Consider the following 72,089-nt stretch of genomic DNA (forward strand, 5'->3'; position numbering starts at 1 on the left):
AACAGTAAAACAATTCATTAACATATGATCTCATGGAATGCGTCATAACACAGACAATTCACATCAAGAGTAAACCTGTCACCACATAGTCCCAGTAACTCTGTGCCAGGGCGTAGAATCGAGCACCTGGTCTTCCTGTCATATATGTATATGTGTATATAACACCACTGTACTTACCATTGCCAGGGCGTAGTCAAAGGCTCCTGGTCTTTACTATATACCTGCCAGGGCGTAGTCAAAGGCTCCTGGTCTTTACTATACCTGTCAGGGCATAGTCAAAGGCTCCTGGACTTCCTGTCTGAGACTATTGGATCATTCAGCATTTACCCACATCAACAATGTACTATGCAATGCAACATATTCGTGGATACTTATGCAATCAACCTATTGCATAATCATGATGCATGAGATATGCCAAAACATTCCATTGGTCAATTCAAAGAGTTAAGTTTAGTTCCACTCACCTCTGGCTATCTGGACTGACTAACTCTGCAGGCTCTGTAACCTCTGGAGCAGTACTCACTGCTGCTCTCTCTGGTTCCTCTGGTCTGTACCTATACAGATAGACGCACATGAGGGACCAAACTAGCTTATGAACAACTCTATTTAAACTCCCTAAGACTCCCCTTAAACTCACTCTAATATCCATGCAAAGCATGCAAAGGAAAGCTGGACAGAACACTTTCGGCGGCAGGTTCGGCGGCCGAAAGTCCTCTCCAGAGACGAAACTCAAGTACCTTCGACGGCCGAACTTCCACTTTCGGCAGCCGAACCCTTTCGGGGGCAAGGTTCGGAGGCCAAAAGGCACTCCAGAGACGAAAGTCTCTAACCTTCGGCGGCACCTTCGGCGGCCGAACTTCCCTCCAGAGCCGAAAGTCCAAAAGCTCGGGGGCAAGTTTGGGCAGCCGAAGCCACCTCCGCACACCTCTTCAGGGGTTCGGCGGCCGAATGTACCTTCGGCTGCCGAACCTGAGTTCATCAGCAGGGTAGAAACTTGCCCTGCCTCTCGCAAAAAGCACCAAACTCACTTCATCTCACACACCTCAATTCTTCCACTTGCATACACTCATGTATATGCTCAAAGGGGTCAAAAACTACCTAAAAACCCCAAACACACAACACAAACAACACAGAAACAAGCTCTATGCACAAAATCATCAAAACCTCACAAAGAACCCTAGTCATGCAACTCTCTCCACAAACCCCATAAAACCTTCAGAAAACATAAAAACAAGCTCAGGATCTTCACTTACCTCTTGAAAACAAGTAGATGAAGGATCCTAACGTGGAGTTTTGGAGCAACTTGCCTTCAAACTCTCCAAACTTCAAAACTTTGCGTGTGTAGCTTAAAACCTTCAAATATTCATGAAAACTAATCAAATCTTTGCATGATTTAATAAAAACATGAAGAAAGACTCACAAAGGACAGAGTTTCACCTCAGAAGACAAAAGAAACGGTGTTCTTACCGCTTCAACCGACTAAGGGCCATTTATAGGTGGCTGGCCAGACCACCTTCGGCGGCCACACGTGAAACCGAAAGCCATGCATGTTCGGCGGCCGAACCTCAACTTCGGCGGCCGAACCTGACTTTTCTGCCTTAGTTCATTTCACTCAAAAACTCATTTCCTTATGCATTAAACGTGATAAACATAGCAAAACATTATAGAAAAACATAAATCTAACCCTTCTAGAGACTTCCGACATCCCAGACGCCACCGGAAAGTAGAATTCTGATGCCGGACTCTAGACGGGTATTACAAGGATAAGGCTAGGATTTTCTTTCCTCTTTTTCTTTCTTTTGTTGTATTTGTATTTTTTTTCTTGTTACGAAATTACTTAAATGTAAATATTGAAATTGAAAATAAAGAAAAAAAATTTTATATAGACTCGATTTATAGTGAAATAAAACACAATAATATAATGGTACTTATACAAAAATTAAACGAGACCTATTTATTTATATTTTAAATTCACTATAGATTAGATTTTAAAAAAAATTACGCAATATACATGATGAAACAGTACGATCCAAATTAGCATAAATAATTTTTGAACTCACTTTCCACTTGATCCAAAATAATTAACCCAAGTTATTTATTTAGTAATTTCGTGCTAGCTATTATATACAATTTCAATTTTTCATCATCTTTTTTGGGTATCGTAGTTCGCTAGTATTTTGGGCGGCTCCACATCGTCTCACACGGATAGCCCTTTCCTCTCAGACCCACTAGCTCCACACAATTTGTCTGACCCAGAGTAGCTCTAATACCAATCGAAACAGTCTGGCCCAAACTAGCCCAAATAACTTTTAAATCCACTTTTCACTTGGTTCAAAATGATTAACCCAAATTATTTAGTAGTTTTTTATTAACTATTATATATAATTTTAATTTTCCATCATTTTTTGATGTGGACGATTTTCGCATCGAAAATAGATAGCTGACCGTTATACGTAAATGATAATCTGCAACATTACTCGTTAAGATATATTTTCACATAAGAAAAAGAGAAGACAACCAGCTAAAGCCAAGAAAGAGCCTTTAATTAGGATTTAGGATTGTGGTCAGTTGAAGCCTCCCTTTGTCCTTTTATTTTCCACAACTGTGTAAGAAAAGGGGAAATTATTTGTTGCATATACCTAACTTAACATCCAATAAATCAAATATTAAATTAACATAAGGCATATTTAATATTTGGGATAATAATTTTAAGAAATTCATTAATTTATTTCTATTTAAAAATCACTTAATTAAAATATTTTTATTTTGTAAAATTAAACTCTTTAATTTTTTTATTAAAATAATTATTAATTTATTTATTTTAGGCTAGATTGTTATTTTTTTATAAAAAAGTTGTTAGTTAATTTAATCTATTAGCATTTATTAGATAGAAGAGAGAATAGATATATATAGCATGAGTATTTAAAATTAAATTGAATATTTTTTAATAAATTGATTAAAAAATTAATTTGTATAAAATATATAAATATTTTAATTAAATAATTTTTAAATAGAGAAAAATCAATGAATTTCTTTAAAAGATCATGATTGATGGCTCAAATGGAGTCACATTTATTGCGCTCAAATAGTGCTGTCAATTTTAAATGTCACATTTACTCTTATTGATTTTAGTAACAAATTAACCCTCCAAATGACAAACTCTTTCCTCCGTTAATTTTCTTCCAACCATATATCTTCTTTTTAGCAATATCATTTTCAAGATAAATAATAATTAAAAAATATATTTATTTTAATACTTATCCTTTCAATCCACTCATAATATTCAGAGACGAGAATTGAAAATTTTATTTGATTTCATAATATGCAATATCTTGAATAGTAGAAATGAATATTTCGTACATGATATCCTTAAATAAAAAAAATCATAAGTGAATGATATGGATATTTTTGAACTATAAAAAAAGTACTATTGATAAAATAGGTACTATAAAAATAAATAAAAAAGGTTGCTTGATGACTATACCAATTCATATTCTTACAGCTTTATCAAAGAAATTGAATGGACATTTGCACATCGACGATCATTCGTATTTTATTATTATTGATACATGCAGAACGGTGATCATAAATAGGCGCTATTATAATATTATTTATTATTTTATTATAAAATGATATTGTAAAAGTTAAAATGATATTAATTTATAATATGTAAAATTTATTAATAATTCAATAATATGTATTATAATAAGGTTTAATGTATATTTCAATTATTTTAAGTATACTATATATATATATATATATATATATATATAAGATTTTATATTTAAATCACATGTTAATTTTGATTTTATAATTTGAAATTTTAAATTTAAATCACATATCTCAATTATATATGACTAAATTTATATTATAATTATACGGTCAATTTTGACTATATTAGATGAGATTTTAAATTTAAATCACATATCTCAATTACGCATGACTAAGTGTATATTATAATTATAGTATCGATTTTGACTATACTATATGAGATTTTAAATTTAAGTCATATATATTACGCATGATTAAATTTATATTATAATTATAGTATCAATTTTGACTATATTATATTAGATTTTAAATTTAAATCACATATCTCAATTACGTATGACTAAATTTATATTATAATCATATGATCTACTTTGACTTTACTGCATGAGATTTTAAATTTAAGTCATATATCTCAATTATGCATGACTAAGTTTATATTATAATCATAAAGTCGATTTTGACTTTACTGTATGAGATTTTAAATTTAAGTCACATATCTCAATTACGCATGACTAAGTTTATATTATAATCATAGGGTCGATTTTGACTTTACTGTATGAGATTTTAAATTTAAATCATATATCTCAATTACATGTGATTAAGATTATATTATAATTATAAGGTCGATTTTGACTATACTATATGAGATTTTAAATTTAAGTCATATATTTCAATTACGCGTAACTAAGTTTATATTATAAATTTAGGGTCGATTTTAAATTTATTGTGATTCCTTTCTTTTTATTAAAATTTTACTAATTGAGTTTATTCAAAACCAAGAACTTGTTCGATGGTAATATTTCATGTGCTTTCTTTGGATATGATTTCTATTAATCACAATTGCTATAAGGATTTGAGCAATAAGTATAATGGAACATAAATTTATAAGATTTGTAATTAAGTAAAATAGAATAATCAACAAAATAAAATTGAATAAAATTTCAATTTAATTCAGTTTAATTTATAAAGCTTGGATTTAAAATATGTTGAAATCATTCATAGGGAAATCTCTCTTACTATGAGTGAGAGATGCATAAGCACTAACCGAACAAAAAGAACTACTCCTCTGAACATCTCTTCAAAGCAGCAAAGAATTCGTACTCCGCTTGGGGAGTACAAATCTTAATGGAAAAATGTCTCTTGTGTAGCCAATAATATATCTATATTCAACTTAAAAGAAATTTAAGAAAAATCAAAGAGTTTTATCTTACTGATTAAGCTTGTGAATTTAAATCCCAATCATGCACCACAGCAGTAGCCTGTTGTGGTGCTGGGTTGCATTTTGCACCACAGCTGATGCATTGCATTTTGCACCACAGCAAGCTGTTGGGTGCAATCTGCACTACAACAGCTTGTATCACGATTTCAGATTTTGACACTGGTCTGAAACCGTGTGGCACTTGGTTTGAACTCTTTTCAAGCCAAGTCAGCCAAGCTCCTTACGCGTTCACCTGGACAAAGGAACGTAAATGTTAGGACCTCCTACCCCATTCTCATAAAAACGGGGAAAAACCACAGTTGTCATATGAAAAATATCATGATCGGGCAATTATAGCAATATAAGCACATCAACAAGCAACCAAGCACAAAGATTTACTGAATGGACTACTTATTTTATTCCAGGGGCAAAATAGTCATTACACAATCATGTCAACGACCCATTCCCAACTTGCAGACAGGGGGGAATGCCTGCAAGAAGAGAAGGCACAATCCAGGGACTCAACAAGCCTACGGTGGCCAGTCGGGCCCAGCCCTTGCTGGTGGCCAACTAGTCACTCTCCCCTAAAGAGCCTTAAGAACAAGTAGAACTATGGTGGGAGGAGACATCAATATGTCTGAGGTGACACCCCCCTTAATAAATAAATAAAAAGGAATTACAAGAAACTGACACGGCTCTTTTCTTACTACTATTTTCTACTAATTTATCCCATCATTATTTTCCAAAAATTCTAATATTGGAAAATTACAGTTTTGGTCCCTGAAACTCTATGACCCTGACACTCCCCCACTTAAATGGTCGACGTCCTCGTCGACTGAGCGTTAATGAAGTCCACTATCTTGTATGCGTATGTCTGTAGACTTGACTCCTCCCAACTGATTTCTTCAATACCAAGGCCATTCCACTTGACAAGGTACTCTATGTGTGGTGGACGCTTGGTGGACTGGACGATTCGTTCCGCTAAGATTTCTTCAACTCCTTGATTGACAGGTGGTGCGCGGGTTACTGCTGGTCGTGATGCCGTGTTACGGCTTGCATTTGACTCATTGGCATAATATGGCTTCAATTTGCTGACATGAAATACTGGGTGGACTGTCATCCACTTCGGAGGTTCAATCCTGTAAGCGGCTGGTCCAATCTTGGCAACTACTGGTACTGGTCCTTTATACTTCCGGACTAATCTTTTATCACGATTGCGAAAGAATCTCAGCTGCTCTGGTAATAGCTTCACCATAACCAAGTCACCAACTGTGAACTCCTGCGGGCGCCGGTTCTCATCTGCCCATTTCTTCATATGACTCTTAGCTTTCTCTAACTGAGCGCAGGCAAGCTCCACATTTTGCCTCCACTCCTTACTGAACTGGAATGCCTTCGGATTGCGGCCGGAATAAGGCCCATCTACATTATAAGGTGCCAACGGTTGTTGACCTTTCACAATCTCAAAAGGACTTTTGTTAGTAGTAGAGCTCTGTAAAGAATTAAAACAAAATTGAGCAACGTCAAGGAGGGAAATCCAATTCTTCTGGCTGGCACTAACAAAGTGTCGCAGGTACTCCTCCAACATTCCATTAACTCTCTCTGTTTGTCCGTCTGTCTGAGGATGATAACTTGAGGACATCGCCAGGTTGGTGCCCAACAACTTGAACAGCTCCGACCAAAATGACCCTGTAAATCTTGCATCACGGTCACTAACTATGCTCTTTGGGATTCCCCAGTATTTTACAATATGCTTGAAAAATACTTTAGCAGTCTCCTCTGCCGAACAATATTTTGACACCGGCACGAACGTGGCATATTTGGAAAACCTGTCGACAATCACCAGGATGTGATCAAATTCCCCTACCCGTGGGAGTCCAACGATAAAGTCAATGGAAACACTTTCCCATGGCCTACTCGGCACTGGTAATGGCTGTAACAACCCTGCTGGTTTCTGTCTGTCCGTCTTATCCTGTTGACAAACCAAACAAGTCTTTGTATACTCTTGGACGTCATTCTCCATTTTGGCCAAAAGTACCCTTGCTTCAAAAGGGCTAAAGTACGCTGCCACCCTAAATGGCCAGCCCACCTAGTGTCATGGCATTCCTTTAATAACAAACTTCTAAGTCCCCCTGCTTTAGGGACATAGATTCTGTTCCCCTTTGTCATGATCAAGTCCGCTTCTGACCAAAATTGCCTAGTTTTGCCGTTGTCCACTAGTTTCCTCAAGGCCATGGCTTGGGGATCCTTTAATAACTCTTTTCGAATCATTTCTTTCAACGTTGACTTTGCTACGCTCTGGGACAATTGAGCTATCCGCTTCAGGGTTGCTATCTCAAGTTTTCTGCTTAAAGCATCGGCCACCCTATTAGAACTTCCCGGGTTGTACACGAACTGGAAATCGAACTCAAACAAACATTCATGCCACCTTGCTTGCTTAGGTGTTAGTCTCGGCTGAGAAAAGAAATGGCTGACACCCGTGTTGTCTGTCTTGACTACAAACTTTGACCCCAATAAGTAATGTCTCCACGTTCTTAGACAATGAATCACTGGTAACAACTCATTCTCCTGGGCTGTATATCGAACTTCCGCTTCCTTCAACTTTCGGCTCTCAAATGCTACCAGATGTCCTTCTTGCATGAGTACTCCTCCTAGTGCCAGGTTGGAAGCATCTATCTGCACCTCAAATGGTTTACTCATGTCGGGGAGAGCTAATACTGGTTCAGCCATCATCGTGTTCTTCACATCATCAAAAGCTGCTTGGCACTCGTCTGTCCACTGCCACTTATTTCCCTTCTTTAGGAGCTCTGTGAGGGGACACACCTTTTGGGAATATGCCCTCACAAATCGCCTGTAGTAGTTTGCCAATCCCAAAGGATCTCAACTCTACTACACCTCTGGGTACCTTCCAATCTTGAATGGCTTTCACTTTACCCTAATCCATGCTTATTTTTCCCTGCTCGACCACATGACCCAAGAACTTGATTCTGGTTTGAGCAAACGCACATTTCTCTTTCTTGACGAAGAGATTATTCTCCCTCAATTTCTCGAATACTAAACTAAGATGTTCCCTGTGTTCTTTCAGTGAAGAGCTATATACCACAATATTGTCAAGATAGACCACCACAAATTTATCAAGATATTCATGAAAAACCTGGTTCATCAAAGTGCAAAAAGTAGCAAGGGCGTTTGTTAGTCCAAAAGGCATAACTAGAAACTCAAAAGCACCATACCGTGTTACACATGTTGTTTTGGGCTCGTCCCCCTCTTTAATCCGAACCTGATGATACCCTGATCGAAGATCCAACTTGGTAAAAAACTTTGTCGGACCCAATTGGTCAAACAAATCTGCTATCAAGGGAATAGGATACTTATTCCGCACTGTCACCTTATTCAGAGCTCGATAATCCACACACAACCTTAAGCTTCCATCTTGTTTCTTTTGAAAAAGCATAGAAGCCCTAAAGGGCTCTTTTGCTGGTCGTATAAACCCAGCTTCTAGTAACTCATCCAACTGTTTCCTCAATTCCGCCAGTTCTGGGGGTGCCATCCGGTAAGGCACTTTTGCTGGAGCCTTTGTACCTGGTAGCAACTCTATTTCATGATCAATACTTCGACGAGGTGGCAAAACAGACGGCAACTTCTCTAGCATAACATCCTTGTATCTCAGCATCACGTCCCTGATCTCAAGGGGGTATGTAGACATCTCCCCCTCTTCCTTCATAACTAGAACCACCACGTACGTCGGCTTGTTGCGCCTCACCCCCTTCTTAAATTGTAGCGCTGAAATCAACTTCTTCTCACAAATCGGACTGAAAGTGGTGGGTACCACACACGGTCTGTCTCCCATGAGGATAAGACAGTCGGCTGAGGGAATCGGCACTGCCCGTGCTGTCTTAAGAAACTCCATTCCAATCACTACATCGAAGTCATCTAATGGCGTTACTGTGAAATTCACCTCCCCTTTCCACGGTCCTATTTCATAAGCTACTGATTGAGCCACGCCTACCGTATTTTGTGCTTTGGAATTAACTGCTTTTATCTTCCCCTTATCCTCTTTGATCTTCAATTCAAAACGAGAAACGAACGAATCAGCTATAAAGTTGTTAGTAGCTCCCGTATCAACTAAGGCTCTGGCTAACTTCCCGTTAATAGTCAAATCCACATACATTAATCCCCTCTCAGAGGATTTGCTGGCTCTTTGCTTTTCCATAGCTCCTAGAAAACGGAGAGCCCCTACCATAGATTGGTCATTGTCCCCTTCTTTCTGTTCCTCCTCTTCATTTCTCTTCTCTTCCTCTTGTAGAGTTCGTAGGGAATTCAACGCCCCTTTATGAGGGCAATCTACCATTCGATGGGGTCCAAGACATAAGAAGCACTTTACATTAAGTCTTGGCAATGAGAACGAACTTGATCCTTGGGGTCGACTGCCCTGTGATCCTGTAGAGCTCAATTCCCTTCCTTGAAAATAAGGTTTCGATTTCACGTTCCCACTCCAGTTCCTTCTTTCTACCCCTCCAATAGTGTGATTCAATCGATTTGCTCCCCCACTTTGGGCCTTCACCCACTTGTTAGGGTGAGGGTCTTGCCCCATAGTAGAACTAAGCTTCCGCTTACTAGACGAGTTGGAATAATCCTCTAGGCCCTCAGCTGCCACTATAGCTGCATCAACATCTGTCACCTTCTGTCTCCTTAATTCATTCTTAGCCCAAGGTTTCAACCCTTTCATAAAGTTGTAAAACCGATCCTCCTCCTGCATGTTCTCTATGTTTAGCATGAGGCGTGAGAAGTCCCTCACGTAATCTCGAACCGAACCTGTTTGCTGTAACTCTCCCAACTTGCACCGTGCATCATATGCCACATTCTCCGGACAAAATTGAGCTCTTAACTCCTTGGCGAACATGTCCCACGTTGTAACTTGGTTTGCCCCCGGCCCTACTCTCACTATTTTATTACGCCACCATAATTTAGCATCGTCAACCAAGTACAAGGGTAAGATTAACAGCTTGTCCTCCTCGGACTCTCGCTTGGTAACTCTAAAGAACAACTCCATGTCAAAAAGAAAATTGTCTACCTCTTTTGCATCCCTTGCTCCGCCGAAAGCTTTCGGCTTCGGGACCTTTGTCCTCCCTGCCCCACAAGATTTCATGCCATTGCAACCTGTAATCTTCATAATGGTGTTCACCCTCGCATCAAGCTCTTCTAGCTTACCTTGGAACGTGTCCATCCTTTCTTTGACATTACCATTGATCGTATCAATGGTCTCTTTAGCACCATCTCTAATCTCTTCGACAACCCCTACCAAAGAGGTATGAGCATCAGAAACAGATTTGAGACTTTCCATTATGTCTCTCACTTGAGAGGCCACTGTCTCCCATTCTATCATTTTGGACTCCAGATCACCCCACCGGGTGTCCTTCGCTTGAAAAGGATTTTGGGTGGCCTCAAGCTCTATTGGCTCACCCTCACCTCTAGGCGATTTAGCCCTCTTAGCCAATCGCCATTCATTTTCTTTCTCTAGCGCCTCAATGCGCTTATAAGCAGAATCAAATTCCAATACCATCCCCTCTTGGGTGGCATAGTCACTCAATAGAGCAACAATGTTCTCAACCCTTCTCTCAAGGGCATCAATGCGTGTGGTAGATTTTGTCATACCTCCACACTATTCTCGATTGTTTTTGGCTCTGATACCAATTGTCACGATTTCAGATTTTGATACTGGCCTGGAATCGTGTGGCACTTGGTTTGAACTCTTTTCAAGCCAAGTCAGCCAAGCTCCTTACACGTTCACCTGGACAAAGGAACGTAAATGTTAGGACCTCCTGCCCCATTCTCATAAAAACGGGGAAAAACCACAGTTGTCATATGAAAAATATCATGATCGGGCAATTATAGCAATACAAGCACATCAACAAGCAACCAAGCACAGAGATTTACTGAATGGGCTACTTATTTTATTCCAGGGGCAAAATAGTCATTACACAATCATGTCAATGACCCATTCCCAACTTGCAGACAGGGGGGAACGCCTGCAAGAAGAGAAGGCACAATCCAGGGACTCAACAAGCCTACGGTGGCCAGTCGGGCCCAGCCCTTGCTGGTGGCCAACTAGTCACTCCCCCCTAAAGAGCCTTAAGAACAAGTAGAACTATGGTGGGAGGAGACATCAATATGTCTGAGGTGACACCCCCCTTAATAAATAAATAAAAAGGAATTACAAGAAACTGACACGGCTCTTTTCTTACTACTATTTTCTACTAATTTATCCCATCATTATTTCTCGAAAATTATAATATTGGAAAATTACAGTTTTGGTCCCTGAAACTCTATGACCCTGACAGCTTGCACCATAACAGCAGCTGTGGTGGCTTCCACCATAGCATGTTATTGCGTTGCATTTTACACCACAACAGCAGCCTGCTGTGGTGAAGATTGCACCCAGTAGCTGTGGTGTAAGATTGCACCACAGCAACTACAGTGGTGCAAGCCACAACAGGCTGTTGGGATGCATTTTGCACCACAGCTGCTCGGTTGCATTTTGCACCACAGCATGCCTACTGTGGCAATAATCATGCACCACAACACCTGTGGTGCAGATTAGACCCATAGCCTGCTGTGGTGCAATCTTACACCACAAATGGTGTGGTGCAGATTGTTGCCACAGTAGGCATAGCCTGCTGTTGTGCAATCTTACACCTCAAATGTTGTGGTGCAGATTGCACCCAGCGGCTACTATGATGCAAGCCACAACAGGCTGTTGAGATGCGTTTTGCACCACAACAGCAGTTTGCTGTGGCGATAATCATGTACTACAGTAGCTGTGGTGCAAGCCACAGCAAGCTGTTGTGTTGCATTTTGCACCACAGCAGCAACCTACTATGGTGCAAGCCATAGCAAGCTGCTGGATTGCATTTTGCACCACAGCAGCAGCCTGCTATGGTGCAGATTGCACCCAGCAGCTGTGTTGCAAGCCACAACAGCCTGTTGGGATGCATTTTGCACCATAGAAGCAGCCTGTTGTGGCAACAATCATGCACCACAAGAGTTATGGTGCAGATTACACCCAACAGCCTGTTGTGGTGCAATCTTGCACCACAAATGCTGTGGTGCGGATTGCACCCAGCAGCTGTGGTGCAATATGCCACAGCAGCTCTCTGCTAGAATACATTTTGCACCACAGCTGCTGGGTTGCATTTTGCTCCACAGCAGCAGCCTGTTATGGCATTAATCATGCACCACAGCAGCAGCCTGTTGTGGCATCAATCATGCACCACAGCAGCAATGGTGCAGATTATACTCAACAGCTTGCTATGGTGCAACCTTGCGGTGGTGCAGATTGCACCACAAATGCTGTGGTGCAGATTGCACCCAGTATCTGTGGTGCAATCTGCCATAGTAGATGCTGTGGTGCAAGCCACATCAGGCAGCATGGTTGCGTTTTTCATCTCAGCGGGTTGCTGGATGCAATCTGCACCACAGCAGCTTGCATCCAGCAGCCTGCTGTGGTGCACGATTCTTATTAAAGTGAAACTGTGGCTTCAAGTAGTAATCCATAGGGGAAAAAAATTCAACAAATTTCTCCGCATCATAATTATTTTGTTTTATCAAGTACTATTGCAATAAGTTAAAACAGTTAACAGACCCTTAGTGTAAATCCTAAAACCCAGCGGCCACAGCTCAAAAACTTAGATCTCTATGGTGTGGGCATTAATCTGTTTAGCCCTAACCTTGATAAGACAATCAATAAATTGGTTGTCTGCTTTTCCTTAACCTCATAAGCTTGTTGTAGATCACTGCTTTACCGCCGGATTATCCAAAAAAATAGCATATTCACCTCTATCTCTTTGGGTATAAAAGTAGAAAAATCACACTGAAATACGCTATTCTCAAACATTAAAATTAGGTTATGCCCAATAGCGATAATTATTCATATGTCTTCTTCCTTCTGCTTAAACTAAATATTCCAATCTTTGATTTCATGTGTTGAGATGTTGAAATTACTAACAGCATAAGGCTAGGATTTTCTTTCCTCTTTTTCTTTCTTTTGTTGTTTTTGTATTTTTCTTTCTTATTACAAAATTACTTAAATGTAAATATTGAAATTGAAAATAAAGAAAAAAAAATTATATAGACTCAATTTATAGTGAAATAAAACACAATAATATAATGGTATTTATATAAAAATTAAACAAAACCTACCTATTTGTATTTTAAATTCACCATAGATTAGATTTAAATAAAAATTATGTAATATACATGATGAAACAGCCCGGTCCAAACTGGTCTAAATAACTTTTGAATCCACTTTCCACTTGGTCCAAAATAGTTAACCCAAATTATTTATTTAATAGTTTCGTGCTAACTATTATATATCATTCTAATTTTCCATCATCTTCCTTGGGTATTGTGGTTCGCTAGTATTTCGGATGGCTCCACCTTATCTCACACGGGTAGCCCTTTCCTCGCAAACCCACTAGCTCCACACAATTTGTCTGACCCAGAGTAGTTCAGTTCTGATACCAATTGAAACAGTCCGACCCAAACTGACCCAAATAATTTTTGAACCAACTTTTCACTTAGCCCAAAATAGTTAATCCAAGTAATTTAGTAGTTTCGTGCTAGCTATTATATATAATTCCAATTTTCTATCATCTTCCGATATGAACAGCTTCTGCACCAAAAGTAAGCAGCTGACCGTTACACGTGAATACTTTGATAATTTGCAACATTACTCGTTAAGATATATTTCCACATGAGAAGAAGAGAAGACAACCAACTAAAGCCAAGAAAGAGCCTTTAATTAGGATTGTGGTCGGTTGAAGCCATCCACAGTATAAGAAAAGGGGAAATTATTTGTTGCATATATCTAACTTAACATCCAATAAATCAAATATTAAATTAACATAAGGCATATTTAATAGTTTGGTATAATAATTTTAAGAAATTTATTAATTTATTCTTATTTAAAAATCACTTAATTAAAATATTTTTATTTTGAAAAATTAAACTCTTTAATTTTTTTATTAAAATAATTATTAATTAATTTATTTTAGGCTAGGTTGTTAGTTTTTTTATAAAAAAGTTGTCAGTTAATTTAATCTATTAGCATTTATTAGAGAGAAGAGAGAATAAATATATATAGCATGATATTTAAAATTAAATTGAATATTTTTTAATAAAATGATTAAAAAATTAATTTTTATAAAATATATAAATATTTTAATTAAATAATTTTTAAATAGAGAAAAATCAATAAATTTCTTTAAAAAGATCATTGATGGTTCAAATTGAGTTACATTTATTGCGCTCAAATGCTGCTATTAATTTAAAATGTCATATTTACCTCTATTGAGTTTTTTTATGAAAGTGATTTTTTTTATGAAAGTGATTTTGATTTGGACAAGCTAATAAAAATAAAATTAAAAAAAATTAATAAATAATGCAATTGAAATTGAAAAAACAAATAATAAAAACACTTTCAACTGAAGGTAATTAAATTGAAGTATTTTGCAGTTGATCATTGGTTAGAAACAAAATATTTCATATTATTATCTATTGTTTGGTTATAGTAGTCAAATACGCGAATCTCACCAATTATTACTTATGAATAAATTAATCCGTTTCGCGCTTAAATTTATTCCTAGTTAACTAACAATCCCAACACGCGTGTAGATTTAATTACTCAACTGCATTAAGAGAGAAGAACCAAAACTTGATCAATAAAAACACGCGTTTTATTTAAATTAAATATACTAATTTCTTAATATAAACTAATATATTAATTGCTACTTATTATTAATCTAATTAAATAATTACGAATTTAATTAGACTAATTAGCAATATGTTGTCTTCCCAATAGATATTCAACTGAAAATAAATGTTTAGCCACTCATGGGCATAATAAAATTATAACAACTAAGCAAAAGAAGAAGAAAAAGAAAAGAAGATGGAGAAGAAGGTGGGGGCAGAAAGAGAGGAAATGAGAGTGAGAGGTAAAATATGATTTTCCAGGTTGAATGCTAGGAGTCTTTATATAGGCACAAAAATATAAAATTTAAAATAAAATTTATTATCCCTATTTTATCTCTATCCTAATATTATCTCTATCCTCATCCGCCTCGCATTACAGGTTTGATCAAGGTTGTAGCCTCCCAGTATAAAAAAATCCTTTAATTCAGCCTTTTTTCTTATTTTTCTCAACTTCTGCTCACAAATCTGTCTAAAATTAAATTCAAATTCAAATTAAATATTTATATCAAAATTACAGTAAAATCAAGGAATTAAATGAGAAAAAAATTATGAGTTTTACAACTCATCAGATTCCCCCACACTTGCACATTTGCTTGTCCTCAAGCACAAAAATTAAAATGAAACAATAAAATACAACACTGTCCTCAACCAATCTAAAATTTAATTTGTCCAAAGCAAAGAACCAAATTGTCATGCAATAGGATGATAGCAGAAATAGCTTAATTCACCAAAGTTCACTTCAACAAGTTTCATATTTAAAACGTGTTTCTCAAGACATAAAATTACTCCTCAATTCAATTTCAAGCACAAAAATGTTAGAATGTCATATAATATTAGACTGCCCTTTTAAAATAATAGAATTTTAGAACTTTTTTCTCTTTCTTTTGTTGTATTTGTATTTTTCTTTCTTATTACGAAATTACTTAAATGTAAATACTGAAATTGAAAATAAAAAAAAATTATATAGACTCGATTTATAGTGAAATAAAACACAATAATATAATGGTATTTATACAAAAATTAAACGAGACCTATCTATTTATATTTTAAATTCACCATTGGTTAGATTTAAATAAAATTACGCAATATACATGATGAAACAGCCCGGTCCAAACTGGCCCAAATAACTTTTGAACTCACTTTCCACTTGACCCAAAATAGTTAATTCAGATTATTTATTTAGTAGTTTCATGCTAGCTATTATATACAATTTCAATTTTCCATCATCTTCCTTGAGTATTGTGGTTCGCTAGTATTTCGGGTGGCTCTATCTCGTCTCATACAGGTAGCCCTTTCCTCGCAGGCCCACTAGCTCCGCACAATTTGTCTGATTCAGAGTGGTTCTGATACCAATTGAAACAGTCCGGCCCAAACTGACCCAAATAACTTTTGAACCCACTTTTCACTTGGCCCAAAATGGTTAACCCAAGTTATTTAGTAGTTTCGTGCTAACTATTATATATAATTCCAATTTTCCATCATCTTGTGATGTGAACGGCTTTCGCATCATCTTGTGATGTGAACGGCTTTCGCACCGAAAGTAGATAGATGACGATTACACGTGAATACCTTAATAATCTGCAACATTACTCGTTAAGATATATTTCCACATAAGAAGAAGATAAGACAACCAACTAAAGCCAAGAAAGAGCCTTTAAATAGGATTGTGGTCAGTTGAAGCCACCCCTGTGAATTGTCCTTTTATTTTCCACAACTGTGTAAGAAAAGGGGAAATTATTTGTTGCATATACCTAACTTACCATCCAATAAATCAAATATTAAATTAACATAAGGCATATTTAATAATTTGGGATAATAATTTTAAGAAATTCATTAATATATTCCTATTTAAAAATCACTTAATTAAAATATTTTTATTTTGTAAAATTAAACTCTTTATTAAAATAATTATTAATTAATTTATTTTAGGCTATGTTTTTCTATAAAAAAGTTGTTCAGTTAATTTAATCTATTAGCATTTATTAGAGAGAAGAGAGAATAGATATATATAGCATGAGTATTTAAAATTAAATTGAATATTTTTTAATAAAATGATTAAAAAATTAATTTTATAAAATATATAAATATTTTAATTAAATAATTTTTAAATAGAAAAAAATCAATAAATTTTTTTAAAAAAGGATCAAAATTGATGGCTCAAGTTGAGCTATATTTATAGGTCCCATTAATTTAAAATATCACATTTACTCTTATTTTGGAGGTAAATTAACTCTCCAAATTACAATATCTTTCCACTATTAATTTTTTTCCAACTAGATATCTTCTTTTTTAGCAAACAACATAAATTATGTCATCATTTTTAAGATAAATAATAATTAAAAAATATATTCATTTTAATACTTATTCTTTCTACCCACTCATAATATTCAAAGATGAGAATTGAAAAGTTTGCTTGATTTCATAATATGCAATATCTTAAATAGTATAAATGAATATTTCGTACATGATATCCTTGAATAAGAAAAATCGCAAGTGAATAATATGTGATATTTTTGAATTACAAAATGAATACCATTAATAAAATGGGTACTGTAGAAATAAATAAGAAAGATTGCTTGATGGCTATACCGATTCATATTCTTACGGTTTTATCAAAGAAATTGAATGGATATTTGCACGTGGACGACCATTCGCAATTCATCATTATTGGTACATACAAAACGATGCATGTAAATAAGTGCTATTATAATATTATTTATTATTTTATTATAAAATGATATCATAAAGGTTAAAATGATACTGATTTATAATATATAAAATTTATTAATAATTCAATAATATGTATTATAATAAGGTTTAATGTTTAATTCAATGATTTTAAGTATACTATATATGATTTTACATTTAAATCACATGTCAATTTTGATTTTACAATATGAGATTTTAAATTTAAATCATATATCTCAATTATACATGACTAAATTTATATTATAATTATAGGGTCAATTTTGACTATACTAGATGAGATTTTAAATTTAAATCACATATCTCAATTACGCATAACTAAGTTTATATTATAATTATAGTGTCGATTTTGACTATATTATATGAGATTTTAAATTTAAGTCACATATATTACGCATGATTAAATTTATATTATAGTTATAGTATCGATTTTGACTATACTCTATGAGATTTTAAACTTAAATCACATATCCCAATTACGCATTACTAAATTTATATTATAATCATAAGGTCGATTTTGACTTTACTGTATGAAATTTTAAATTTAAGTCACATATCTCAATTACGCATGACTAAGTTTATATTATCATAGGGTCGATTTTGACTTTACTGTATGAGATTTTAAATTTAAGTCACATATCTCAATTACGCATGACTAAGTTTATATTATAATCATAGGGTCGATTTTGACTTTACTGTATGAGATTTTAAATTTAAGTCACATATCTCAATTACGCATGACTAAGTTTATATTATAATCATAGAGTCGATTTTGACTTTACTGTATGAAATTTTAAATTTAAGTCACATATCTCAATTACGCGTGATTAAGATTATATTATAATTATAGGGTCGATTTTGACTATACTGTATTAGATTTTAAATTTAAGTCACATATCTCAATTACATATGACTAAGTTTATATTATAATCATAGGGTCAATTTTGACTTTATTGTATGAGATTTTAAATTTAAGTCACATATTTCAATTATGTATGACTAAGTTTATATTATAATTATAATGTCGATTTTGACTTTACTGTATGAGATTTTAAATTTAAGTCACATATCTCAATTACGCGTGATTAAGATTATATTATAATTATAGGGTCGATTTTGACTATACTGTATTATATTTTAAATTTAAGTCACATATCTCAATTACATATGACTAAGTTTATATTATAATCATAGGGTCGATTTTGACTTTATTGTATGAGATTTTAAATTTAAGTCACATATTTCAATTATGCATGACTAAGTTTATATTATAATTATAATGTCGATTTTGACTTTACTGTATGAGATTTTAAATTTAAGTCACATATCTCAATTACGCATGACTAAATTTATATTATAATTAAGTATCGGTTTTGACTATACTCTATGGGATTTTAAATTTAAGTCACATATTAAAATTTAAATTTAAGTCTTATATAGTATATAAGATATTATATTTAAGTCACATATCTCAATTTTATGTTATAGATTTATATTATAATTATAGTGTCAATTAATTAATAAATTGTAGATGATAATTTAATAAATTATTTAATTGTAATGTTCAAATTAAATTTATATTTATCATCATACCAAATTAAATATTAATTTAAATCACAAAAAATATCATTTATAAAATTTAATATAATTTGAATTATTTTTAACTAATTTAAGTCATGCCTATCACGGCTTCGTTTTTTTATGTTGTCAAAAAAATTTAAGTTACAAATTTGCAACCTTTTCATGTTATGGTTTCATCTGTTTTTAAACTCACCGTTTCACATGCCAATCAGATGTAGAAGGACTTTTCATTTTCAAAATTTTAATTGATTCCAGTGCTTTTATCGATGAGATTAAACACCACTCGAAACGCACTAAACACTTTTGACAGTCGTTTCATTTTTCTCTTTGATCAAACCTGAAAGAGAACTCTCTCCTTGTAAAGGAATAATTGATTGAAAATCATCTCTCTCTCCGGCTGAAGATCACAATGAGCTACAAACAATATGATTTTTACTATAAGGTGATTCCAGAAAAAATAGAACTGGTTCGTTACATCTTAATCCCTTAATGTATTCTACTCTCAAAATTCATAGAGTTAATTTCCTATTTCATATTTATCTGAATTTTGAGTCATTTTTTTAAAAAAATAAAGATTATGAAGGAAAGATTTATTGTTTGAGTTCAATTTTTTGTTTCATATGAAAATGATAAGAAATACCTTTGGAATATTCTGTTTATAAGTTTCTATTGTATTTATAAATTATCCCTAGATGCATAATTGAAGTCTTAGACAGACCACCTACAAAGTATATCACATTATGTGTTCAAATATGTGTTCAAAATAACCAACAATATTCATGGAGGGTAAGAGTAAGAGTGGAACATTTGTCTCATAAACATGAACTTAAGCATTATATTGATAATGGAATCGGTCATTTGATTGCCTGGTATCACACACAACGCTTGTGGATTATGAGTTTTAAAGTTATTTCGAGTGAGAAAATAAATATCTACATATTCAAGAGAAATGGATCTGAATTTAATTGCAACAATCGACCTCCACTATGGTCATCTGCTAATGCTAGTCCTTCAACACAAGCTGATGTAATTAACATCTCTGATGAAGAAAGTGAGGATGATGAGGATAGCTTTGATGACAGTGAAGAAGATGTCGAGAATAATAATTCTAACAGTTAAGTATTATGCTAATATATCTTTTTCAATAAGAATTTGCAAATAGCTATCATGTCACAATTTTCATGACTTAAATTTATTATCATTTTCTAGTGAATATTATTGTGATACTACCAATAGTAGAAGATCCCATGTTTATTTATCATATGAACAAGTATGATTACAAGTACAAAGTAATAATCCTTAATATTATTTGACTCATTTGTGTTTCAATTTTATCGTTATTGATTTGCCAAAATTTATTTATCATGATTTCCAATTGATGCTAAAACTTTTTTATATTTATCTTATCAAACAAAACATCCCTATTGATTTTGTAAGATCTCACATTGGATTTGAGAGGAAGACTATATATATTTATAGCAGTGAGCATGATCTTCATTGAATGTGTGAATATGTGTCGAGGTCTAACAAGAAAGGAGAATTGGCAAAGGGAAGGATTCAATTTGTTACCGTACATAAACTGAGAAAAAAAATTGATGAAGTGGAGTTCATTATGAGTGCAAATGAACCAACACATATTTTGTTTCAGGCCATAATCAGAAGGCTAGATATATATGTTTATTATGATTATTGGTCAAATTTGGAACAACATTTTCCTTTTTTATGAATGATGCATGTTTTATTTTATCATGTTTATACTTTATATGAAAAGTTTATAATATATGTTTTCATTTTGTATTAATAATATGTTTAATCTAGAGTGCTGTAAATTATGAATAGTTCACTTATATGATAAACAAAATTATATCAGTATAATACTATGTTAACTTAATTACCTCAAATACTTTTTTTTTTACTTTAACATCAAATATTAGTATATTATAATATATATTTGAGATAAATTATTATGGCACTTTGTAATTTGATATAAAATAATTTAAATTGGTACAATAATAACTTTATATATAGATTTAACACGTCAACTATTAAGAATTATATAAGTAAATATATACATGTTGCAGTTAACTTAAACTATAACAGCAAAGGCTCATTTCATGCATATACAATTCAACTTTAATAACAATGGAAGCTATAAGGACTCATTGCAATTACTCCCGTACTTTATTGTTCCATTTTCAAACCTACCTAAGCATAATATCATCTTGAAACTCTAAAATATATTGAGCCAAATAATTTTAAATGAAGGCATACTAAATTATTGTGCCATTGTTAATGCCTTGCATGAATTGTAATCAATATATAGTTATACATACAACTTATAAAAGCACATCCTTAACTCAATAGCATACCTCTTGTTTTCTTTAAGACTTTTCTCCCAACTCTCCTTCTACAATGGCAAGTACTCTAGTGAAGAAAATTGAGAATAAGTAGATAATGCTAGCTTTACTTGCTACATTGGAGACAATGTATCAACTTATAAGAGGTCAGTTGATTGATTTGAAGGAAGAAATCAAACAACTAATCAATAGGATGGTGAATTTGTACAGGGAAGATGATATGAAGGTGATGATGTTGCAAGATTTTTCAATCTTAATGTGTATGAAATGATGATGGAAGTCATTGAAAAGGAAAAAGAAAGAGTTCACAAGGAAATATGAAATTGTGCAAATTTCTGATGATTCTACTGAAATATGATGGGTTGCAGTTATCCTTATGGAATGAAATTTCTTTTTGAAGAATGCGTTTTTATTTATTTTGTTTTGAATGGAAATCATTTACGAACACTATAATACTTTTTGTTAATACTTTAAAATGAAAACAGTGATACTAGACCTTTTTCTATGAGATATTTATTTTTATTATGAATCCTTGATTCCTTGATTACTTGCTTTTTACATTATTAAATATTTTATGTGTTATCACTGATAGTATAATAAAAACATAGAAACCAAATTGTCATGCATGTGTTTCAATGTTATAATTCAGTCAATTAATTTTTTTTTTTTTGTGATTGCATGAATTTATTAAGTTAAAACTTAAAGTCTACTTTATTTGCATAAGATTTGCATGACTGTTTTTTCATTTATAAAGTCTACTTTATTTAAACAATATAATCTGTTATATATATTTTGTCAGCAAATAAGTCTTAAAAATAACCGTTAAACTTAGCGTTAGAAAATAAAATTGATATAATTTCATATTCTTAATAATTATTACGTTATCATTTTTTTAGCAAATACATTATTTTCTTAATATTATTTATAACACTTTAATTGAAATATAAACTAACTGATAGACATAAAAGTGCAAAAAATATTATATTCCATCAAAATTTATTATTTGTTGAAGAACAAAATCCTATATACATCCCAACAAATAAAGCAACCATTAACTAATTGAAATTTGTATTATCGAATTCATTCGCTTCTTCTATAACTGCTGCATTTGATGTTGTTGCACATGATAAAGGTTCTCCATCTACAGATAAACTCACGTTCCTTTTTTATTCAACATAATGATTATATGCTTCAATAGCTTCTGCTTTTGTAATATAAGATTTATATAAACTCTTGCTAACCTCAATATCATTAGGTGCACACTCGTGCTAAGAAGTGTATAGTCTAGGGTTAACACCTTCAAAAACAACATAATACTTTTGTATCTTCTTTCATTTCATCATAGCAAAATATACCGCTAAATAGTGAAAAGAATTCAAAAGAATGATGAAAATGATATAAAGATGAGATGAAATATTTTTTTATATAGATGTCAGATGTTCTTACAAAAGTGAAGATAAAATTTAAATCATCATTCAAGAATAAATGGAGATGTTGATGTTCTTGAATCTAAGAAAGTATTCTCGATAAAGACAAAGAAAAAAAATGTAGAGAAGAAAATGATCTTGTAGTAGGAGTTGGCATGTAAAAAAAATGAAAATTAAAAAGGTTTCAAGAGAAAATAAAGTAGAGATTGGTATTTTTGAGTCTAAGAAGAAGACTTAATAAAAAAAAAAAATCGTATAAGAATATGAAATGAAAGATAAAACTTGATAATAAAATTATAATAAATTGAGAGATATAAAATAGTTGACATGCTTATAGAAAATAGAATCCTATTTTGAAAATTGAAATACTTAATGGATGAGAGAGAATTTAAATTTTAAAATTTAAATTTTATACTTTATTTTAGAAAAAATAGAAGAAAAATAATAAAATAAAAATATATTATGAAACTATTTGAATAATTTTATTAATTCATATTTATTGTTAGGGGTGAACACTGTTCGGTTTGAACCGAAATAACCGACCGAACCGATTTAATTTAATAATTTGATTCGGTTTTAAAATAAAATCGGTTCGGTTCGGTTTTAATTTTTAAAAATTTCGGGTTGGTCGGTTCGGTTCGGTTTTGGAGTCAAAATAGTTCGGTTGAACCGAACCGACCGAATTTAATCTTAAACGCAGCGTTTTAATATAGGGTTATATCAATTCAGTTCACTTCCCATCCCACGTCCTTCTTCACGCGGCGCATACGATACCTTCATCTCTCTCAGACCAAGTCCCTAATCTCCATCCTTCGCGTCTTCATCTCTCTTCAGTCCCGTAGCCACAGCCACCCACCCCAGTCGCCAGTCCCACAGCCACCCACCGGCCACCCACCCTGCCACCGACTTGCCAAAGCCAGTCTCTTATCTCCATCCTCTACCGCTTCAGTCCCGCAGCCACGGCCATCCACCCACCCAATTGCCAGTCCCACAGCCACCCACCGGCCACCCACTCGCCAAAGCCAGAGTCTCTTCTCTCCATCCTTCGCGTGTCTCTCTCATGTGGGAGTCTGAGAGTGAATCTGTTGTTGGTCAAGATTATGGTACTGGAGTTCTTAGCTCAAGCAAGCATGGCGTCAAGACCGATGGGTTTGAGCTCAGGGGCCAGTCATGGTGTGTTTGCTAAATGAAATTAAAAGTTCTGTTCTTTTTCAAGTTTTGGTTTGTTTTTGCTAATAGTTTAGCTTCTAATCATTCTTCTGCAGGTATGTTGCAACTGATATTCCAAGTGATCTTTTAGTTCAGATTGGAGTTGTATATTTCCACTTGCATAAGGTAGTCATTTTACTTCTCTCAAGCTCCAAATTCAAACTTCGATGGCAGAAAAATTAGTTCTTGATTTATATTGACTACCCATTTTCTCCATTTTTGTTATTGCATAAGTATCCTCTGCTTTCTCGGTGTGGAAAAATGAACAGATTAATATATGAATCACGCGACCCAGACCTGAGTAAAATAGCATTAGATGATCTTGCAGGAGGAGCTGAAGGATTTGAGCTTGTAGCAAAGTTCTGCTATGGAATTGTTGTTGATCTAACAATAGCCAATATCTCTGGCCTTAGATGTGCAGCAGAGTATCTAGAAATGACAGAGGACTTAGAAGAAGGTAATCTCATATTCAAAACTGAAGCTTTTCTTAGTTATGTGGTGTTATCATCATGGAGGGATTCTATATTAGTGTTAAAAAGCTGTGAGAAGCTCTAACCATGGGCGGAGAATCTCCAGATTGTAAGAAGATGCAGTGAATCCATTGCCTGGAAAAGCTTGTGCAAATCCGAAAGGGATCAGATGGGCATACACTGGAAAACCACCTATGATTGATTCAAGCCCAAGTAGAAATCAGTTGGTTCCTCCTGATTGGTGGTTTGAGGATGTTTCAATCCTTAGAATTGATCACTTTGTTAGAGTTATTACAGCAATTAAGCTGGTGAAGCTCAGTACCAACTCATTGATTAAGTATATTAGGTTAGAAGTTGTTGATTAATTTAGATTTTATGATTAATTGATTGGATTTTATGATTAATTAAATATATTAGGTTTAAATCAATTCTTATTGGGCTCAAATTATAATATAATTCAATGAAATTAAAAAAAAAGCTCAAAAACTGATTTTGAACCGAATCGAATCGAACCAATTTGATTCGATTCGATTTGATTTTCTATCTTATTTAGTTCGATTAGATTTACATTGTGAAATAATTCGGTTAAATCAACACCCCTATGTATTGTGGATCAAATTGAGCCATCAAGCTTTTTCCTTATAAAAAGTCAATACACTTTATAATAATTCACCTTAATGGACCAAACATTTATTGGGCGGTTCAAAACATGACAGCAAAAGATTCGGGTGGAATTTTGGAGATCTCATTGTATTGAAATATTGTTATTTACTTAACTTGTTATAAATTTAAAATATAAAAAAATAAATTTACCATTAATATTATATTTTAATTTAAAATAAATAAAATCTAAATTAAAATTCCTCTATTTTTCAAGAAAAATTATCATATTTCATTGATTTCATTTAAATTATTTTCTATGAGCTAAAAAGTTTTTTCTTTTTTTCAAAGGATAGAAATAGTTACTTTTTTCGATTTACTTATCACTTCATAATTAGGTTTGTCATTTTATGAATTAATAGCAGGTATATCTTTGGGACAGTAGTCCCACAGCTTTTCCTGCTGAAAACCACAGCTGACTATTTAAGTGATAAATTTTATTAAACTAAATAATTTTTTTTTCATTTTTGTTTATTTTTATAATAATATTATTATATCTTATTAAAATAAGTAAAATATTAACCACATAATAAAAGTTTTAGATATAAAATAATTATATTAAAGGAGTAACACTTAAACCTTCAGAATATATTTTTTTAAAAAAAAGCTCTTGGAGAATAGCTAACATTGACAATCTATGCAATTTATATTAATTTTTCTTGAAATTTAATAGTTTATTTATAATTATTAATATTAGTTTGAATTAAAATAAATGTTGCTAAATTTCAACTTTTTTTAAATTACTTTACCTTATATTATAAAAATAATATATATATATATATATATATATATATATATATAAACATCATATTAAATTATTCATAAAAAAATTAATCTTCATAATATAGAAAAATATTTTAATTGATTTTTTAGTTTTAAAAAATAGTAGTAAAAATTTTTTTATATTAAATATATACTATTTAATTTTTTTAGAATAGAATTTTTTTATAAAATATATTAATTTTTTTTAAAAAAATATATATTAATTAATTTCTCCATATTATACTTTAAATTTTTTCCGACCGTTAAAATTAATAAAAAATTAATTAATAAATTTAAAAATTTTAAATTATTTAATTTATTTTTAAAATTAAAAGATCAATTAATAAATCATTACTATGAAAATAGATAAAAATTATTATCTTAAATACTTAAACTTTAATCAGTAACAATTTAAAATTTACTGCATCTTTCTCCTTAAACCCTGATTTGCTTATTCTTTTGAATAAAAATATTTATTATATATAAAATATATTATTTATTAAAATATAGTATTATAAATAGTGAAAATTTGAAACTTCTAAAAATAATTTTAAATTATTATCATAATAGTATTAATACAATAATTTTATAGCTATTATTCTTAAATTAAAAATATTTTTTATAATATATCAACTAAATATTAATTTATTCAAGTCATTTTGTCAGTCCACATAATATTATTGGTGGGTAAAATTAAACCTTTATATATGGCTCTATGCCTCTTTGATGTTCAACGAGATCTCTTTTCAAAAAATAAAAAAAGGCAAGATGAAAGCAATTCATAAATATATATAGGGAAAAAGAGAAAAGGCATCCAACCCTAATTTCTTTATCTTCTCCAACTCCATTTCTTGCTCTTAAGGCCACACAATATCTTTCTATTGCTAACCCACAAAAGGTACGTCTGTAAAATATTTCATTTTAAGTGTATAATTTGTGTAATTAATTTTTTTTTCTTTGTATAATTACAATCAGATCAATGAAGATCGACATAAAGGAATCTAATCTGATACATCAAGCTGAAGATTTGCCTAATAATCAGCACCAGTGGCTCTCTAATTTAGATCGAATCCATGAAAGAAACAACATTCCTACAGTGTACTTCTACAAGGCAGCTGATCATCCAATCTCCTTTGAATCTAAAGTGCTAAAGGAAGCTTTGAGCAAAGTTCTTGTGCCGTTTTATCCGGTGGCCGGAAGGTTAGGAAGAGATAACAAAGGTAGACTTGAAATTGTTTGTAATAATGAAGGTGTGTTGTTCATAGAGGCTGAAACAGACTCTGAATTAGATGAAGTTGGTGACTTGATGCCCGTGGAAGTTTCTCAACTCATTCCTTCAGTTGATTATTCACAAGGCATTTCTTCTTTCCCAATTCTTGCTGTTCAGGTACAAACTCAGACGTATTTTATTTATTTATTATTTCAGAGACGTAAAAAATTTAGTTAGATCATCAAAATTTATAAATTCGATTTAAATAAAAATTTTCAGTTAGATATAATCTTAATATTTAAAACTTGCCATACTTGAAGTCTAAGATATATATTTGAAAATTAATTTTTTAGTTTATGTAGTATAAACAAAAATTATTAATTAGTCACTTAATTTTAAAAAATATATTAAAATAGTTTATAAAATTTTAAAAATTTAATTAGTCTTTTTTTAATTTTATTGGTCATATATTATAAAAAAATTTAAAAAATCTTAATACGGCAAAAAAAACTAATGATTATATATTTTTATAAAAAGTTTTATGATATTAAAAAAACTAAATAATAAAATATTTAATATTTAAAACTAATAAAATAATTAATTAGTAAATTATTTAAAATTTTAAGCGTCTTTTAATATATTTTTAAAATTAAAAAATCAATTAATAAAGTAAATTTTTCTATTTATTTTGAAAAGAATAATGAGTTTCACTTTTTATTTGTGGTTAGGTCACTAAGTTTAAATGTGGTGGACTATCTCTCGGACTTCGCTTTCATCACATATTAGCAGATGGTTTTGGGGCTCTCCATTTTATAAACACATGGTGTGATGTTGCACGAGGACTCTCCATTACAATGCCACCGTTCATTGATAGAACCATTCTTCGCTGTAGAGCTCCACCAACCCCAACATTTGAACATGCTGAGTATGATAAGCCACTTTCCATGAACTCTGCCACACAAATCCTAACATCACAACAAAATTGTATTCAAATATTTAAGATCACACTTCAACAACTTGAAACCTTGAAAAACAAAGTAAAGAATGCTGATGGAAAAACAAAGTACACTACCTATGAGATCTTAACTGCACATATATGGCGTTGCACATGCAAAGCACGCGCTTTATCTAATAATCAACCAATCAAGTTATTCATACCCATTAATGGTCGGTCTAGATTGCATCCTCCACTTCCTCCTAACTTTTTTGGTAATGTAATATTTTCAGCAACACTATTTGCTTTATCCGGTGAGATTTTATCAGAGACACTAAAAAACACTGTTGAAAGAATTGACAAAAAGATAAAGAGGATAGATGATGAGTATATGAGATCGGCCATCGATTACTTGGAAGTAATGGATGACCTAACCCCTATCTTGCGAGGCGCTAATACTTGTCGATGCCCAAACCTTAACATTGTTAGTTGGATGAGGCTGCCTTTCTATGATGCTGATTTTGGTATGGGAAAACCCATAATTGTGAGGCCTGCAAATCCACTTGAAGGCAAGGTATACATAATGCAAACTCCAAGTGATGATGGAAGTTGGCAGTTGGCCATATGTCTACTGGCAGATCACATGCAATCCTTCCAAAGGTTGTTTTATGAATTTTGATTTCTTATGCAAGTTTGTATTGCTATGAGTTTTATGTATGCAATGATCTACATCACTCTCTTCTTTCCACTTCAACTGAACATTCCAATTATGTTAGATGTCATGTTTTGAGATAATGAGCTTTTTTATAATTATGGAAACTTGATAATTTTTTCCATTTTAGATTGTTTCGAGTATAACACAAAGGCAACCCTAATAGTATTATATTGTATATATTTTTTATATGTTGATTCTAGAAACTTTTTTAATTCCTTCGTCCAGTGAAGATTATCCGATTACTACTTTATTTTACCGTTTAGATAATGGTATTTTTGCAGTATTTATAAAACTATTGTCTTAATTTTTTTTTTATAAGTGGAATAATTTATTATAAAATCCAAGAAAAACTTAGTGTGGCACACACCACTAATTCAGCCCCAAACAAAATACCCAACTTAGGCGCTTGCATGCTAAGTGAAAAAAAAAATTTGGTAAAGCAAAAAAAACATACACAAAGGCAGATTCAAGATAGAGACATCTAGAGCTAGATATACAAGTTTCTGGAAATAGAGGAGAATAAGGCACACAAAATCTTAAGCAACAAACAAACAGATCATAACCAAGCTATAAAATCTTCATGCCTACAAACACCTTGTTTGGCTAACGAGTCTGCAATCCAGTTTATCTCACGCAAAACATGCTGAAAACGATGGGAGGGAAAAACTTTAGAAAAATTCACAATTGAGCTGTGAACATGATCCAAAGTCCAAAGATGCTTATCATTTGAGGAGGTCCAAGAAACTGCAACCATAGAATTTGATTCAATGACAATGCCCATATAAGCATTTCACAAGTTCGATTTACCAACAAGGATGCTCAAACCCTTTTCAATGGCATAAAATTCTACAGCATTAGAATCACTTTGTCCAATAGAGCAAGAAAAGAAACAAAGAAAATGACTATCATAGTTACATAGAACAAAACCTGTACCCGCAAGTCCAGGCTTCTCTTTTTGCAGATCTATCAACATTCCATTTTAACAAACCATTAACAGGTTTTTCCCAAAGGATATTAACTCTTTGAGTTTGAGAGCCATTGGTCCAACCCTTAATAGCCTTAAAAGATGAAAGCAAAAGAAGGCCAGAGTAGAGAACGAAAACATGTAGAGCCTTCATCCAAATAGAAACACGGTGCAAAATGAGACAACAGAACTCATTCATTAAGCATCTTTCTCATCAAAGATTTTATTATTTCTTGTCAACTAAAAGGACCATAGAATAGCATAAGCTAAAGCAACCTAAAATTTTCATTGAAATTTACCAACCACTAAGAATTTCCATTCAGCCAAAAGCAATGGGAACACAAAAGAACAACCCCACCATCTAAGGAACCACACCCAGACATTCTAAGAAAATAAATAGTGAATAAAGATATGAGAGATAGTTTTCACAAACATATCACAGCTTGGACATGTCAGGTGGGATGATACAAGATGACAAAGCCACTCTTTTGAACATAATCTACCATGACTTATCAACTAGATCAAATTTTCAACCTTTGGTGGAGCAATACCCCAATTTCATATCACAAGATGAGGCTAGCAAACATTTATAAAGAGATTTCACAGAAAGAACCCATTTTTTTTCCGGTTTCCAAATGAGATGGTCTTGCTTAAAATTGCATAAATTCACATTACTAATAATAGCAAGCGACTCAAAGAGATAAACTCCCACTCCCATAGGTTGGGCTTCCATAAGAGCTTCCAAATCCAAATTCCATTATCCTAATAACCCAGATCACCATCATAGCATCCTGATCTGATGATAAATTAAAAAGTCTGTTAAAAATAAATTTCAAAGGTATTTCACCAAGCCATTTGTCATGCAAAAAATTTATTTTGTCCCCATTACCAATAGCAAAAGATATATTTTCTAAAATGAAAGATGCATCCCTTTGGATGTCAGCCCAAATAGGGGACAATTTATTACCCACAGCTATAGAAAGCCCACCACCCACCTGAAAAATATACTTGGATTTTAAGACCTAACCCAAAGAGATTCTTGGTCAGTACTAGGTCTTCAAATCTACTTGAAGAGAAGGACTTGATTTTCCGAGCTGATGTTTTTAATCCCTAAAGCACCATCTGTTTTAGACTGAATCAGGGTATTCCAGTAATAAGGTGTAATTTTTTATCAGACACACCAGGTACCAGACCAAAAAAAAAGTCTCGTATAAGACCTTAAAGATAGAAAGATAATAAAGAGGCAAGCTGCTGATGCATGAATTGATCAAAGTTAACATTCCAGGCATTGAGAGAACTTTACCTTTTAAAAAGACAATCTATTTTCAACATTATGGAGTATTGGTGACCATGTGCTACATCTTCTACTATTAGCACTAAGAGGAAAACCGAGATATCTTGTTAGTAAAAAACCAATATTACAGCAACAGAGATTGGCAGCTTCCTGAGTCACATCCAAAGAAACACCAATACCAAAAAGCATACTCTTATGGAAATTGACACTCAAGCCAGACATATAATAAAAACAATAAAGGATTCTTGAGATTGCCAAAATATTATCAATATGAGGAGTAGTGAGAAGGAGAGTATCATTTGCGAAGCATAAATGAGAAATGGAGAAGCTATAGCTTCTAGCACCTACTTTAACACCTTTGAGATGGCCATTCTTGATAGCTGAATTGATAAGAAAAACCAGCAGTTCAGCAGCAATAATAAATAAGAAGAGAGAAGTGGATCACCTTAGCGTAGGCCATTTTGCAAGGCGAATTCCTCTAAAGGGCACCTATTGATTAAAATATTAACTCTTGCCTTTGAGATAAAAATTCATATCCATTTTCTCTATTTTAACCCAAAACCCATGCATGACATAGTGTGGTTCCAGCAAACAGAATCAAAAACTTTTTCAAAATCTAATTTGAATAGAAAACATCCCTCCCCAGCCTTCTTGTGAAAATCAATTACTTCTGAAGCAATGAGAAAACCGTCAAGAATTTGCCTACCTGAAACAAAAGCACATTGATTCTTACTGATGATTAGAGGGAGTACTTTCTTGAGCCTAGCAGCCAACACTTTAGAAACAATTTTATAAACACCATGGATCAGACTGATTGGTCTAAAATCATTTGCTCTTGAGGCACCCACAACTTTCAGAATCAAAGAGATAAAGGAGGCATGAATAGAGGACGAAAGAGAAGCATTGGTGAAAAAATCATCAAAAAGCCTAAAGAGGACTGATGAGTTGCAAAAACTCACAATTTTGTTCCCATTTAATTCCATGATTTTACTGTAATTTTGATATAAATATTTAATTTTAATTTGAATTTAATTTTGGACAGATTTGTGAGCAGAAGTTGAGAAAATAAATAAAAAAAAGGCTGAATTAACGAATTTTTTATACTGGGAGGCTACAACCTTGACCAAACCTGTAACTCGAGGCGATGGGGAGATAAGATAGATTTTGCCACCTAAGCAAGGATAAAATCAGCTTCAAGTGGAGTCAAATTGAATCAAACTCAATAAGATGATGATAGAGAGAAGATGAGGATAGAGATAATATTAGGATAGAGATAAGATTGGGATAATAGATTCTATTTTAAATTTTATCTTTTTGTGCCTATATAAAGGCTCCTAGCATTCAACCAGAATCACATTCTACCTCTCACTCTCATTTCCTCTCTTGTTGCCCCCCACTCTCTTCTCCATCTTCTTTTCTTTTTCTTCTTCTTTTACTTAGTTTTTATAATTTTATTATGATCATAAGTGGCTAAACAATTTATTTTCAGTTGAAATTTAAATTAAACTGATGTTTGTTCAAGTTGTGAAGTTATGCACTTTAATTCTCTTCATCTTATTTTCTATTTTCTATTAATTTCTGAATTCGAGAAACACCACCTCCATTGTTGTTTCCTTGAGAATTCAAGGGGCCCATTGAATCTCTTGGGAAGACAACATATTGCTAATTAATCTAGTTAAATCCGTAATTGTTTAATTGGATTAATAACAAGTGGCAATTATTATATTAGTTTATATTAAGAAATTATTGGATTTGATTTAAATAAAATGTATGTTTTTATTGATCAAGTTTGAGTTCTTCTCTCTTAATGCAGTTGACTAATTAAATCTACACGCGTGTTGGGATTGTTAGTTAACTAGAAATTAATTTAAGCACGAAGCGGATTAATTTATTCATAAAGAAGAATTGGTGGGATTCGCTGTTTGACCACTATAACCAAACAATAGATAATAATATGAAATATTTAGTTTCTAACTAATGATCAATTACAAAATACCTCAATTTGATTACCTTCAAATGAAAGTTTTAATTAATTATTTGTTTATCAAGGTTTATTTTTATTGGCTTGCCCAAGGTAAAACCCCTCTCATAAAAAATGCTCTTCTTCTCACTTTTTGAATTAAACTATTCTTTTATTTCAAATTGGTCATCTAAATTAAACAAGATTAAGGTCTCTGTGGGATCGATACTCACTACCCTGTCTACAAGTTCTTGTCAATTGAGAAAAGGGAAGTAAATTTTAAATTGACGGATTCAACACCCGTCAAATTTTGGCGCCGTTGTCGGGGTACTCTAACAAATTTTTTTTTGTTTTTATGATCAAATCTGAGAATAGCAGGATTAAGTTTGATCCAGAAATTGAGAAGACTGCAAAAAGGTTCACTACAAAAATTTTCAGGATTACCAACGGATTTTTCCGTTGATAATCCTGTAAAAATCCGTTGGTAAACGAATTACCAACGGATTACTAACGGATTACGATCCGTTGTTAAAAAGTTCGTTGGTAAATTTTTACCAACGGCTTTGAAGTCCGTTAGTATTACTAACGGATTTACTAACGGAATTTCCGTTAGTAATACTAACGGATTTACTAACGGATTTTAAATCCGTTAGTAAATTGAGAGAAAAATAATTTACTAACCGATTTTAAATCCGTTGGTAAATCCGTTAGTAAATCTATTGAAAATTTAAATACTTTTAAAATAATTATTATTTCAATTAAATAATAAATTTCATTATTAATATTATTTTTTATTAATTTAATAAGATTTAAAATTATATTATTATTATTACTAAGTTTGTAATTTATGTCCAATATTTATTAGAAATGTATAGAAAGTAGAAATAAGAGAAAAGTAGATGAGAGAAAATGATAAAAAAAAAAGAAAGAAAAAGAGAAAAGAAAAAAATGATAGAAAAATAAAAATTATGAAAAAGAAGGAAGAATGAGAGTAGAGTAAAAAGATGATAGAAAAATGAGAAAAAAATAGGAAATGATTAGAGAAGAAAATAATGGAAAAAGTATAGATAAAAAGAAAATGATAGAAGAAAATAATATGAGAGGAAATAATATGAATGATAATTATAGAGAAAATTAAGAATAAGAGAAGAAAAGGAAGAAAATAATGGAAAGAAAATAGAGAAAGTGAAAGGAAAATTATGGAGGAAAATAAAGAAAATAATTGAAGAGGGAAGAGAATGAGATAAAAAAGGATAAGAGATGAAAGGAAAATAATAGAAAAAAAATGAGATAAGAAAGTGAAATGAAAGAAAGTAATAGAAAAAGAAAGAAAATGAGGGAAAGGGAAAGAAAATGGAAGAAGTAAAAATGATAAAATGAATGAATGATAAAAGGAGAAAATTTGGTATTATATTTATAAAAGTAGATCACTAACGGATTTACTAACGGATTCAAATCCGTTAGTAAATTCTGAAAAAAAAAAGGCAGGCTTTTTCCCTCCAAAAATTACTAACGGATTTTCAAATTCGTTAGTAAATCCGTTAGTATTACTAACGGATTTACTAACGAATTCAAATCCGTTAGTAAATTCTGAAAAAAAAAAAAAGAGCGGGCTTTTTCCCTCCAAAAATTACTAACGGATTTTCAAATCTGTTAGTAAATCCGTTAGTAATACTAACGGATATTTATCCGTTAGTAATCCGTTAGTATTACTAACGGTTTACCAACGAATTTCAAATCCATTGGTAAATTTTTACATAAATTTTTTTATATTAAAATTTACTAACGGATTTTCAAATCCATTAGCAAATCTGTTGAAATTACTAACGGATATTCATCGGTTAGTAATCTGTTAGTATTACTAACAGTTTACCAACGGATTTTAAATCCGTTGATAAAGTTTTACATAAAATTTTTTATATTAAGATTTACCAACGGATTTTTAAATCCGTTAGTAAATCCATTAAAATTACTAACGGATTTTCATCCGTTAGTAAAATCCGTTGGTAAATCACAACTTTTTTATAGTGGTTGAGAAAAGCAACCAAGTTGCAAAAAAGGCCAATTCGGGAGCCTCTCAACCATCTGCCCGATCCCCTCTGCGCACCGAAGATACCTCATCTTCAACAGCAACCGAGCCTCCAGCTGACACAAACCAAAGAGACAATATGGCCGCAGCTGCTGCCGCTGAAGAGCAATCCCTTTGCATTACATACCCAATACTGAATGCACCATTGGAATTACGAACAGGTATGATTCATATGTTACCAAAATTCCAAGGTTTGGAGAATGAAGACCCTCATCGTCATCTAAAAGAGTTTTATGTGGTTTGTTTAAGTATGAGACCACAAGGTATAACTGATGAACAAATAAGGTTGGTAGCTTTCCCTTTCACTTTAATTGAATCTGCTAAGGATTGGCTCTACTATTTGCCCCCAGGTTCAATCACCACTTGGGTGCAAATTAGAGACTTATTCTTAGAAAGATTTTTTCCAGCGACCAAAGCATCATTAATAAGAAAGGAAATAAGTGGAATTAAACAAAGAAAAAATGAAACTTTACATGAATATTAGGAAAAGTATAAGAAATTAATTGCAAGTTGTCCAAAACATGAAATCACTCCAAAACAACTTAATCTTCACTTTTACGAAGGGCTTTTTCCATTAGAACGAAGAATAATAGATGCTGCTAGTGGAGGAGCCATTGCAGAAATGGAACCTGAAGAAGGTAAAACTTTAATCTCCAAATTAGCTGCCAATTCTAGACAGTATGGTCAAGAAGAGGACATTTCAAGAAATGCCAATGAAGTAAGTATTGCATCTTTAGATTCTAAAATTTCACAACTAATAGCTACAATTCAACAATTGGCTGCAGGGAATAATGTATGAACTTGTGGCATTTGCAAACAAGCCAACCATCCCACAGATATGTGTCCTATCCTTCAGGAAGGAGAACAACAAGTAAATGCTATTGGAGGGTTCAATGAACAACAAATGAAGTATAACCCATTTTCAAGCACTTATAATTCCAGGTGGAGAGATCATCCAAACCTTAGCTATGGGAATAGACAACAGAACTACCAACCAAGAACCAACTATCAAGCTGCAAAATCAGGTATGTCTCTAGAATACATTGTTCAATCCATTGCTAATAGCACTCTTGCTTTTCAACAGGAAACAAAGTCAAGCATCCAGAATTTGGAGAATCAAATGAGCCAACTTGCTACATCAGTAAGCAAGCTAGAATCACAAGGGAAACTACCCTCCCAAATTGTGCCAAATCCAAAACAGAATGTAAGCGCAATTTAGCTGCGAAGTGGGAAAGAGTTAGACTCTGCCAGCCCGAAGAGGCTTGCCCAAGGCAATACGGCAGACCAGAAGGCAGAGGCAGAAATAGAGATTCTAGAAGAGAAATAACCCCAGGAATTCGAGGAAGAACAATCCCCAATGCAGATAATACGTTCACCTTTTCCCGAAAGATTTGCTCAATCAAAAAGAGAAAATGAAGAGAGAGAGATCTTGGAGATTTTTCGCAAAGTCTAGGTAAACATACCCCTTCTTGAAACCATAAAGCAAATACCCAGGTACGCGAAATTTTTAAAAGACCTTTGCACTAATAAAAGAAAATTATATGGGTACGAAAAGATTAGAGTAGGGGAGAATGTGTCAGCTGTACTCCAAAGAAAAGTTGCACAAAAATATAAAGACAAAGGCATGTTTGCAATATCATGTAAAGTTGGAAACCTTGAAATCAAGAAGGCAATGTGTGATTTAGGAGCTTCCATAAATGTTATGCCTCTGTCAATTTATTTGTCTTTGGATGCAGGTCCTTTGAAATAAACAGGAGTTACACTCCAACTCGCCGATATATCAATAGTTTATCCTAAGGGCGTGTTGGAAGATGTTTTGGTCCAAGTGGGAAGATTAATTTTCCCAGTTGACTTTTTTGTCTTGGATATGGAAGATAACAATTCATCCAACTCTACAGATTTATTGCTAGGAAGACCATTCCTTAGCACAGTTAGAACGAAGATCGACGTGCACGAAGGCACACTTTCAATGGAGTTTAATGGAGAAGAGATAAAGTTTAATGTTTATGATGCAATGAAGCATTCTGATGATAATTTTTCTCTTTGCAGCATAAATGTAGTTGATCCTCTCGCTCAAGAAGCCTTTGAACTAAGCAAGAAAAACAAGTTGAAGGTAGTTTTAACCGAAAACTTGACAATAGGCTGTCTTGACAATAGCACATCGCAATTCAGTGAAGAAATCATAGAAATAATCCACTCATTGGACACTTTGAACCATAAGGCACCAGAACTTGAGTTAAAATTACTTCCAGCTCATTTGAAATATGTATTTTTGGAAAGTAATAACACATTTTCAATCATAATCTCCTCCAAGTTGAATCCTTTAAAAGCAATGAAGTTAATTTGGGTGTTGAATGAATATGAAGAAGGAAGTGGATGAAACATAACATGCCACTGTCCAGCCTAGGACAATAAATAAAGGCGCTACTTGGGAGGCAACCCAAGATTACAGGCTTGCCCAAGCCTATAGAGTCACAAGTAAGTTTTCTTTTAATTTTTAATTTTAAATTAATTTATTTGTTATTTTTGGAGCAGATTAGATCTTCTAGACAATTCAAAACTTTTAGGGAACCTTTTTGGAGGTAAGTTATTATTTTTAAATTGCTCTCAAAGGAAGGTAGGTTCTGTTCTACTTCATTTTATTTTCTATTTAAAAAAATAAAAAATAAAAATAAAAATAAAAAAAGGAAAAAAAAGAAAAACAATAAATAAATAAAAAAATAATAATAAAATAATAATATTAAAAAATTAAAATTAAAAAAAAAAGAGAAACCTTTTTTTTTTCTCTCCTGTCATCTTCATCTTCTATCTCTTTCTTTTTTCTATCTTTTTCTTTTTTCTTTTCTTCTCTTCCCTGCAGATGGCCGCGCCGCCTCTTCCCGTGCCATTTCCAACGCCGCCAAGAGCCACGCTGCCGGTGCAACAATCAGGAGCTGCCGCTCATCGCGTCGCCGTTAGAATGCTCCGACCAGGCCTCACGCGCAGCGCAAACCAGCGGACGCACCGGTCGCATCCCCTTCCGCACATGCCTCCTCGCTGATCGCAGCCCCTTCCGCACATGCCTCCTCGCTAATCGCAGCCCCTTCCGTGCGTTCCTCACTAGTTGCTCCTTCCTCACCGGTCGTAGCTTCTTTTACCTCTGCTGCCGTCAACCACCTCACCAGTTGCAGCCACGCGCCATCATTTGTAGATGAGATGAGTTATGATGATGAGGAGGTGAAACATGAGATCCTGAAGCAACTCCAAGATCAAAAAAATGCAACCCAACCACCAGCAGCCTGAGTTCTATGCGATTTACTCAGGGAAGTTTTCTTTAACTTACTTTTATTTTATTTTGTGGACTTCCCCATTTGATTGAATTTTTTTTCCCACATTGAGGGCAATGTGAGGAGTAAGTGTGGGGGGAGATGTGGTATGAAAATAGAAGTGTTTTTGTGATTAATGAGATCGAGTTGATGATCGAGGAACATTCTGAAATTTTTGAAAATTTTTATTCTTTTTCTGCTATTTTTCTTTGAGTTTTTGGTGTTTGAGTTAGAGGCTTGTTAGTATTGTTTTTAAGGCTTGTTTTGAAAACTCATGAAGTATGGTCCTTATGTAAATAGTTGGGTAATGAATGCATGTTCTTTTAAATGAGTTGCTGCCCTTTGTTGAGAATGAATTAAAGGACATTTTCTAGATTAAAGGGTGTCATAAAATTAAAAAAAAAAAAGAAATAAATGCACTCCTATGACCCATTCCTCTAGTTGCTTGATCAATTGGTTACCAACCCGATGGCCCAAGTAGTGCGGTACTTGGTGACCCCTTAAGGTAATTCTGTATGGAGAAATCGGTGTTTGGGAGAGTATCACCCCTTTTGGGCCGTTTAAAAAACTCGCCCATACCTTTTTATTGGGTAATTATGAGTGGAGCTAGTAGCCACCTGAGGCAAGTGGCTCAGTAACCATTTGTTTCACGTTCACTTTATCGGTTTCAGGCAAGATATAGTAGGAAGTGTAAATAATAAATAATAAACCCCCAAATCTTTAAATTTTATTGGTCTAGTCAATAGTTCTAAGATTCTATTCTTTCAAAAGGGCAGTTTAATATTATATGGCATTCTAATATTTTATGTGCTTGAAATTGAATTAAGGACTAACTTTATGTCTTGAGAAACACGTTTTAAATATGAAACTTGTTGAAGTGAACTTTGGTGAATTAAGCTATTTCTGCTATCATCCTATTGCATGACAATTTGGTTCTTTGTTTTGGACAAATTAAATTTCAGATTAGTTGAGGACAAGAATGTATTTTATTATTTCATTTCAATTTTTATGCTTGAGGACAAGCAAAGGTGCAAGTGTGGGGGAATATGATGAGTTGCAAAAACTCACAATTTTGTTCCCATTTAATTCCATGATTTTACTGTAATTTTGATATAAATATTTAATTTTAATTTGAATTTAATTTTGGACAGATTTGTGAGCAGACGTTGAGAAAAGGAAGAAAAAAAGGCTGAATTAAAGAATTTTTTATACTAGGAGGCTACAACCTTGACCAAACCTGTAACTCGAGGCTATGGGGAGATAAGATAGATTTTGCCACCTAAGCAAGGATAAGATCAGCTTCAAGTGGAGTCAAATTGAATCAAACTCAATAAGATGATGATAGAGATAAGATGAGGATAGAGATAAGATTGGGATAATAGATTTTATTTTAAATTTTATCTTTTTGTGCCTATATAAAGGCTCCTAACTTTCAACCAGAATCACATTCTACCTCTCACTCTCATTTCCTCTCTTGTTGCCCCCCACTCTCTTCTCCATCTTCTTTTCTTTTTCTTCTTCTTTTACTTAGTTTTTATAATTTTATTATGGTCATGATTGGCTAAACAATTTATTTTCAGTTGAAGGTTAAATTAAACTGAGGTTTGTTCAAGTTGTGAGGTTATACACTTTAATTCTCTTCATCGTATTTTCTATTTTCTATTAATTTCTGAATTCGAGGAACACCACCTCCATTATTGTTTTCTTGAGAATTCAAGGGGTCCATTGAATCTCTTGGGAAGACAACATATTGCTAATTAATCTAGTTAAATCCGTAATTGTTTAATTGGGTTAATAACAAGTGGCAATTAATATATTAATTTATATTAAGAAATTAGTGGATTTGATTTAAATAAAACGCGTGTTTTAATTGATCTAGTTTGGGTTCTTCTCTCTTAATACAGTTGACTAATTAAATCTACACACGTGTTTGGATTGTTAGTTAACTAGGAATTAATTTAAGCGCGAAGCGGATTAATTTATTCATAAGGAATAATTGGTGGGATTCGCATGTTTGACCACTATAACCAAACAATAGATAATAATATGAAATATTTTATTTCTAACCAATGATCAACTGCAAAATACCTCAATTTGATTATCTTCAGCTGAAAGTTTTAATTAATTATTTGTTTCTCAATTTTCAATTACATTATTTATTTATTTATTTTCTTTTCTCTTTTAGGTTTATTTTTATTGGCTTGCCCAAGGCAAAACCCCTCTCATAAAAAAATTCTCTTCTTCTCACTTTTTGAATTAAACTATTCTTCTATTTCAAATTGGTCATCTAAATTAAACAAGATTAAGGTCTCTGTGGGATCGATACTCACTTACCCTGTCTACAAGTTCTTGTCAAGTGAGAAAAGGGAAGTAAATTTTTAATTGACGGATTCGACACCCGTCAAGGACCTCCTTAATAAGAGCCCATGCCTGCTTATAAAAGTAGAAATTTGCACCATCAAGGCCAGGAGCTTTAGAAGAATCATATTGCCATACAACTGATTTTATTTCTTCCAAAGAAAAAGGCAATTCAAGACTCTCAGCAATTTCTGATGAAAGAGATTGTAAAGGCATATTAGGGAGCATACCAGAAAAAGAACGCAATTTACAAAAGCGATCTTTAAAATGGTCAACAATGATCCTCTTTATTGAAGTTGCATCATGAAATAACACATCTCCATTTGAGTTTTTGAGGATGGTATTCTTCCTCAATCGATTTGAACACTATAAATGAAAAAAATCTTGTATTTTTATTCCCTAATTTACACTAAGCCATACGAGCTTTCTGTCTCTAAATACTTTCACAATGAGAAGTATAAGAAGCTTTATCAGCCAACAATGAAAGAAAATTCATTTTTTTCCCTAATGTTAATATCTTGTTTTCCCCAGTAATTTCTAATTCATCAATCTTAAAGCAAATCTACTTTAAATAAATATCAGCATACCTAAAAACTTCAGAGTTTCAAGATTTCAATTTTTGGCGAAGCAACTTTAGTTTAACTGGGAAAGAAGCAGAGGGATTAACAACCATACCTTCATTTCAAAAAGATTCCACCATTATTGTAAAATCAGGCAAAGACCACCATGCATCAAGGAAACGAAAAGGTAATCTAAGTCTACAAAGATAAAAGTCCAAAATGCACAAACACTAAAAATGTAATCTCACTAACTCATTAACCCAACATAGAAAGCCAAATAATATGCTGCTCCCTCCTTGCTAAAACCCTAACTACTTTTGTCGACCATTTGGAAACAAAGGCTGAAACTCTTCAAACTAAGAGGGCAAAAATCATATTTTGGTCTTTCAAATTTAGGCAAATAATCATATAACACCTTAAACCTTTTCTTTGGGTCCAAATTGAACATAAACATTTTAAAAGAATCAAATACAAAACTAATGGTATTAGTTGACGCTATCAAAAATTTTCGTAAAGTTGTTTATTTATAAATAAAATAGTAATTTTATATTTAAACAACTAAAAAGTATATTAAAAACTATTTTTAAAAAATATCTCAAAAGACCTATCAAGCAGATATAGAATTTGCCCATGGTGCTATTGGATTAAAATTAGCAAAAGGAGATTGATCTATATTTTTGCATGTAAAAACTAAAAAGAGAATTCCAAGCAAGCAAAAAAGTGACAAAACTTAGCATCAAAATTGCTGATACTCTATCCATGGAGCAATAAGAGGTCTTCGACTTCTATGATTAGTGATAATAAGTTGAAAGAGGAACTGGATTTAGCATATGAGTATAGTGTTGAGTTCTCTGGTTAAGGATCTTATCACAAGTCGATGAACTGCTGAATCTTCAGCTGCAGCAACCTTTCCCTTATTTCTATTTCTTCCTTACTTTGCTGAACCTATGATTGTAGTGATGGAACTCGTTGGAGGGAGCCCCATTACCTCAAGACTCATTAAAGGGAGAACCTCTAGTCCCGATTTGTATATCAGAATATGTTTCCTTTATTCATAGAATTCTTCTCTATAAATAGATATTAAAAATAGAGTCCTACTATAAATAGTCCTAAGTAAATCAGAAGTCCTACTTAAAATTAAATAGCAAAATCCAAGTAAATCAAAAGTCCTACTTAAAATAAAATAGCAAAATCCATATCAGAATAAAATAGCACTATGACAGCATATTCTTAGTCTAATAAAACTCATCCTTATCTGAAACTAGTCTTTTCAAGAGAGGACGATTAAGTGTTTGAGTTGCGATCTACTTGCTGCTGTCGACGATAAGTTTTGTTGATAAAAGTGTCTATAACATCTTTCCTTCCATTGAAAAATAGCTTGTTCGCAAGCTAGTAGTCTGGATAAGCCTGTTGAAAGTCATCCAAAGTCTCCCACATGGCATCAAAAGCTGCTAAACCAATCCATTGAACTAAGACTTCTCATATCCCTTGGTTGAGACGTGCCCGGATAATGTGTGCTGGTACGGGAAATGCGCGGCCATTTGTCACAAGTGGTAATGCGGGCATTGGTGTTGGCAAAATGTCTTTGAAAGGCTTTAGCAAAGAAACATAAGACATCATGGAACTTACTAGAGGAAGGCAAAGTCAATTGATAGGCCACATTTCCTATTTTTTGCAGCACCTGAAATGGGCGATAAAACTTTGGCAGCAACTTGTTTCCTTACTATTTTATAATAGTGAAATGGAGACATGGATGCAAACGAAGCCAAATCCAATCATCCTTTTCAAAAGAAATATCTATGTGGCCTTTATCATAGTATTGCTTCATGCGTGCTTGAGCTTGGTGTAGGCGAAATTTGACTTCTTCCAAAACTTGATCCCTTTTTTGCCACATCGACAGTCTCCAAACGAGTAGAACCTGGGTTGTAGGATAAAAATTGAGGTGGTTCTCTGCCATAAACAACACAGAATGACGTGGTTTTGATTGTTGTGTGGAAGGAAGTATTATAACAAAATTCCACCCATGTTACCCAATCCACCCAACTTTTTGGTTTGTCCTCGACAAAGCATCTCAGGTACATTTCAATGGTACAGTTCACCACTTCGGTTTATCCATTCGATTGAGGGTGGTAAGCAAAGAAAAGGCCAATGGTTCCCACTGTAATGACCCGAAAACCGGACCGCTACCGGTGCTAGGATCCAGATCGACTTAAGGTCACCGGGACCCGTAGCAAGCCTATTATACATCCTGTACATCTGATAAAATCCCATACATGATCATACATTAGCATAAAAACTTTAAACTTTCACATACCAAGCTTCACCTGTACATGCACTAACTGTATACATAAAACCCCTTACTGGAGCCCTCATCAAATGCTCCAGTTGGGTCAACATCTCATATGTCAAGCCTGGTTCAACATATAACAACATTAAAACATTTCATATAGATCATGTACAAAAAGGGATTAACCATACATTAGGGCCAAGCACAATACTAAACCATGAAACATTCTTTACATTACATTACATCATACCATTTTACATTACATGTCCACTTCTAATCTATTACATAACATAGACATAACTCTGTTGGATTTCCCATAGCTACCTGTACTCCTGCAAACCTGGGGGTTAAGGGAGAGGGGTGAGCTACAACAGCCCAGTGAGCAGAACTATAAAAAACATTTAAATAAACATATGCCATCATGAAATGTGTCACATCACAAGTAAATCACATCACGGATGGACTGACTCAAAAATCCCTCTACTCTGTGCCTGGCCCTCGAAGGAGCTCCTCAGGACTTCTGTTACATACATAAGCTCTGTGCCCGGCCCTCGGTGGGGCTCCTTAGGACTTCTGTTACATAGCATAATATCTAAAGGGCTAATGGGTCGTCTTGTTGTCCATCCACACTCACAATGAATAATGCAATGCGGCATATTCGTGGATTCTAATGCAAACAACCTATTACATATCATGATGCATGAACATGCTTAAAACATTTGCTTTCTTTGAAATAAAAGATTCGTTTAGTTCCACTCACCTCTGGCTGACTCTGAACTAACTCTGTAGCAGCTACCTCACTGCTGATCACCTCGGTTCCTCAAATCCGATCCTACACAGGTGGACTCAAATGAGGGACCAAACAGACTCTAACATGACTCTAAACATCTCTCCAAAAACCCTCTAAAACATCATAAAACATGCATACAAAACAGGCAAAGGAAGGCTAGACAGGGCACTTTCGGCGGCAGGTTCGGCGGCCGAAGGTGCTTCCAGAGCCGAAACTCACCGACCTTCGGGGGCAGGTTCGGCGGCCGAAAGTCCCCTCCAGAGCCGAAAGTCCAAACTTTCGGGGGCAGAGTTCGGCAGCCGAACCTGGGTTCTCCAGAATGGCAGAACCCGATTCCGCTTCCTGCATTCAACCATCCCAACACCTCTCAACATGCATTCAACTATTCTAAAACATGCATACACTTATTCAAGCATATATGGGCATAAAACTAGCCTATACCCCAACAAACATCAACATATCATCATTTTAAGCATAAAGGGTACATAAACCCTAACATTTTACATCTACTCTAAACATGCATCAAACACCCTTAACCCCTTCTTAAAACTTACTTAAAACATGAAAGAAGAGGAGGATCTACACTTAGCTCTTGAAGATCGAGAGGAAATGTGATGCCAAACTTGGAGATGTGGAGGAACGAGCTCCGGGGGTCTCCAAGCTTCAAAGCTTTGGTCTTAACTTAAGATCTTCAAAAATAAGATGAAAACTCATAAAAATCATGAGAGACTTGAAGGAAAAGCACAAGATCGACAAGGGGTGGCAGAGACTCACCTTGCCCGGAAATGGAGAGAGAAAACTCGCCCATTTGCGAACAGGGAGCCCTTTATAGCTGGCTGGCTAGACCACTTTCGGGGGCCAAAAGTGCCTCCACATCCACCCCATGTTCGGCAGCCGAACCTGGGTTTTTCCCTCAAGCTCTTTTCTTTTCAAAACTCAATTTCTTTCTTCCTTAAAACCATAAAACATGTATAAACATTTTGTGAAAACCTTATTTTACCCTTCTAGAAGGCTCTGACATCCGAGAATTTCGGATTCCAACGGAGATTCCGCCGGAAAGTAGGAATTCTGATGCCGGGGTCTAGCCGAGTATTACATTCTTCCCCCTATAAGAACATTCGTCCCCGAATGTTCAACAAACAAACATATGCATAGCATAGCATAAACATAAACACATAAACACATACAAACACTAACCTTAGAAGAGATAGGGGTATTACTAGAGCATAGACTCCCGTGTCTCCAGGTACATTCTTCTATATTGTGGTGATTCCAAAGGACTTTCACCATCGGGATTTTCTTGTTCCTCAACTTTCTGATCTGCATGTCTAGGATCCGCACTGGCTGCTCTACATAGGTGAGATCTCCTAGGATCTCTACATCAGGCTCATTAAGAACCTTATCCGGATCTGACACGAACTTTCATAACATGGAAACATGGAAAATCGGATGGATTCTCTCCATTGAAGCAGGTAAGTCCAGCTTGTACGATACATTCCCAATCTTCTACAAGATTTCAAAGGGTCCGATGTACCGTGGAGCTAGCTTACCTTTCTTCCCAAAATGAATCACCCCTTTCATAGGAGACACCTTGAGCAACACCATATCTCCCTCCTGAAACTCTACATGCTTCCTGCATACATCTGCATAACTCTTTTGCCTGCTCACAACAGTCCTGATCCTTTCTATGATAATGGGCACTATTCTGCTGGTGATCTCTACTAGTTCAGGCCCTGCTAAGGCCCTTTCTCCCACTTCTTCCCAGCAGACAAGTGACCTGCACTTCCTTCCATACAAAGCTTCATATAGAGCCATCCCTATGCTAGCATGATAGCTGTTATTGTAGGCAAACTCCACCAAAGATAGATGTTGTCTTCAAGAACTGCCAAAATCTAGCACGCACATTCTGAGATACCTTCAATTGTCTGGATGGTCCTCTTCGACTGTCCGTCCGTCTGTGGATGGAAAGCAGTGCTAAAGTCCAACCTGGTACCCATAGCATTCTGCAAACTCCGCCAAAACCTGGAGGTGAACTGGGGTCCCCTATCTGACACTATTGAAATGGGAGCCCCATGCAACCTGACCACTTCTTCAACATACACCTGCGCCAACTTGTCCACAGAATAGCCACTCCTGATAGGGATGAAGTGAGCAGATTTGGTCAGTCTGTCCACAATCACCCATATTGTAATACCCGGCTTGAGTCCGGCATCGAAATTCCTGTAGTTCGGTGAAATTTCGGGTGTCGGAACCCTCGAGAAGGGTAAGACATATGGTTTCATGTGTTTTTAAGAGTTTGCAATGTTAGGAAAATGATGTTTGAAAGAAAAGCAACAAGGGAGAAATGCAAAGGTTCGGCCGCCGAAGGTCACTTTCGGCCGCCGAACATTGCATGGTTTCGGGTTCTCCTTCGGCTGCCGAAGGTGGTCTGGCCAGCCACCTATAAAAAGGGCCAAGGGTCGGTGGAAGGAGGATATTTCTCCTCCACTTGCAGCCAGAGGTGAGTTCAAGCCTCTCCCACGTTGACTTTCATGTTTTTCATGGTTTTCACAAAATCTTTCAAGGGTTTTAAGAGTTTTGATGTGTTTTGAAGGTTTTGAGCAAAAATAGCAAGTTTGGAAGTTTGGAGCTTTGGAAGAGATTTTCTTCATATCTCCACGTTAGGATCACTTGATCTCTTATTTGGAAGAGGTAAGTAAAGATCCAGAACCTCTTTTACTGATTTTTGAAGGTTTTATGGGAGTTGTATGGATAGTATGCATGAATAGGGTTTTGGTTGAGGTTTTGCATGATTTAGTGTTTAAGCATGTGTAAGTGTTGTTTGATGTGTTTCTTTGGGTTATAAGGTAGTTTTAGGCCCTTTTATGCATGTTTTTATGGTATGTGCTAGTTGGGAGTAGTTGATATGCATGTTGGGTAAGTTTTGTGTTGAGTTTGCATGAAACAGAGCAGGGTTCTGCCCAGCGGGCAAAACCAGGTTCGGCTGCCGAAGGAAGGTTCGGCCGCCGAACCCCTTGTGGAAGCAGTTTCGGCTGCCAAAGCTTGCCCCCGAAAGCTAGGCTTTCGGACTTTCGGCCGCCGAAAGAGAGAGTTCGGCCGCCGAAAGAGAGAGTTCGGCCGCCGAAAGTGTGTGAGTTTCGTCTCTGGACAAGACCTTCGGCCGCCGAAGGTGCTGCCGAACATGCATGAGTTTCGTCTCTGGAGAGGGGTTTCGGCCGCCGAACCTGCCGCCGAAAGTGCCCTGTCCAGCTTTCTTTTGCATGTTTTATGTGATTGTTTGGGGATCTTTAAGAGGGTTTTGGGGAGTTTCTTAGAGATGTTCTTGAGTGAGTTTGGTCCCTCATTTGAGTCCACTTGTGTAGGTACGGACCAGAGGAACCCCAGAGAGCAGCAGTGAGCACTGTTTACCCTGCAGAGTTAGTACAAAGTCAGCCAGAGGTGAGTGGAACTTCTCTTTTCAGAACTAAACTGCTTTGAGCATATGTCATGCATCATAAGATTATAGTAGGATGTTTGCATTAGTTTCACGAAGATGACGCATTGCATAATACGATGTGTATGAGGTTGTGGATAGACCAAGGCGACTCCAATAGCCCAAGCTCTGTTATAAGACCTGGCTGGGCCAGGCAGCCATCTGTAGGTAAGACCTGACTAGATCAGGCAGCAGAGATAGTAAGACCTGGCTGGGCCAGGCAGGCAGAGTTGTAAGACCTGGCCGGGCCAGGCAGATTGAGGTTGTAAGACCTGGCTAGGCCAGGCATCCTTCCAGTGGGATTTTTGGTGGTCATGTCTATCCCTGAGATGATGTGTTGTTATGCATTCCATGAGATCATTATTTTCAAACTATGGTTTATAGTTCTGCTCATTGGGCTTGTATAGCTCATCCCTCTCCCCTATCCCCCAGGTTTGCAGGTTCAGAGTCCAGAGGGAGTCCAGCAGGGTTTGCAAGAAGAAGAGTTATGTAATAGTTAGTGCGGACATGTACATGTAAAGAGAGAATATATAGTAGGTAGCTTTGTGCTTGACTTATAAGAGTTGTAATCCCTTTTTGGTGTACACATGATCCTTTTATGTATGTTTTCTTTTATTGTTATGAATATGAGAAAACCAGGCTTAACATTATGAGTTGAGAGATCAGAAATAGTGCATCCACAGGTTAAGCCCTGGAGGAAAGAAACGTTTTAATAGTTTGACAGAAAATATATGATCATGTATGGGATTTCACAGGTATACAGACAGAATAGCAGGCTTACTACGGGTCCCGGCGACCTTAAGTCGATCTGGATCCTAGTGCCGGTAGCAGTTCGGTTTCCGGGCTGTTACACATATGGAGTCCAATTTGTTGGACATTTCCGGTAACCCCACCACAAAATCCATAGCTATATTCTCCCATTTCCACTCTGGAATCGGCAGTGGGTTAAGCATTCCAGCTGGCTTCTGATGTTTCAGCTTCACCCTCTGACATACCTCGCAAGCGGACACGAACTGTGCCACTTCTCTTTTCATAGCTGGCCACCAATAAACTCTCTCACCACCAGTCTCCTCTCTGCTGTAACGTGGGATAGACTGCCAAGTGATTTTCGGCTTAGGGCATCTGCCACAACATTTGCCTTACCCGGATGGTACTGAATTTTGCAATCATAGTCACTAAGCAGTTCTACCCATATAGTCTAATAACGATTTTAATAAAAAGACAATTTTATTAACAAAAAGAGTATTTTATCAACAAAATGACATCTTCAGGATTAAATCGTTTTTCATAAAAAAAAAGGGGACTAAATTATGGTTTTAGTTCAAGGACTATATTGTAAATGCCTCAAACTTATATCCAGGTCAGCAGGTCAAGGATCCTACAAGACTGTAGTTAACTTGCATCTGATCCTTGCATATCTGCAGCAAGGACAAATGTAGTTGAATTTTTAAGTCATATTGTATCTTAGCATCAAGAAATATATCACTCGTACAAGTTTCTTCACATTGCATAGATCTCCAAGAAATAGACTGATCAAGAGTGTCAGTCTGTTTGATATCCCATTTCTATTTTCCAACATTTTTATTTCCCTAAAACTAAAATGCCCTGTACTTTAGGTTCCCAAAAAGAAAAGGAAAAGGGTTTGAGAGGTGATATGAACAATTAGTTTGATAGAGATAAGATCTCAACAGCTTGCCTGAAGTTGAATTTTGGATGCACACAAAGCTTTTGAAGCAGAAATCTAGAATTGGGGCTTGGGAATAGACAATTGCAGCAGACTTTACTAAGACAGAGGATGCTTCAACCATGATGCTCTATTTCCATGTTAGATGTAATATTTGACAACCATACGGCTATTCAGAAGGCTGCATCTTTACGCTTCATAGACTAATAAGAAGTTTCACATGAGTGAAATACACAGAGATTTAGGTTAGGCACCATATTTAAAGCCAGATGAAGGCCTTAAAGTTATAAAGAAAATGAACATACCCAAAGCAAGATATATATGACGCCCAATTAAAAGATTAATTGGGACAGGACAACAAAATACACCTCAGTTCAGCAACATCAATCTGGATTCCTGGAGAAATAAAGGTTTAGTATCAGATACTGTAAAGAACCAAGACCACAATTATTACATGAATAAAATGAAAAAAGTAAACATGCCCCCAGAAATATCAGACTTGCAGTGCCGCCGTTCAAGGACGATTAGTGCAGTCTGTAATATCTCTTTAGCCTTTCTGTTTGGAGTGCATCTAGAAGACTCCATCTTATTATCTATTCGAGGAACCTAGCTTAGCAAACCATTAAATACATTAGCTTGAGCCTTGAGATATTCAGAAAAAAAAAGGTCCAAATGAATTGACATAATAATAGCTCTCACCAAAAGCATTTAATTAGAAGAAACAAAATCATAGTGGGGAGAGGACCCAAAGCATATTAGAAGAAAAAAGGATGAATAAAATATTAGAAGTTTAAATTTTGTGCAGCATATGGCTAAAATACTGGAGGATGAAGTAGATTAACTAGAAGAAATTTAGCACCTTATCAAACTTCCTTGCTCGAATAAAGGCCTTCATAAGTGTACTATATGTAACCACCTCAGATTCAACTCTCTCTAACTCAAGATGTACTGCAAGCTCTTATGATCTGTGAAAATCTCACATTTTACCCCATACAGGTAATGCCTCCACATATTAAGTGCAAAGATCACAGCTGCCATCTCTAGATCGTGTGTAGGATAATTCAACTCATGCTTCTTCAGTTGCTTAGAAGCATAAGCAATTACCCTCTCATTTTGCATCAGCACACAACCCAGTCCCACACGGGACACATCACAAAATACTGTGAAGTCTTCATTACTGGTAGACAGAGCTAACACCGGTGCTGATATCAACCTTCTCTTTCTTTAAAGCTTTCTTCACACTGATCAGACCACACAAACCTCTGGTTCTTCTTGGTCAATCTGGTTATAGGAGCGACAATTTTGGAGAAGTCCTGAACAAACCTCCTGTAGTAACCTGCCAAACCCAAAAAGCTTTTAATCTCTGTTACTGTAGTGGGTCTGGGCCAGTTAGCTACAGCTTCAACCTTCTTGGGGTCCACTTCAATTCCTTTTTCTGATACCACATGCCCCAAGAATGAGATGCTCCTCAACCAGAATTCACGCTTGGAGAACTTGGCATACAAGCCGTGCTCTCTCAAGGTCTACAAAACTAACCTCAGATGATGAGCATGCTCCTTTGCATTTCTGGAATACACTAAGATATCATCAATGAAGACAATAACAAAGTGATCCAGACACTGACTGAAAACTCTGTTCATGAGATCCATGAATGCTGCAGGGGCATTGGTTAGCCCGAATGGCATTACTAGGAACTCATAATGCCCATATCTGGTCTTGAACGCCATCTTCGGCACATCTTCCTCTCTGATTCTCAGTTGGTGATACCCGAATCTCAGATGGTGATACCCGAATCTCAGATCTATCTTGGAGAAACAACCTGCTCCTGCTAGCTGGTCAAATAGATTGTCGATCCTAGGCAACGGATACTTATTCTTGGTAGTGACTTTGTTCAACTGCCTGTAGTCGATACAAAGCCTCAAGGATCCATCCTTCTTCTTTACAAATAGCACTGGAGTACCCCAAGGTGAGGTACTCGGTCGGATGAAACCCTTATCTACCAACTCTTGCAACTGCTCCTTTAGCTCTTTCAACTCTGCTGGTGCCATCATGTAGGGAGGGATAGAGATTGGTCTGGTTCCAGGCATCACTTCTATTTCAAACTCTATCTCCCTAGCAGGTGGTAGTCCTGGAAGCTCATCTGGGAAGACATCTGGAAACTCACTGACCACGGGCACTGAGGCGGGCTCCCTAACATAACTATCAAGCTCTCTCACATGAGCTAGAAACCCCTAATAACCTCTCCTGAGCAACCTACGAGCCTGTAGGGCTGATATCAAACCTCTAGGTGTACCCCTCCTGTCTCCTCTGAAGACTACCTCTGACCCATCCTGATCTCTGAACCTAACTACCTTGTCTCTGCAGTCCAAGGTAGCACCATGAGCAGATAGCCAATCCATCCCTAAAATGACATCAGAATCCGTCAAATCTAGAACCACAAGGTCGACTAGAAGGCATCTACCCTCAACAAACACTGGACTATACTGGCAGACTGACTCTGCCACTGATGGGTCACACTTGGGTCCACTGACCCAGAGGGGGCACTCTAACCCAGAGACTATCAAACCCACTCTATCTACAGCTCTCGAAGCAACAAAAGAATGAGATGCACCAGGGTCCATTAAAGCATACACATCTGAACAACCAATGATGAGATTACCTGACACCACGGTGTTTGACGTGTTTGCCTCCTGCTGTGTCATAGTGAAGATCCGAGCTGGAGCTGATGGACCTTCACCCCGGGAACCTGCTGAAGAAGAGGCTGCCCCTCTCCCTCTGCCTCTGCCACTGCCCTGTGACTACTGGCTGAGCCACACTACCAGAAGCTGTTTGCTGGGACGGTGCCATAAAGGCTACTCTAGGACACTCCTGTGCTATGTGTCCCTCCTGACCACATTTGTAACATGCTGATGTCCCAAACTGACATACTCCCTTGTGTGGCTTACCACACCTCAAGCATTCTGAACCATCTGAACCTGAGCTCGAGCCACCACCTAATCCCAGACCGGACTTCAACCGGTTCCAGAACTTATTCTTCTTCTGCTTTTTAGAGCCTCTAACCCACTTTTTGCTACCCGAAGCTGCTGCACTCAAAGAAGAGAGGTCAAACTTCTCTGAACCTGGGGTCTTGGAACCCGAGGGCTGTGCCACTTGCTGTTTCACTGTCCCCTGTATAATGGCACTAGCCTCCATCTTTCGTGCTACATCCACTATGGTGTGGAAGTCCTCTCTCTCTCCTACCAGAATTAAGGAGGAATACCTAGGGTGGAGCCTCATGGTATACCTCCTAGCTTTCTTTTGATCTGTGTCATATGCCTGGCCCACATACTGCAGCAACTCCAGAAACCTGTCAGTGTACCCATCTATACTCATCTCCTCTGTTTGCCTTAGATGTTCAAACTCCACAACTTTCAGCTCTCTGAAACTATCAGGAAAAGCCCATCCTGTAAACTCATTTGCAAACTGCTCCCAAGATAAGCTCTCCAACCTCGGGTCCACATAGTTCTTATACAATTCTCTTGCTTTCTTGCACTTCAGTGTGAACCCCGCCATCTGGATGGCTCTACTATCATTTGCCCCCAACTCATCTGTAATCATCTTTACCATTTTGAGATACTCAAACGGATCATCACTAGTCTTGAACTTGGGAGCATCCAGCTTCAGGTAATCTGTCATCTTTACCTTGCTCCCCATATATGAGCTAGGCTTAAGTGTTTGGATATCAGGGACCATGGGTTCTGCTGGTGGTGGAGGAGGTGCAGCATTCCCTGGGTTAGGGTTTGCTGGATTTGGGTAGAAGGGTGAGGGTGGATACATGGGGTACTGTGGATGAGGTGGGTAAAAAGGAGGATAAGGCATGAAGGTATGATATGGACTATAACCGGAGTAATCCGATGTACCCCCCATCGGATACCCTGGGCCCTGTGGAAAGGGTTGATACTGTGGTGGGTGAGCACACCTAGAGGCCTGAGCGCCTCCTTGAGACTCTTCCATATCCTCGTCAGACATACTCATGCCCAAACTACCATCTCTTCTCTGATCATCCTCCTCTACCTCCCTTACATCAGCTGACATTCTACCCGAATCTGTCCTCCTCCTACTCATATCAAAAGACCTTCTAGGGCCCCTTGATGTCCCTTCTCTGCTAGATCTATTAGACATTGCCCTTGGCAATGCAGGGGGACGGACATCCATGGCCTTATTCTCTGGTGGGACACTAGTCAATCGTGTGAATCGACAAGTGCCTCGCATTCTATTTTCTGAAACACAACATACATCACATAACATTAGCATCATATGGTTCATGTGGAAACACACAAACCTGCATCACATACATCATATATCATTAATGCACATGCATATAATCATGGCATTTCACATCATTATCAAGACAGGACTCTATATCATATCCTAATGGACATGATTTTTCCTATTGTGCTTGCCCTTCTATGACATCTAAGAGCCCGACACTCTCTAGGTCCGACCATATGAACCTAGGGCTCTGATACCACTCTGTAACGACCCGGAAACTGGACCGCTATCGGCGCTAGGATCCAGATCGACTTAAGTTCGCCGGGACCCATAGCAAGCCTACTATACATCCTGTACATCTGATAAAATCCCATACATGATCATACATTAGCATAAAAACTTTAAACTTTCACATACCGAGCTTGACCTGTGCATGCACTAACTGTATACATAAAACCCCTTACTGGAGCCCTCATCAAATGCTCTAGTTGGGTCAACATCTCATATGTCAAGCCTTGTTCAACATATAACAACATTAAAACATTTCATATAGATCATGTACAAAAAGGGATTAACCATACATTAGGGCCAAGCACAATACTAAACCATGAAACATTCTTTACATTACATTACATCATACCATTTTACATTACATGTCCACTTCTAATCTATTACATAACATAGCCATAACTCTACTGGCTTTCCCATAGCTACCTGTACTCCTGCAAACCTGGGGGTTAGGGGAGAGGAGTGAGTTACAACAGCCCAGTGAGCAGAACTATAAAAAAACATTTAAATAAACATATGCCATCATGAAATGCGTCACATCACAAGTAAATCACATAACGGATGGACTGACCCAAAAATCCCTCTACTCTGTGCCCGGCCCTCGAAGGAGCTCCTCAGGACTTCTGTTACATACATAAGCTCTGTGCCCGGCCCTCGGTGGGGCTCCTTAGGACTTCTGTTACATAGAATAATATCTAGAGGGCTAATGGGTCGTCCTGTTGTCCATCCACACCCACAATGAATAATGCAATGCTGCATATTCGTGGATTCTAATGCAAACAACCTATTACATATCATGATGCATGAACATGCTTAAAACATTTGCTTTCTTTGAAATAAAAAATTCGTTTAGTTCCAGTCACCTCTGGCTGACTCTGAACTAACTCTGTAGCAGCTACCTCACTGCTGATCACCTCGGTTTCTCAGGTCTGATCCTACACAGGTGGACTCAAATGAGGGACCAAACAGACTCTAACATGACTCTAAACATCTCCCCAAAAACTCCCTAAAACATCATAAAACATGCATGCAAAACAGGCAAAGGAAGGCTGGACAGGGCACTTTCGGCGGTAGGTTCGGCGGCCAAAAGTCCCTCCAGAGCCAAAAGTCAGGCACTTTCGGCGGCAGGTTCGGCGGCCGAAAGTGCTTCCAGAGCCGAAACTCACCAACCTTCACGGGCAGGTTCAGCGGCCGAAAGTCCCCTCCAGAGCCGAAAGTCTAAACTTTCGGGGGCAGGGTTCGGCAGCCAAAACTGCCTCCATATGCAGGTTCGGCGGCCGAACATGGTTTTGGCAGCCAAACCTGGGTTCTCCAGAATGGCAGAACCCGATTCTGCTTCCTGCATTCAGCCATCCCAATACCTCTCAACATGCATTCAACTATTCTAAAACATGCATAAACACTTATTCAAGCATATAGGGGCATAAAACTAGCCTACACCATAACAAACATCAACATATCATCATTTTAAGCATAAAGGGTACATAAACCCTAACATTTTACATCTACTCTAAACATGCATCAAACACCCTTAACCCCTTCTTAAAACTTACTTAAAACATGAAAGAAGAGGATGATCTACACTTACCTCTTGAAAATCGAGAGGAAATGCGATCCCAAACTTGGAGATGTGGAGGAACGAGCTACGGGGGTCTTCAAGTTTCAAAGCTTTGGTCTTAACTTAAGATCTTCAAAAACAAGATGAAAACTCATAAAAATCATGAGAGACTTGAAGGAAAAGCACAAGATTGACAAGGGGTGGCGGAGACTCACCTTGCCCGGAAATGGAGAGAGAAAACTCGTCCATTTTACGGACAGGGGGCCCTTTATAGGTGGCTGGCCAGACCACTTTCGGGGGCCAAAAGTGCCTCCATATCCACCCCATATTCAACGGCCGAACATGAGGTTCGGCGGCCGAACCTGGGTTTTTCCCTCAAGCTCTTTTCTTTTCAAAACTCAATTTATTTCTTCCTTAAAACCATAAAACATGTAATAACATTTTGTGAAAACCTTATTTTACCCTTCTAGAAGGCTCCGACATCCGAGAATTCTGGATTCCAACGGAGATTCCACCGGAGGGTCTAGCCGGGTATTACACCCACCAAACAAAATAACTCCTTCCAAAAATTACTAGCGAAAATAATGTCCCGATCACTGACAATTGACTCAGGCATACCATTTAGTTTAACAATATTGGAAAAGAAAATATGAGCAACTATCACTACTATATAAGGGTGTGTAAGTGATAGGAAATATGCATATTTAGAAAAGTGGTCCACTACAACCAACAAAGCAGTCTTACCCTTTACTTTTGGCAAACCTTCAATAAAATCCATCGATATATCGGACCATATCTGAGGTGGAAGTGCAAAGGGCTAAAGTAACCCCACAGGATGCAAGTTTGATGTTTTATTCTTTTGAAAAATAGAACAAGAAGCAACAAATTCCCTAATTGCTGACTTCATACCTGTCTAGAAGAAATCGCTACGAATGTGATGAAGTGTTTTATGAACACCTTTGTGTGTGCCATCGTGGACAACACTTATTATTGTAGGGATTAATGGTGAATCCTGAAGAAGGTAGATCCTATTATGATAAAGAAGCAACCCATCGTGTATTGTCCACGCGGCATCCATTTGCCCATCTGAAAATTGTTGTTGCAACTGAGATAACTTTGTGGAATTTGCAACCTCCTATCAAATGGCATCAAATATCATAATTGTGGGAGATGAAACTGCCATCAATTGTACCTTCCACTTCATGTGGGCTAGAAAAGTGCATTTGCTACTACATTATGCTTGCCCATCTTGTATTCTACTCAAAAAGTAAACCCTATCAATTTGCTAAGCCAATGTTGTTGAGGAGATGTGGCTAGACGTTGCTCTAAGAGATACTTGAGACTATAATGATTCATTCGGATGACAAAAGTCTTTCCCCAAAGATAAGGCCACCAATGTTGAATGGTCGTAGTTAGTTCGATCAATTCACGTTCATAGACAGCTAATTTGTGATGTAGAACGGCTAATTTTCTACTGAAAAAGGCAATAGGATGCTAATATTGGTGCAAAGTAGTGCCAATTCCAGTTTCAGATGCGTCACATTCCACTTCAAATTCCTTTCAAAGTTTGGCAAGTAAAAGACTGGGGCTTGAATCAAGGCTTGTTTCAATTTTGCAAAAGAAGCTACTGCCTCATTACTCCTATTGAAGCTATTTTTCTTGAGAAGTTTTGTGAGAGGTGCGGCGATGGTACCATAATCTTGGATGAATTTCCTATAATAGTCAGTTAGCCTAAGGAACCCGTATAGAGCTATGATAGAATGTGGGAGAGGTCATTTTGTTATGGCTTGAATCTTTGTGACATCTGCGGATACACCTGTAGCAGTAATGATGTGGCCTAAATAGAAAACTTGTTGTTCTCCGAATGAGCACTTTGATTATTTTAAGGACAGGCAATGGGAATGAAGTAACTCATTCATTAATGCTTGAAATGGTGAGGGAGCATTGGTGAGGCCAAAGGGCATGACTAGAAACTCAAAGTACCTATGATGAGTTCGAAATGTTGTTTTCTCCACGTCTTCTTTTTTCATCCGGACTTGGTGATAGTCGGATCATAAGTCCAGCGTAGTAAAATATTGGGCTCCGTGGAGTTCATTAAGTAATTCATCCACAACTGGAATCAGAAATTTATCCTTCACTATTTTAGCATTCAGCTCACAGTAGTCCACACAAAATCGCCATGACCCATCGTATTTTTTAACCAACAATACTGATGAAGAAAAAGGAGAGTGGCTTGGATGGATAATTCCTTGGTGCAACATCTCATCGCACTGTTTCTCAATTTTATCTTTTTGAAGGATAGTGGTATGGTCGGAGCATTATCGGCGAAGAATGCGAAAGTAAACAGATGCGATGGTCACATTTCTTGATAAACGGCAATCCCATGGATTCTTGGAAGAGGACTGATAATTCCTCTAGAAATGCATCCAAGGGCTGTTGGTCAGTGGTGGATCTAATCAAATGAACCTGTGGTAGAGGATCAAAGTGGAGTCCTTCCAAGGTGATGCATTGGTTTCCACACTAAAAATTCATGGTTAGGGTATTTAAATCCCACTCTATCTTTCCTAATATGAGCAACTATTGAATACCCATAACAATATCAAAACCATCTAGGGTATAATGTAAAAGTCGATTGGAAAAAACACACCTGCAATGGATAGTTTTTCCTTGCTCCTCCCCATGCTAGGAATTTTCTGGCCATTTGCTACTATCAATTGTAGACCATTATGCTGATCAATTGCTATTTTCAAGCGTTGAGCTGCTACTTGGCTAAGAAAATTATTTGTGCTGCCCGAGTCCACCAACACCTTCATTGGATACCCTGTATTTCAGCTATCAGTTGCATGGTTCTAGATTTATGCATGTTTCTAGAATTTTGCAGGCCTGTGTTTGCGTGCAATGAAATTGCTGGATTATCCTCAAATCCTTCTTCTTGTTCATGTGCCACATGAGTATCGTCCAGTTCTAACCAAAATAGTTTTTTGCATTGATGTCTGGGGCTATACAACTCGTCGCAATTTTAACACAATCCTATTGCCCTCCTATCTGCCATTTCACTTCTAGATAATCTTTTTATAAAAGGGGTTGCGCTGCTACTACTTTTGGAAATAGTCGTGGAGCCCGCTGCCATCCCCGACAGTGCCTTACTAATGGAAGGAGCTTGCATAGGCTTTTGATTCAACTAGATATTTTTTCGATGGCCTAAATTCCTATTGTAATACCGGCTAGACTCCGGTATCAGAATTCCTGCCGTCCGGTGGAATCTTGGATGTCGAAAACCTCTAGAAGGGTAAAACTATGTTTTTATAAAATGTTTTCATGTATTTTATGGTTTTAAGTGAGAAAGAAATTGAGTTTTAAATGAAAAAGACCATAGAGGGAAATCCAGGTTCAGCCGCCGAACCCCATGTTCGGCCGCCGAACCTCATGTTCGGCCGCCGAACCTCATGTTCAGCCGCCGAACCTCATGTTCGGCCGCCGAACTTGCATGAGTTTTGGAGGCACTTTAGGCTTCCGAAGGTGCCCTGGCTAGCCCCTATAAGAAGCCCCATGGCCGAAAATGGGTGAGTTTCTTCCCCATTTCGGGCCAGAGGTGAGTCCATGCCCTCCCGTGGTTGATTTTGACGATTCTTCCTCAAATCTTTCAAGTTTTAACAAGTGTTTAATTGGTTTTTCAAGTTTTTGGAGCTTGAAGACCCAAGAAGCTAGATATCTCCCATCTCCGAGTTGGATCGCTTCTCCTCTCGATCTTCAAGAGGTAAGAGTAGATCCTCACCTCTTTTCATGTTTTGGTTAAGTTTCTTGAAGGTTCATGGGGTAGAAATGCATGATTAGGTTAGTTGTTTAGTGTTAAGGCTTATGTGTTTGTATGGTTAATGTGTGTTGTATATATATGCTATAGGTGTTTATGTTGTGGTTTAGGTTAGTTTGAGACCCCTATATGCATGTTTGATTGGGTATGCATGTTGTAGAATAGCTAAATGCATGTTTGAATGGTTTGGGAGGCAATATGTGCATTGAATGGCTGAGTTCTGCCACTTTGGAAGAACTCAGGTTCAGCAACCGAAGGGACTTTCGGCCGTCGAACCTGCCTATGAAGGCAAGCCTTTGGCTGCCAAACCCTGCCCCCGAAAGTAGACTTTCGACTCTGGAAGGGAGTTTCAGCCACTGAAGGTGCCGCCGAACATGCACGAGTTTCGGATCTGGAAGGAACCTTCGGCCGCCGAAAGTGCCGCCGAAGGTGCATGACTTTCGGCTCTGGAGGGACTTTCGGCCGCCGAACCTGCCGCCGAAAGTGCCCTGTTCAGCCTTCCTTTGCATGTTTTATATGATTGTTTTAAGGTGTTTTAGGGAGTTTTTGGGGAGTAGTTTAGAGTTATGTTCATGTATGTTTGGTCCCTCATTTGAGTCCACCTGTGTAGGTTTGGACCCGAGGAACCGAGGACCCCAGCAGTGAGTTAGCTGCTTCAGTGTCTTTTCAGAGCTAGCCTAAGGTGAGTAGAATGGACCTTTATTTCCAAAGCAAATAAATAAATTCGAGCATGTTCATGCATCATGAATGCCATGTGATATATTAGGTTGTTTGCATTAGAATTCACGAATATGTTGCATTGCATAATATTATGATGATGTGGATGAATGTTGGATGATCCTTTAGCCCTCACTATGATATGATATGATATGATACGGTGATGATACGGTATAAAAGACCAGTGAGGCCCATTCTACGCCCCTGGCACTATGTAACAGAAAGACCAGTGAGGCCCATTCTACGCCCCTGGCACATTGGAATGTTATGTTATGTTAATATAAGAGAAAGACCAGTGAGGCCCATTCTATGCCCCTGGCACATTGGAATGTTATGTAGAGGGCTATTGGTGACAAGTTCATCCTTGATTGTGATTTGTTTGTGATGTGATGCATTCCATGAGATCATATGTTTTTAAATATAATGTTTTACTATTCTGCTCACTGGGCTCTAGTAGCTCACCCCGTTCCCTTAATCCCCCAGGTTTGCAAGTATGAGACAGTCTGGGAAGTCAGCTAGAGTATGAAGTTTTATGTATGTAATAGCTAGTAAGTGGACATGAGAAAGAATATGATGTAATGAATAGTGTTGAACAGTCATGTAATGTAATGTAATGATGTTTATTGAGGTTTAGAGTTGTGCTTGACCCTAGTATGTATGGTTAATCCCTTGCGTATACATGATCTATGTAATGTGTTAATGATGTTTATATAAACCAAGCTTAATGTATGATATGTTACCCCATTGGAGCATTTGATGAGGGCTCCAGTCTGGGGTTTTATGTTTATGGTTTTGTGCATGCACAGATTAAGCTTGGTGAATGAAAGAAAAAGTTTAAATTTTTATGTAAATGTATGATCATGTATGGGATTAAACAGGTATACAGGATGTATGATAGGCTTGCTACGGGTCCCGGCGACCTTACGTCGATCTGGATCCTAGTGTCAGTAGCGGTCCGATTTCCGGGTCATTACAGATTGGTATCAGAGCCCTAGGTTCATATGGTCGGACCTATAGTGTGTCGGGCTCATAGATGTTCTAGAAAGGGCAAGCACAATAGGAAAATCATGTCCACTAGGATAGGATATAGAGTCCTGTCTTGAATAATGATGTGAAATGCCATGATTTTATGCATATGCATAAATGATATGTGATGTATGTGATGCGAATTCATGTGTGTAACGACCCGGAAATCGGACTGCTACCGGCGCTAGGATCCAGATCGGCATAAGGCCGCTGGGACCCGTAGCAAGCCTACTATGCATCCTGTACAATTGGTATAATCCCAAACATGATCAAACATTTCCACCAAACATTTAAAACTTTACCTTTACCAAGCTTGACCTGTGTATGCACTATGACTGAACTCATAGAACCCCTAGGGTCAGCATACCCTATGTCAAACTCGGTCCAACATATATATCAACATAAAATAAAACTCATGTATAAAGGGATTATCCAACTCGGGCCAAGCACAATGCTATAACTCTAAACACATTACATAATATCATTTTACAATACAACTTTTTTCATATCTGTAACAGCCCGGAAATCCGGACCGCTACCGGCGCTAGGATCCAGATCGGCATAAGGCCGCCGGGAACCGTAGCAAGCCTGACATAACCTGTAATCCTGTTTAATCCCATACATGATCAACAATACTCATAAACCTGTAAACATTCTCATATAACAACCAAGCTCAACCTGTACATAAACATAAACATAACATAAACCTCCACTGGAGCCCTCATCAAAATGCTCCAATGGGGTATCTCATCATACATAAGCTTGGCTGAAACATAACCTCATATCTCATATCATAAAGACCATGTACATACAAGTGGGATTAACAATCTGCATTGGTCAAGCACAACTCTATCCTCAATATTCAAATTACATAACATAACTTAAAACACTTTTACATTACATCATAATACAATTGTCATGTCCACCATCTAACTATTACATAAACATATCTTCCATACTCTGGCTAACTTCCTGATCTACCCTGCACCTGCACATCTGGGGTTAGGGGAGAGGGGTGAGCTATAAAGCCCAGTGAGCAGAATAGAGAAAACATATATTAAATATTTCATGCTTCCATGGAATGCAACACATCACAAACATATCACATAAGGATGGTATTGTCACCTATAGTCCTCAACATAGTCCAATCGTGCCAGGGGCGTAGAATGGGCCTCACTGGTCTTTCTCTTACATACATAACATAACATAACATTCCAATATGCCAGGGGCGTAGAATGGGCCTCACTGGTCTTTCTCTTAACATAGTCCAGGGGCGTAGAATGGGCCTCACTGGCAATCCATACCGTATCATCATCATATCATACCATAGGAGGACTAGAGGATCATCCAATAGCCAATCCGCATCCACATCATATTATGCAATGCAACATATTCGTGAATACTAATGCAAACAACCTAAAATATCTCATGGCATATATGATGCATGAACATGCTCCAAAAAGTTATAGTTCATTTATTTAAAAACTTAAGGTTTATTCCACTCACCTCTGGCTGAAGCTCTACAGACTCTGAAGCAGCTATCTCACTGCTGAGGTCCTCGGTTCCTCGGGTCCGAACCTACACAGGTGGACTCCAATGAGGGACCAATCATACATAAACATAACTCCAATAAACTCCCCAAAAACCCCCTAAAACATCAGGAAAACGTCACATAGAAATATGCATGAAATGGCTGAACAGGGCACTTTCGGCGGCACCTTCGGCGGCCGAAAGTCCCAGACAAAGACGAAAGTCTCTTTTCGGGGGCGACTTCGGCAGCCGAATGCTGCCTCCACAAAGGGGGTTCGGCGGCCGAAACTCCCTTCGGCTGCCGAACCTGGTTTCTGCCAAAGGGCAGAAACTTGGCTCAAACGAGCCACTTGCCTCCCAAAGCCTCAAATCATGCAAAAACTAGTTCTAAAACATGCATACATATCATACATTACACCTAGGGGTCTCAAACTAGCATATACCCCAACTACAACACTTCAAACACACAAAAATCAACATACATTGTTCATCAAAACATCAAAACCCATAAACTCATCAACACGCCTAAACATGCATCTCTACCCATAAAACAACTTAATGCTTACTTAAAACATACAATGAGCTTAAGATCGGCTCTTACCTCTTGAAGATCGAGAGAGAGACGACCTAAACTCGGAGATCCAAGCAAATGGGCTCCTGAGTCTCCAAAGCTCCAAAACTTGGTTTAAATGCTCAAAACTTGCAATGTGAGTTTAAAACCCAAGAAGAATGGAAGAGATTTGGAGGAAGAACACAAGATTTGCAAAGGGAAGGTCGGAAGCTCACTGTGGCCGAAAATGGGAGAAAGCTCGCCCATTTCGGCTAAGTGCCCCTTTTATAGGAGGCTGGCCAGGCCACGTTCGGGGGCCGAATGTGCCTCCGCATCCATGCAATGTTCGGCGGCCGAACTTGACTTTCGGCGGCCGAACCTGGACTTCCCTAACTCATGCTTTCGGGGGCCTAACGTGCCTCCAAAACGCATGCATGTTCGGCGGCCGAACTTGACTTTCGGCGGCCGAACCTGGGTTTTCCTCCTATGACTTTTCATGTAAAAACTCATTTAATTTCATACTTAAAACATTAAAATACATGAAAACATTTTATAAAAACCTGGTTTCTCCCTTCTAGAGGTTTCCGACATTCGAGATTCCACCGGACGGTTGGAATTCCGATACCGGAGTCTTGCCGGGTATTACAATATCATTACATAACCTTACATTACATCATGTCCACAACTATTCTATTACATATCATAACCATAGCCATATCCTGATGACTTCCTGAACTATCTCTGACCCTAAAAACCTGGGGTTAGGGGAGAGGGGTGAGCTATAAAGCCCAGTGAGCAGAACAATAATAAGAATCATTTAAACATATGCTTTCATGAAATGCAACACATCACAAACATATCACATCAAGGATGAACTTGTCACCAATAGCCCTCTACATATCGTAATATGTCCAACTACGCCAGGGGCAGTTAGGCCTCACCTGGGCTTCTCTTAACTAGCTCATATCATAACATGTCCAACTATGCCAGGGGCGATTAGGCCACACCTGGTCTTTCCTTACATATACATAATGCCAGGGGCGACTAGGCCACACCTGGTCTTTCTATCTCATGCCATATCATCTCATATCATGTTATCTCATCTCATATTGAGGGCTAAGGATCATCCAATATCCATCCACATCAACAACATATTATGCAATGCATCATATTCGTGGATTCTAATGCAAAACAACCTAATACATATCATGGCATTTTATGATGCATGGATCATGCTCTAAAAACATTTAATTTCTCAATTTAAAACATTAAGTTTAGTTCCACTCACCTCTGGCTAGCTCTGAACTAACTCTGAAGTAGCTAACACTGCTGAACACCTCGGTTCCTCAGGTCCGATCCTACACAGGTGGACTCAAGTGAGGGACCAAACAACTCTAACATAACACTAAACATCTCCCCAAAAACCCCCCCTAAAATACCTCAAAACATGCATAGGAAACAACCATGAAAAGGCTGGACAGAGCACTTTCAGTGGCACTTTCGGCGGCCGAAGGCCCCTTCCAGAGCTGAAAGCCATGCAGGTTCGGGGGCACTTTCGGCGGCCGAACCCTTACTCTAGATCCGAAAGTCAGGCTCTTTCGGCGGTCGAACATCACTTTCGGCGGCTGAAAGTCTGCTCCAGATCCGAAACTCCACTTTCGGGGGCAAGGTTAGGCGGCTAAACCATGCATCCATAGGCAAGTTCGGCGGCCGAAACTACCTTCGGCGGCCGAACCTGAGTTCATCCAGAACTCAGCCCTTGAGCATACAAGCCTCCCAACCCTCCAAAACAAACCAAAACCTCACATACTCTCTCCCAAACATGCATACACACTCCCACAAGCAATAAGGGATATAAACCAGCATAAACTCCTCAACATAACATCATATAAGCAAACATTGGGCATAAAACCCACATAAACCCTAACATGCATATCTACCCATACTCAAACATTAAAACTCCATAAAACTTACTTAAAACTTCATTAAAACATAAGAGAAAGCATGGATCTACCCTTACCTCTTGAAGATCGAGGGTTGGTGCGATCCCAAGCTAGAGATATGGAGAAACCAAGCTCCAAACATCTCCAAGCTCCAAAATTTGAACTTTGAACTCAAAACTTCAAAATCCAAACTATAACTTGTTAAAACTTGAAGGATTTGAAGAAATAACTTAAAATGAACCAAAGGAGGACATGAACACACCTGAGCTCGAGAATGGGGAGAAAACTCGCCCATTTTCGGTCTGAGGGCCTTTTATAGGTGGCCTGGTCGACCACCTTCGGCAGCCTAATGTGCCTCCTAAACTCATGCATGTTCGGCGGTCGAACCTGGTTTCTGCCCTCAACGCTTTCGGAAGCCTAAAGCACTCCCGAAACAGCCCTATGTTCGGCGGCCGAACTTGAGGTTCGGCGGCCGAACCTGGGTCCTTCCTCCTTGGCCTATTCTTTTCAAAACTCAATTTCTTTTGCATTAAAACCATAAAATCATGTGAAAACATTTTAGAAACACATTTTACCCCTCTAGAAGACTCTGGCATCATCAAAATCCCAGATTTCAACGGAGATTCCGCTGAAAGGTAGGGATTCTGATGCTGGAATCTAGCCGGGTATTACATTCTGCCCCCCTTAAGAACATTCATCCCCGAATGTTCCTCAACTAGCACATGCATAAACATAACATAAACATATAAACACATAAGCCCTAACCTAAAAATAAACACGGTACTACTGGAGTACGAATTTTTGGTCTCCCTAGCACACTTTTCATACTGAGGTGATTCCAATGAACCTTTACCATCGGGATATCCTTGTTCCCCTATTCCCTGACCTGCGTGTCTATGATCCGTACTAGCTACTCAACATAGGTAAGATCCCCTGCAATCCCCACCTCTGGTTCCTTAAGAACCTCACTCGGATCCGACACAACTCACATATCTTGGGGACATGGAAAACCGGATGGACCTCTTCCATTGAAGTAGGTAAATCTAGCTTGTAGAATACATTTCCAATCCTTTGCAAGATTTTAAAGGGTCCGATGTATCTTAGAGCTACTTTACCCTTCGTCCCATAATGAATCACCCTCTCTTAAGGAGACACCTCCAGCAAAACAACAACCTTCTCTTGAACCTTAACGAACTTCTGCTGCGCACCCTGATAAAACTTTTCTCCCTTCTGGAACTCTACACACCTTCTACGACCATCTAACTAACACTTCTGCCGACTCACAGCAGTTCTGATTGTTTTCCTAACCATCGACCTTGTCTCTACTGTTACACAGGATAAACTGCTAAGCGACTTCCGACTGAGGGCAGCTAACATCTCATCTGCCTCAGATTCATCTCTTTTTGACTCAAGATGTACCGCAAGCTTCTTTGATCTCAAAGTCTACAACTACCATCTCTAGATCATGTGTAGGATAATTCTACTCATGCTTCTTCAGCTACCTAGAAACATAAGTAATTACCCTGCCACTTTGTATTAATACACAATCTAGTCCCACAAGGGATGCATCACAGAACACTGTGAAATCTTCATTACTAGTAGGCAGAGCTACCACCGGTGCTGACGTCAACCTTCTTTTTAGCTCTTCAAAACTCTTTTCACACTGATCAGACCACACAACCTTTGGTCCTTCTTGATCAATCTGGTCATAGGAGCGACAACTTCTAGAGATGTCTTGGACTGACCTCCTGTAGCAACCTACCAAACCCAGAAACTGCTAATCTTTGTCACTGTGGTGGGTCTAAGCCAGTTACTACAGCTTTTACCTTCTTGGGTCCACTTCAATTCCTTTTTCTGGTACAACATACCCTAAGAATGAAATACTCCTCAACCAGAACTCACACCTGAAGAACTTGGCATGCATGTCATGTTCTTTCAAGGTCTGCAACACTATTTTCAGATAATGGGAACTCTCCTTTGTGTTTCTAGAACTCACCACGGTATTGTCAATACCAAAGTGATCCAGAATCTCACTATAAATTCTGGTTATGAGATCCACGAATGTTGTAGGGGTATTTATTAACCCGAACGGCATTACTAAGAACCCATAGCGCCCACATCTTATCCTGTACGCTGTCTTCAGTTCATCTTCTACTCTCATTCTTAACTGATCGCACCTGGATCTCAGATCTATCTTGGAAAGACAACCGGTTACTACTAGCTGGTCTCAAATAAATAGTCGATCTAAGGTAACAGATACTTACTTTTGGTAGTGACCTTGTCCAATGACTTGCAGTCGACACAAAGCCTTAAGGATTCATCCTTTATTCCCATTAACAACTCTAGAGCACTCCAAAGAGAGATACTCGGTCGGATGAAACCCTTGTCTACCCACTCTTACAACTACTCTTTCTACCTCTTAAACTCTGCAGGCACCATCCTGTAGGGAGTGGTAAAGACGGGTCTGGTCCCCATCATTCAAGGGACAGTTAAGCAGTACGTGGCACAGTCTTCGGGTTCTAAAATCCCGGGGACAAGTGATGTTAATCTCTCCCCTCTGAGCGAGGCTGTCATAAAGAGTAAGAAGGGAGGCAGAGGCCTCAGAAGATCGAAGAAGAGCAAGTTCTGGAATCGGATAAAGTCTGGTCTGGGAATAGGTGATGGTTCGAGCTCTGGTTCGGAAGACTCCAGATGTACGAGGTGCGGTAGGCCGCACAAGGGAGTCTGTCTGGTGGGGACAACGGCATGTTTCAGGTGCGGACAGGAGGGGCACATGGCACGTGAATGTCCCACTGCGACCTTGGTGACACAGTCCCAGCAGACAACTTCAGGTAGAGTGGCTCAGCCAAGAGCTCCAGCCATGGCACAGGGCAGAGGCGGAGGAAGAGGGATAGCTCCTTCTTCAGCAGGTTCCCCAAGTGAAGGTCCATCAGCTCCAGCACGGATCTTCACTATGACGCAGCAGGAGGCTGACACATCAGACATAGCGGTGGCAGGTAATTTTCACTCCCTTATGTTTTGATGTGTCTGCTTTTATGAACCCAGATGTTTCTCTTTCCTTATTGCTTTGAGAGCCGTAGAGAGAGTGGGTTTGATAGCTTCTGGGAATAGAGTTTCCTCTCTGGGTCAATGGACCCAAGTGCGATCCATCAGCGGCAGAGTCAGTCTGCCGGTATAGTTCAGAGTATGTTGTGAGTAGACGCCTTCCAGCTAACCTAGTGGTTCTAGAGTGACTGTTTGATGTCATTCTAGGGGTGGATTGGCTAGCTACTCATAGTACTGCCTTGGATAGCAGGGGTAGGGTAGGCATGTTTAGAGATCTGGATGGATCAAGGTAGTCTTTTGAGGGGACAGTGTAGTGATGCCTAGAGGTTTGATATCAGCCCTGCAGGCTCATGAGCTGTTTAGGAAAGGTCGTCAGGGGTTTCTTGCTCGTGTCAGAGAGCTTTGTAGTCAGTCAGATCGGGGGGGGAACCAGTTTCAGTGCCCGCAGTTAGAGGATTCTTAGATGTTTTCCCAGACAAGCTGCCAGGTTTACCACCTGCTAGGGGAATAGAGTTTATGTGTTTCCACATGAACCATATGATGCTAATGTTTTATGTGATGTGTGTTGTTTTTCAGTAAGCAAGATGAGAGGAACTCGTCGATCTGCACGATTGACTGGAGTACCACCTCAGGATGAGGGCACGGATGCCCGTCCTCCTGCATTGCCTAGGGCAATATCCTGCAGGTCTAGCAGGGAGAGAACGTCAAGGGTCCCTAGAAGGTCTTTTGATGTGAGCAGAAGAGGATCAGTTCAAGGTGGAGTGTCAGAAGATATGGGGGATGATATGGATGTGGATCAAAGGAGGGATGGCAGTCTTGGTGTTAGCATGTCAGAAGAGGGCATTGGAGAGTCTCAGGGAGGCACTCAGGCCTCGGGGTTTGTTCAACCACCCTAATACCCACCCTTTTCACAGAATCCTGGGTATTCGATGGGAGGTACATCGGATTACCCTAGTTTTCACCCCTATCCTTCTCACATGCCATACCCACCTTTCTACCCACCATACCCACAGTACCCTATGTACCCACCCCCATCTTTCTATCCAGGTACAGCAAACCCTAACCCAGGGAATGTTGCACCTCCTCCACCACCAGCTGAACCTATGGTCCCAGAAACCCAAGTACCTAAACCTAGCTCATCTGCAGGGAGCAAGGTCAAGATGACCGACTACTTGAAATTGGATGCTCCTAAGTATGAAACAGGTGATGACCCGTTTGAGTACCTCAGGACGGTCAAGATGATTACAGATGAGTTAGGGGCTGATGACAGTAGAGCCATTCAGATGGCTGGGTTCACACTGAAGTGCAAGAAGGCCCGTGAGTGGTTTAAAAATTATGTGAACCCGAGGGTAGATAGTCTATCATGGGAGGAGTTTGCTAATGAGTTTGCTGGATGGGCTTTCCCTGATAGCTCAAGAGAGTTGAAGATGATTGAATTCGAGCGGTTGAGGCAGACGGAGGAGATGAGTGTAGATGAGTACACAGATAGATTCTTGGAGCTGTTGCCATTTTCTGGGCAAAATCTTGACATAGATCAGAAGAAGGCCAGGAGGTATATCATGAGGCTTCATTCCAGGTATTCCTCCTTGATCCAGTCAGTAGAGAGGGAAAGTTTCCATGCCATAGTGGATATGGCCCAGAGAATGGAGGCTAGTGCAATCATTGAAGGGAAAGTAAAACAGTCTGTGGCACAGCCTTTGGGTTCCAAGACCCCAGGTGGGGGAAAGTTAGATCCCTCTTCTTTGAGTTCAGGCAGTAAGAGGTGGAACAGTACCACCAAAAAGTCAAAGAAGAATAAGTTCTGGAATAAGATCAAGTCAGGTCTGGGATTAGGAAGTGGCTCGAGCTCAGGTGCAGACAATGCAGTATGTATGAAGTGTGGGAAGCCGCACAAGGGAATATGTCGGTTTGGGACGACAACCTGCTTCAGATGTGGGCAAGAGGGACACATGACTCGGGAGTGTCCTAGAGCAGCTTTTCTGGCACAGTCCCAGCAGACAGCTTCTGGTAGTGTGGCTCAGCCAGCAGCTCCAGCCTCAACTCAGACCAGTGGTAGAGGCAGAGGGAGAGGGGCAGCCTCTTCTTCAGCGGGTTTCAGGGGTAAAGGTCCATCAGCTCCAGCACGGATCTTCACCATGACTCAGTAGGAGGCAAATGCATCAAACACCGTGGTGTCAGGTAATCTCATCATTGGTTGTTCAGATGTTTATGCCTTAATGGACCCTGGTGCATCTCATTCTTTTATTGCTCTGAGAGCCGTAGAGAGGTTGGGTTTGATGGTCTCTGGGTTAGAGTGTCCCCTATGGGTCAGTGGATCCAAGTGCGACCCATCAGTGGCGGAGTCAGTCTGCCAGTATAGTCCAGTTTTTGTTGAGGGGAGATGCCTTTCAGCCGGCCTTGTGGTTCTAGATTTGACAGATTTTGACATCATTCTAGGGATGGATTGGCTATCTACCCATTGCGCTACCTTAGACTGCAGAGACAAGGTAGTCAGGTTCAGAGGTCAGGATGGGTCAGAGGTTGTCTTCAGAGGAGACAGGAGGGGTACACCTAGAGGTTTGATATCAGCTCTATAGGCTCGTAGGTTGCTCAGGAGGGGTTGTCAGGGTTTTCTAGCTCATGTGAGAGAGCTGGATAGTCATGTCAGAGAGCCCGCCTCAGTGCCCGTGGTCAGAGAGTTTTTAGATGTCTTCCCAGACGAGCTGCCAAGTTTATCACCTGCTAGGGAGATAAAGTTTGAAATAGAGTTGATGCCTGGAACTAGACCGATCTCTATCCCTCCCTATAGGATGGCACCAGCAGAATTGAAGGAGCTTAAGGAGCAGTTGCAAGAGCTGGTAGATAAGGGCTTCATCCGACCGAGTACCTCACCTTGGGGTGCTCCAGTGATGTTTGTGAAAAAGAAAGATGGATCCCTTAGACTTTGTATCGACTACAGGCAGTTGAACAAAGTCACTACCAAGAATAAGTACTCGTTGCCAAGGATCGACGATCTATTCGACCAGCTAGCAGGAGCAAGTTGTTTCTCCAAGATAGATCTGAGATCTGGATGCCATCAGCTGAGAATAAGAGAAGAAGATGTGCTGAAGATGGCATTCAGGACCAGATATGGGCACTATAAGTTCCTTGTGATGCCGTTCGGGTTGACCAATGCCCCTGCAGCATTCATGGATCTCATGAACAGAGTTTTCAGTCAGTATCTGGATCACTTCGTTATTGTCTTCATAGATGATATCTTAGTGTATTCCAGGAATGCAGAGGAGCATGCCCATCATCTGAGGATAGTTCTGCAAACCTTGAGGGAACACGGCTTGTATGCCAAGTTCTCCAAGTGTGAGTTCTGGTTGAGGAGCATTTCATTCTTGGGGCACGTTGTGTCAGAAAATGGAATCGAAGTGGACTCCAAGAAGGTGGAAGCTGTAGCTAACTGGCCGAGACCCACTACAGTGACAGAGATCAAGAGCTTCTTAGGTTTGGCAGGTTACTACAGGAGGTTCGTTCAGGACTTCTCTAAGATTGCAGCTCCTATGACCAGACTGACTAAGAAGAATCAGAAGTTCATGTGGACTGACCAGTGTGAAGAGAGCTTTGAAGAGCTGAAGAGAAGGTTGACTTCAGCACCGGTGTTAGCTCTGCCTACCAGTAATGAAGACTTCACAGTGTATTGCGATGCGTCCTGTGTGGGACTGGGTTGTGTGTTGATGCAGAATGAAAGGGTGATTGCTTATGCTTGTAGGCAGCTGAAGAAGCATGAGTTGAATTACCCTACACATGACCTAGAGATGCAGCTGTAATCTTTGCACTCAAGATGTGGAGGCATTACCTTTATGGGGTTAAATGTGAGATCTTCACAGATCATA

General features: G+C 37.4%; 3 protein-coding genes and 1 long non-coding RNA gene across 4 annotated transcripts; 2 read left to right on the top strand and 2 right to left on the bottom strand.

Annotated features, from left to right (window-relative positions):
- Positions 1 to 7,901: 7,901 nt before the first annotated feature.
- LOC110612552 lies at positions 7,902 to 10,619 on the bottom strand. Its single transcript, XM_043957728.1, has one exon. The coding sequence runs from the start codon at positions 10,617 to 10,619 to the stop codon at positions 7,902 to 7,904; it is 2,718 nt and encodes a 905-aa protein (XP_043813663.1).
- A 13,265-nt stretch (positions 10,620 to 23,884) lies between these two features.
- On the top strand, positions 23,885 to 24,522 carry LOC122723892. Its single transcript, XR_006351065.1, has 3 exons — positions 23,885 to 23,960; positions 24,053 to 24,122; positions 24,231 to 24,522. It is a non-coding gene; the product is annotated as an uncharacterized LOC122723892 (long non-coding RNA).
- A 2,086-nt stretch (positions 24,523 to 26,608) lies between these two features.
- On the top strand, positions 26,609 to 28,959 carry LOC110617819 (shikimate O-hydroxycinnamoyltransferase-like). The gene is made up of 3 exons (XM_043957324.1): positions 26,609 to 26,786; positions 26,864 to 27,275; positions 27,827 to 28,959. Exons 2-3 carry the CDS (start codon positions 26,868 to 26,870, stop codon positions 28,709 to 28,711), a joined length of 1,293 nt encoding a protein of 430 aa, XP_043813259.1. The 5' UTR covers positions 26,609 to 26,786; positions 26,864 to 26,867; the 3' UTR covers positions 28,712 to 28,959.
- A 1,444-nt stretch (positions 28,960 to 30,403) lies between these two features.
- LOC122723838 lies at positions 30,404 to 31,988 on the bottom strand. Its single transcript, XM_043957729.1, has 5 exons — positions 31,640 to 31,988; positions 31,134 to 31,385; positions 30,929 to 31,014; positions 30,601 to 30,706; positions 30,404 to 30,507 (listed from the first exon to the last, which is right to left on the bottom strand). The coding sequence occupies exons 1-5, from the start codon at positions 31,986 to 31,988 to the stop codon at positions 30,404 to 30,406; spliced, it is 897 nt and encodes a 298-aa protein (XP_043813664.1).
- Between the last annotated feature and the right edge of the window lie 40,101 nt (positions 31,989 to 72,089).

This window comes from Manihot esculenta, chromosome 6 (genome assembly GCF_001659605.2).
Source record: "Manihot esculenta cultivar AM560-2 chromosome 6, M.esculenta_v8, whole genome shotgun sequence".
NCBI classification, from domain to species: domain Eukaryota; kingdom Viridiplantae; phylum Streptophyta; class Magnoliopsida; order Malpighiales; family Euphorbiaceae; genus Manihot; species Manihot esculenta.

What these genes read in the sequence shown, in the direction of transcription:
- LOC110617819 (XM_043957324.1), top strand. Translation starts at nt 26,868, where the DNA reads ATGAAGATCGACATAAAGGAATCTAATCTGATACATCAAGCTGAAGAT. An exon ending in TCCCAATTCTTGCTGTTCAG is followed by an intron (nt 27,276 to 27,826) that starts GTACAAACTCAG and finishes ATTTGTGGTTAG; the next exon opens with GTCACTAAGTTTAAATGTGG.
- LOC122723838 (XM_043957729.1), bottom strand. Translation starts at nt 31,988, where the DNA reads ATGGAATTAAATGGGAACAAAATTGTGAGTTTTTGCAACTCATCAGTC. An exon ending in ATTATCTTTCTATCTTTAAG is followed by an intron (nt 30,707 to 30,928) that starts GTCTTATACGAG and finishes TATATTTTTCAG; the next exon opens with GTGGGTGGTGGGCTTTCTAT. An exon ending in AAATATATCTTTTGCTATTG is followed by an intron (nt 30,508 to 30,600) that starts GTAATGGGGACA and finishes ATTTATCATCAG; the next exon opens with ATCAGGATGCTATGATGGTG.
- LOC110612552 (XM_043957728.1), bottom strand. Translation starts at nt 10,619, where the DNA reads ATGACAAAATCTACCACACGCATTGATGCCCTTGAGAGAAGGGTTGAG.